This window comes from Macadamia integrifolia, unplaced genomic scaffold, assembly GCF_013358625.1.
Source record: "Macadamia integrifolia cultivar HAES 741 unplaced genomic scaffold, SCU_Mint_v3 scaffold2189, whole genome shotgun sequence".
NCBI classification, from domain to species: domain Eukaryota; kingdom Viridiplantae; phylum Streptophyta; class Magnoliopsida; order Proteales; family Proteaceae; genus Macadamia; species Macadamia integrifolia.
In genome coordinates, this window is record NW_024868561.1 from 1 (window position 1) to 51768 (window position 51768).

General features: G+C 41.4%; 1 protein-coding gene across 1 annotated transcript; it reads left to right on the forward strand.

Annotated features, from left to right (window-relative positions):
• Positions 1–9877: 9877 nt before the first annotated feature.
• LOC122066006 (protein SEMI-ROLLED LEAF 2-like) lies at positions 9878–35440 on the forward strand. Its single transcript, XM_042629829.1, has 10 exons — positions 9878–10631; positions 11301–11375; positions 11810–11925; positions 26277–26391; positions 32306–32434; positions 32816–32863; positions 33058–33245; positions 33340–33536; positions 33620–33912; positions 35093–35440. The coding sequence occupies exons 1-10, from the start codon at positions 10497–10499 to the stop codon at positions 35213–35215; spliced, it is 1419 nt and encodes a 472-aa protein (XP_042485763.1). The 5' UTR covers positions 9878–10496; the 3' UTR covers positions 35216–35440.
• Positions 35441–51768: the final 16328 nt, after the last annotated feature.

Here is a 51768-nt window from a genome sequence, read left to right on the forward strand (position 1 = left end):
AAAAAAAAAAAAAAAGAAGAGATGTAGATAGAAGAACTTGGCCCTCAATTGGGAAACATGCCATTTCATGGTGCAAGAGGGCATTGTTCTTGGTTATTTGAGCTAACTATTTCTTTATCTTTATTTCACTCGGGACGAGTACAAGTTCAAGTTGGGGAGTGTGATTAGGCCGTATTTTATACGTCCATTACGGTTTTAATTAAGCATTTTGATTCTAAATTGATGATAAAAGTGACTACATAATGTGATTTTCTCACATTTGCAGATTACAAGGTCATACGCATAAAATATGCTAAATGCGAGAATTCGATGCAATCTAGACACTGGTTTACCCATGGATCAACTCACATGTGATCAATAGCAAGATAGGATGAAGTTTCACCTCAAATTAGAAGTTTGACCAAGAGATTAAGCAATAAAGAAGAATCAGACAAGGAGGACCTGCGCAACTTTGAGAAGAGAAGTGTAGGGGCATGATGGTAATTTTAAAAGATGAGTTCTTCAGAACATATTGGGTATCAGGCCCGTTGCATTTGTAATTTAAAATGATGCATCTTTAATTCTCAGGTCGAATCAATTCGGGGTCAAGATAGAGAGATATAGCCGAAAAACCGTTTTTGGCTAAGTTGGAATCTAAGTTGAAATTTAGAATTAAAAAAAAAAATTCAAAATACCTCTCCTCTCTCCCGCACGTAACTCTCTTTTTCTTATTCCTATTTCTTCTTAGTTTCCTTTTTTTTTTTTTCCCCTCTTTCTTCTCTTGCACGTATCTCTTCCTTTCCTAAACTATTTCTGACACTCTTTCTCCTTAGCCTATAAATAGGAACCTAATTTATAACTTGAGAATTAATTTTTAGAGAGTTTTTTCTTGTGAGATTTTTCTTTTCTCTTGAGTTGTAAGTAAAGATTGAAGTTGAAGTTTGTAGTTCTCAAGCTTAGATTTTTTCAGTACATATTTAGTAAATTATTTTTTTTTATTCTTTTTAATTTCAAATTTAATTCAATATCATGTCTTGTCCATCTTCTAGTTATTTTTCATCTTTCTTCATCACCATGGTTGACTAAATCCCGCAACTTAGGGATTGGATGAAACCATGAGATGTTAGTGAAAACTGAAACTAGAGATTCAGACTATGGAGTCCATCTCCACCCCAACCAACACTTACAAGAGAAGGGCTTCGTTACGAGAATTGGAGGAACAATAGCAACTTATAAGCAATTGATGCCCATTTTCTTAATTCCATATAACCAAAACCCTATTTTAAAGTCAAAGTTATGTATGCCATTGATTACCTTCCGTATGGTGTAATTGCCAACTTCCAATATAGTCGTTCTTATAATCTAATGCTATGTATGTATTGAATAACTAATGGGACATATTACATTAAAAATCCATATTTCCTATTAACCTATTCAAGCATGAGACATTTGGCTAGATTGTTTATAGATTGTTCATAAATTTCATGGTGGATTCTAATTCCTAAGTGCTTTCCGACATCATAATTTCACACCTCTCTCGTGCTATAATTTTAGGTTCATTATTCATTCTTGCCTTTATCTTAGGTTCACTTTATTATTGCATGTTTAATTTAATTTCATAGTTAATTCTTGCCTTTCACCATTGTTAGTTTAGTTTACTTTAATTTGTAACATCATTAGTTATATTATGCCTAGGTTAGAACTGAATATTCATAGAGCTCACCTCCCTGTGATCGACCTACATCTACACACGACCTGTTCACTTGCGGTATTACTTTATTTATCAATCAACGCCAATCGATTGCTACAGATTCTCATTCAAAGAAGACTTGTAAGCAACATATAACAAATTGGCTCAGAGGGGTGGCTACTGGAAGGAAGTGCTAATCCCTAAGTTAGTGTTTTAATAGGGAAAGGAAGAAGATGGAGTAGAGCACAGAGTGTTCTGCCAAGGTGCCTGGGTTGGCCAGCACGTCGAAGGAGGTGGTTTAGGAGGTGTGGTACAACAGCCAAGAGTGCATGGCTTATGAGTACCATAGTCCACTATGAATTGATACTTGCCAGAGTCTTCACCAAGAGGACCAACATTTGGGCAACCATCTTGGTATCAGGCCCAAAGAAGGTCTTGGTCTTGAACACGATAAGACTTATTCTTTCATCGGCGAGGGCGATTGTCGTCAGAATCTGACGTCAAGAAGTCTGGACACCCACAGATATCAAAATATTTGTCACTGGTGGCAAAGCTGAACTTATAGAACGATAACCCTTCAGTTAAAAAGGCTCTAATTGGAACATCATGGAATTGCGCTTCATCTAGAATATATATAGAGGAAGAAGTGCATAAGATTTTGGGGGCTTGGGAAAGCTAATCTGAAGATGCCCATTTAGAAGACATTGGTATTGAGGGTTTGATGATGAAACAGGCTCTGTTGGGGATGGTTCATTATGAGTTTGCTCATATGTAGTAATCCATGACTCAGGAAGGAAAGCAATCAACTCAGATCGGGGAATCTGACGAGGGACATGGGTGACTGTAGTTGACTGCACTAAGTAGACTTTTATGAAGAGAGCATCTTTAGTGTAGCCACTATCTAGATCAAAAGAGTGATTTTGCAGCTTGAAACACATCAGGTAGTGTAGAGTTGTTGCCAGAGCTGATTCTGCCTGAGGAGCACTGGTGAGCTATGTCAAGAACTTCAAAGTTGTAGGTAGTAAAGGATCTGCTAGAGGAATATTATAATTAGGAAACAATGTAAAATACATTTCCGACATTCAGAGTGGCCTGAATGTTACTGATGGCAGCATGCCCATAATGCTTGAACCTTGTGTCCAAAAGTCTGTGTGAGAGACAATAGGAAGACCCTTTCTGCCATAAAAGGTGAGAGAAAGCCTAATAGCACCAAGATGAAGGTGGGTGTAACCCTAAGCTATCCACTAACGAATAAGTTCTGGGGAAATCTCAATATAAAATACTGCTCTTTTCCAGAAGCAGTAATATGAAATTGAGAAAATTTGGATGATTACACATAATCCTTGAGAGTGGGGGTCTTCTTGGTAGATCAGATAGACCGAAAAATGTGAGAATATGATGCTTTGGGGAAGATTGTATAGGGGTTGATGGGGGAAAGTTTGTAAGATGAATTTGCTCTTCATCTGGAACATACTTGATCTCATAAAGGTAGTCAATCTTAAAAGCGAGTGAATATACAATCTGAGTAGTTTGTAGGATGAATTTGCTCTTCATATAGAATATACTTAATCTCATAAAGGTACTCAATCTTAATAGTCAATCTGAACATAATGGAAATCAAGGTAATTGGGGTGAGGAATATCAGTAGTATTGGTACACGGATGAGAGCTTAAAGATCGTCTTGGCAAAACATTCATAGTAAACAAAGGTTCTGCCACTTTCTAATCACAAGGGAAGGACTATACCAGGTGAGATCAAAGTTGATCCTACAACTGTATATGGTTAAATCTCATGGCTTCTCAGCTTCAGATCATCTCGAGCAAAATAAGGCAAGGCGATTCCATAATCTAGCCTTCAAGGGCTCGAGGGAACTTTTTTTGAAGAAGAAAAACAGTGAATACAACCAAATGTAGGAGAAAGACCAAACTTAGACCTCAGCTGATACAAGCCTTTACCCCATAGAAGAGAAAGAGCAGAAGGAAGAAACTTAGAAAGCCATGGCTCTGATACCAAACACACAAGTGATCTTGTTATTGAACACTCTGATTTCAAACATTATAGAAGGGCTATAGTTATAAACTGAGCTCAAGTCCACATGGACTTAACGCACTTACAATTCCATTGGTACAATAATTCAGAACCAATTATTCACGGACTTCAACATGTTATAATCTCGTAGTAAAAACAAAGCATAAAAGAAGACACTCATAATAAAGGCATATATAATAGAGAACTTTAATCAATCTCTAGACCACAGTCACTATCCTATTGGTTGTCCTGAAAGAAATCATGTTCAAAGAGAAATTAATGGTGCATGGCCATAAGATATGTGATGTCTGGGTCTTGTGGCACGTGATTCTGGTCCCATGCAGTGAGTAGGCCAAGCAAACATGATGGGCTGGTGGATGTGTCCACATTATTTGTCTCACATATAATTAGTTGGAAATTGATCCATTCCTCTGGATGAGATGCTTGTGTAACATAAAGATCATAAGGAGTTGAGCCAGTGTTGGAAAAGGTAGGGGAGAAGGCTAGGTAATGGTTATCAGAGAAGGGAGGATCAATGAAGGCTGGGTGAAGGTGGTCTGGATCACGATGGAAAATGATGGTGACATAATCCTCAATAATTGTAGAGCGGAACTGTAACCAAGATTGAATAGGTTGAAATTCTCAGAGAAGTTTTGCAAAGCAACGCTGTTCAACAGGAAAAGCAGGGTGGTCATGGAGGCAACAAGTGAGATAGTAATGCGGAAGGGTGATTGGGAAACAAAGGGCAATATCGTAAACGACAAAAAGGTTCCAAAAGAAAACATAGAACTCTTTCGAGAACCCATAAAATTGGTTAATGGTAAAAAGGATGAGATAAGGATATAAGGGATGGCATTTCATCCATGGGTACATGTTCCATATTGGTACAGTAGGACTGGAAGTGTATCTTGGTAAGTAGACTCATAATGGCCAATGATGGTGCGAATAGAAATATCACTAAAAACTTTGGTGGGAGATTAGGTAGGTATTCTAAAGGATCTGGTTCTGGTTTTGAGTCACCATCATCATGTGGTGGTGGATTGTAAGATAAGGCTCCTGAATATCAAAGGTAAAACATAAAGGGAGAACATAGTGAGTTTGGTTATGGGTAAGCTTGATGGGTCTGGTAAGAAAATCGGGTAGCACATTATCTTTTCCTTTAAGATGTTTGACGTGAAAGAAGAAAACCAATTTGCCCATCTCAAAAGTTGATTATCTGGGAGAGCTTTCTGCTTGAATTGTAGCATCCTAGGGAAGGTTGACATGTCCATTTCAATATAGAAGGTGTGGCCTATTAGATGGAATTGGAATTTCTCGATTTCTCTTTTGACTACCAAAATCTCCTTAAACGTAGAATGGTAATGTTGTTCAGAAGGCTTAAAAGGGCCACTCTTGTATGCACAAATCCTTCGCTTACCATCCTTCTCTTCAAGTAAAACTATTGCCCATGAGGTGTCACTGGCATCTGTCTAAAGAATTCTTTTGCCAGAAGATGGGATTTGGAGAGGTGGAAGAGACTAGGCAATTTTCTTCAGTTGTTGAACTGCATTAGTATGCTGAGCGGACCATGGAAGAGCATTCTTTTATAATAATCTGAATAGGACCTCTATGAGCGTAGCCTTTTGGAATGAACTCAGACATATAATTGACAATGCCAAGGAACTTATGGAGTTGGGGAATGGTCAATGGTCCATCAAGAAAGTCTAAAAGAGACTTACCAATATGCTGCTGCAGAGAATAAGAACCAATAGTGATGGTAACACCAAAAAGTCAATTGTAAGGACAACCAGTTGCATTTTTGTAGGAGAGAGCATGACACTAAACTGCTTGGTTATGTTGTAAAACCTTTGGAGGAGTTGATAGTGTTCTTCGGCCGATTTGGAGAAAAGCAGTATGTCATCAATATCAATATAAATTAGAGCATTCTCTTGAATGGGAGCATAGAGCTTCATCATGGCCTTTTGGAAGAGGGAAGGTGTAGTCTTCAGGCCAAATGGCATAACAGTCTGCTGGAAATGATATCCTAGAAAGCAAAAGGCTGTCTTGGGTTGATCTTCTAGGGAGATTCCCAACTACCAAAATTCGGCTTTTAAATCAAACATATGGAAGATGGTGGCATCAACAAGCTGAGCCAAGAGTGTGGGCCGAGTTGGTAATGGGAACTTGTCATCAACCAGGAAAGCATTGAGAGGCGGATAATTGGTAACCGATCTCATTTTCCCTCGATTCTGTTTGGCACACTTATTGACATAAAAGGCTTCACATGACCAATGTGAAGAAGTTGGTTTAATGAGGCCTTGATCTTGTAAGTGCTGCACTTCTTATCATGCAAGAGACAGATGTTCAGGATTCATTCCAGAAAGACTAGCTCCAGTAGGATTGGAATCCTCGTTCTTCTTAAATGGCAATTTGACGAAGAACTCAGGATTATGTCATAATGGAGATGAACATTTGGCAAGAAATTTGGAATAGGACTCTGCATAACAATCTTTCAACAATTGTTGATGGATATCTTCTAGAGTAATGATAGAGAACAGTCTTGGAACTATGGTCCATGGAAGAAATTATTTTTTGAAAGTGGGACCTTCTAGACTCCACTGAAGGGGGGGGGGGAAGTTGGCTGAGCAGATCAAATCCAATTAAAAGATTTTTTCCAGGCAGGGTGGATCCTAATACCTTGTGCTGAACTACCAATATAGGATAGAGTTTAATTTTGACTGGTTGTTTTGACACAAGATCGATGGTGAAGATCTGTCCATTAGTAGCAAGAAACTGTTGCTTGCAAGGTTTCCAGTAGTGGGAAGGAAGAATATATGGAGCCATGACGGTAAGAATTGCCCTAGTATCAAAATAAGCAATAACCTTAATAGGTCGATCCATGCTAGTTGGTTGAACATATACTGGGGCCAAAGGCAAATATAAGGCTCAATTGTCTTTGCGATGGAATCTACTTTGTCAGGGAAGTTAATGATGAAGAGTGAATCAGGGGACTCATCATCATCAAGACTGAAGAGTGATTCAATATCAGCATCCTTGATATTTCTTGTCCCTTCAAAAGTTGAAGAGAAAACTGATAAAGCATGTTAATCACTTTAGACTTCTTTTTCTGCAAATGCTATTGAGAGAAAGCCTTAGCAAAATGTCCCTTTTGTCCATAAATATAACAATGATAAAAAGTCTTGCCATGAAACTTCTTTCGTCGGAGAAATTTCCAATGGGGACGATGAAATGTGGACTTTTTGCTATGTCTCTTAGAGGGTCAAGAAAACATGTGGGATGGAGAGTGGTGGCCTTTCTATTTGGGAGAACAGGTGCAATCTTTGTCTTTACACTTGATCTTGAGATACGAAGTGTCACAGACATGAGTTAGTTTATGTGTAGTCTTCTCCCATTTCTTTCAGAAGTATTGTTGACGACAAAGTTTGGCCAAAGCACTTAAAATCTCTTGGTAAATTCTTCCAATAGAGGTGGTGGCAAGATCAAATCCTTGGCCTTCAAGATCTCGTGCAACATCAATACCAAGGGGCTCATGAAAGGAATTTATAAAAACCTGCTTTAGATTTAGATCATCCATTCTGCCAAGAGAAAAGAATTTGTCAAGCATCCGAGTGTGATGACGGTTAAGATCTTTCCTATCAAAAGAGCAGCATTTCATTTTGAGAAAGTCTTCTTGATCCTTGGTCTTTTGTACTGGAAATTGCTGAGAAATTCATTGTATAGAGAAGGGATGAACGGAGTTACTTCCATCTAAGCCCATTGAAGTTGCCAAGAGGGTCCAAGTCCCAGATACCATTCTCAAAGAGTTCCAGTGGTCTGTATAAGGAATTTTTTGTGGCAACTTGGTCATTTGAACCTTCTTGTATTTTCTCACTGGTAAGCCACACATGAAACTCTTGGAACCATAAAGTCCATTTAGAACAAGGAATATCATCCAAAGTGCAGAAATGCTTGGGCTTTTGATTAGAGAATAGAAAAGCAGGAGAAGTATGAGGAGGGGGTGTTGTGTGGACTTCCTCATCATCTATGATGATAAGTTCAGTGTGAGGTTCATGGTTTGATTCCTAGGTAGAAAAGACTGGGATGATGTAAGGACCATCAGAGTCTGAAGAAGAAGAAGAATCTGCTTGATGTGTAAAAGAGGCTAAAAAGTGGTCTTGTGGAGACTGGACAATGAGGGCTTGTAGGAAGTTGGTAAGGGTATTTGGGTTCTATGGTGGCTCAATTATATTACATCCAGGAGGCCTAATTGATTGGGTTGGTAGTGTAGTTGTTGTAAGTGGTACAATGTTGGCTGGCGGTGGTGGTGTAGTAGTGGTGGGTGGAGGTGCGGAACTTGGAAGACCTGGAGAGGCACGTCTTTTTTGAGACAATGGCCTTTGTTGCTATGCCAGGGCCTTGAGCATATCTGTGGAGGAAAAATGGTTAGGGGGTTCTTGTGAATAGTATGGAGCACCTGGGTAAGGAGGGTTTTGGATGGCCATTGGTCTTGAAGAGTTTGCAAAGTCTGGGAGAAGCTCAAACGCTGTTGTAGGAGAATATTCAGGAGTAGGAGGTTTGTAAGCTGAAGTTGTCTGGGAGATCTTTGGAGCATACATGGGCTGAGGCCAGGATGATTGGTTTGGATGATGCGTAGATTGTTCCAAGGATTTGAGTTGTGCTTTCAATAGCTTCTTTTCCTTCTCCTTGGTAGCAATAATGGCAAAAATAGACTGACCATCTTTGGATGAGGTTACAATATTCATGAGTTCCATATTATGCTATTCAATATTAGTGTATCGGTCCTTGTCCAAGCTGAGGTGGTAGATCTCATAATGGTTAACCTAACCATAGTTATATCTAGATCTGATAATTGTCAACTTGACCATGTGGGTATCTAGGTGGCACATAGATGATGGAGATGAGTCCTATAGTGGCACGTAGATGGTGGAGATGAGTCCTATAGTGGCATAGGTGGTCGTGAAGATGAGCATCCTTTGAATGGGTAGGTGGGGCCAACCAAGTTCTAACTGGTGAAGGCTACCAACTTGATGTACTATGCGGGAATGACCAATTTCGATTTGTTGGTCTTCTTGTGACACGAGTCTATCTTTCTATTGGTCGGTCTCATAATGGTATACAGAACCCTATATAGGAAGTGGTCTCCTTAGTTATTAGAGGCTTTCAGTTAACCCGTTCTAAAAGTGTGAAGCCAGTATGTGGGCTGCCTGTCTTATGAGGGCTGACCATTGAGCCCACTCTAGCCTCGCAGGGCAGGCCCCAGTGGTTGCGAGCTGGAGCTGCCATATTATGGGCCCATTAACAAGTGAGCCATTATGAGAGGCATCAATTGTTCTCTATTTGACCCCTAGGTTTCATGTTTTGTATGTCTCCATAGCGACATTCGGGGACTGATTCTGAAAAATCTAGCCGTTCGATTTCACCAATCCATACATTGTTGGGAGCAATTTTGAGTCTACTTTCCAATGATATATCAATTATAAATTCTTCCAAGGACACAGACAGATTTGTGTCTAAAGTCAGTGGGGTAGTGAGATCGTCTTCTCGACAGACTTCCAGGAGATCCAATCATCACATTTTGGCGATCCACATATCATAGGAAAGCATTTTGAATGTTCTAATCAGTGATAATCTCTTGGCTAATAAAAACAGCTGCCTAGCGCAGTTGGTGACTGTGGTGGGTAAAAAGCCCACTCTCACTAAGGGTATGAAGTTCGAGCCTCTTGGTTGTTATCTACTTCCACTCCCTACCTATCAAGGAAAAAAAAAAAATCCCTTGGATATTGAGTAACATCTTTGTCAAGAGATACCGTTGGGGCTTGGACAGATATCATAATATCAGGATCAGTCTTTATAAATTATAGGGTCGTTCCACTTTGGGTTGTTCTGGAATAGATGAAACATCTCTATCTACTATCCCCTCCGATGTACTAACCAGACAACTTGGAGTAGGGGAGAGAGAACGTTGGTGCCATGGTGGCCACCCTGAGGATGGAGATGCTGACGGAGAGGAGAGGTTGGATCATATTGCAGAAAATTACATTATTAGGTCTTTCATCATTGTGCCTTATGTCATTATAACATAGGCAAAAATGTAAGGTTACAAAAAGATGAACCGTTTTAATTTTTTTTATTATTTAATTAATTAATTATCCTTTTAATCTTATAAAACGTCAAACCACGTCTTGATCTTAACAATGCCCGAGGAAGAAAGAAAGGCCTGGGAATTTCCTCGGCCTCTTTCCTCTGTTTTGCAGTATAAACTTGAGGTGAATTCTTCAAAATTAGTCACTCGATTTTGAAAAATTCACATTGTTTATTAAAAATCTATAAAAATCTATAAAAATCGTTAACATCATATGTAAAAACTAGTCAATCAGTTGTACTTTAATTCTTTTTTTTTTTTCTTGCTCCCTAAGAGGTTAAGATTTCTCAGTGGTTTTTTTTTTTTTTTTCAGAAGTTTTTGTTCATCTTCTTTTGATACTAGGCTGATCTAGATTGTGAAATCTCGATTTGATAAAAAAGAAGGTTTGATTTTCATTTGCAATTTTGGGTCGCTGTTTGCTTTCGAGAATTTTGCTTCAATTTTACGAAATCTGTCCTCATTCCTCTTGTATTCTTTGTATTCTTTCAAGCACTGCAACAGGGTAATCTGGTGATTTTTTTCAGGGATTCCTGAAAGTCACCAGAACCCAGTTTCTGAAAATTGAGAAACGCATTCTGAGAATTTTTTCTGAATTTTATTGGATCACTGTGATTTTTCGTATTTTTCTGAGGTCTTTTGAGTTTTTTGTTGATACAATGGGGGTCATGTCGAGGCGGGTAGTGCCCGCCTGTGGTAATCTCTGTTTCTTCTGTCCTGCAATGCGGGCAAGGTCGAGGCAGCCTGTCAAACGATACAAGAAGCTCCTTTCTGATATCTTGCCCCGATCTCAGGTGAATTCCTTCGTCATTTCACTTGAAAATTTTAAGTTCCAGACTTTCAATTATTTTATTGTATTTATTTTTTTCTAAATTGGGTTCACTGAACCATTCCTCTACTCTGTTGACACTTAATTGGTTGTGTTTTTCTACACTTGTTTACACGAGCTGAAAGTTTGTATATGTTTTTTTTCTCCATTGATCAGATTGATTTTTACCAGTGGAATGATTTTTATTTTCAATGTGATACATACCATGTATATTGTCTGGAGTTTCTGCCATGATCAACCGTAATTGATTCTTATGAAGTGTACCAATCCTCTTTGGGTCTTATGGAAACTGGAGATATCGAAAACACGAAAACACGAAAACACGAAAACACGAAAACACGAAAACACGAAAACACGAAAACACGAAAACACGAAAACACGAAAACACGAAAACACGAAAACACGAAAACACGAAAACACGAAAACACTAGCTTCCTTTCTACAGGACTGAACAAATTTATATTTGGACCTGAAATGAACCTATGAGAGAGATTTCTAAAATCACTTTTGTTTCATGGGAGTAATATCAGAGGATCATGAAAATTTACTGCTGATCTACTCTTAAGTTTGCCCCTAATAAGGGCACATACACGGAATTTTGGTTTTCTGATTGCCTTTCCTTTCTTTTTGGTAGGATGCTGAACCAAATGATAGGAAAATTGGGAAGCTTTGTGAATATGCTTCGAAGAATCCATTACGCATTCCAAAGGTATGGTTTATTCTCCCTAATTAATTGAGCAGTTGTTGCTTCACTGCTATGATTATTGTACCTTCTTATGTTTCAATCTATCGTATCTGTCATTGGGAAGCATGGTATTTCACAAGCTACCATGTGTTATTATGAGGAGTAAAGGATTCATAAGTTATGATTTTTTTTTCTTTCTGATTTGGAGGTGAATATGTTCTTATTATCATCTTCTTTAACTTGCCCAGTCTGCATGACTGCATTGGTTTACTACAGCAAATAATTAAATTATTCTATTAGCATAGATTGATGGATCACAGTCGAAGATTTTATATGTATTGTACTTGATAAGATAATTAGATTACACATTCGGTTGTAATGTATTTTTTCTTTGGTCCACTTTTTCCTGTATCTTGAAGTTTTAGTCTAGAATTATATTCTGTTTCCCTACTTTACAGATTACAAAGCACCTAGAACAGAGATGTTACAAGGATTTGCGAACTGAGCACTTTGGGTCAGCAAAAGTTGTGTTGATTATCTACAGGAAATTGCTATCTTCATGTAAGGAGCAGATGTAAGTTTGCGTTTGATCCTGGTTTTCTTTTCTAGGTCTAAATTTATTATCACTCAGTTAGTTTTCCGTTCTCTTAGAGCGAGTTCATCTTTAATGATGTAGGAGAGCTTTCCTTGAATTGGTTGCTCCTCAATGCCTAGTGCAAAAGAGGTTTTCAATAGGATGCATCTACCCATATGATTGTCACAAAAAGTTCCATCCTCATCTCATCAACTGTTTCCACCTCAAGACAAGCACCTTATTTGCATGTACTTGACCCTTATCCTTGATGTGGGCACAGATTCTCCAGCAGCCAAATATGCCGTTACTTTGTATAGGTTCTCAGATTAGATATTTCTGTCTTTGGTTCTCTATAAACTTTCATTGCCTTTGTTTTAAAGATAAGTTATTTTGTGAAGATAAAGTTGGAATACTCTTCAGCAGATCATTGAGATGGTCTGTCTTAAAATGGCAAATCAGTAAATTATTTGCTATAGTTGTCACAGCGTCATGGCTATCCAAGGTGGTGGAGGGGTGGCTAATCGATTCGGCGATGAATCGCCCGTTATGGCGTTGCAATGGTGGTCAAGGTGCCCATGTGTTATTTTTTATTTTCCCTATTTTCTAAAGTTGTTTAGTAGACTACAATATATACCCTATAACATATAAAATCAACATTAAGTAACATCAAGTCATCAAAAATCAACATGACTTATATATCAAGTCATAAAAAATCAACATTAAACCACATCAACTCATCAAGTCATAAAAAATCATACCAATCGTCAATGTTTCAGATCTGAAATCATTGGATATCAACTCTAAAGCAGGATATATGAATCTGATCAGTGAAGTAATAAGCAATAACAGAGTTATGGTTCACACGGTGAAACCCTGCTCGAATGGGATCATATTCACTGATAAGTCAATAAAAAATAGGAAATGGAAATAGAGATTAGAGACATGTCAAATGGCATAAAAGAAATCATAGTGCTTGCCTTTGATAGGAGAAGTACATAGTCATGTAATCACAGAATTACTAATATTACAGATGTACAATTTATTTTGAATCATAGACTTGCAGCAACAGCGTAATATAATTTGACTCATGGAATTAAAGTAGCAGCAGCAGCGGCAGTAGTAGCCAAAGCCACTAGCCACCACTAGTAGAGCCATCTTAGCCACCACTACTGTCGCCGGCATGGAAGAAGGCAGAGGAAGAGATGAAAAAAAAAAAAAAAAAAAGATACGGAACAGAGATGGGAAGAAGAAAGAAGAATAAAAAATATTTCAGGAAAAAGAAAAGGAACCAGAAGAATGAGAAGAAGAGGAGGGGGCTGGGACAAGAAGAAAAAAGAATGAAGAAAAAAATAAAACAGAGAAGAGGACAGAAGAATAAGAAAAATAGAAGCCGGAAACAGAAAAGAAGAAGAAGAAGAAGAATAGAAGGAAGAAACATACCTGAAGAACCTATCTGCTCTTGGCACTCGGCAGCAGCATCTTAGTCGGTGTCGGCATCAAGCTCCATTGAGTTCTTCTTCAAGCTCTTGTTCTAGTTCTTTTTCTTCTCCAAACAGAGAAGGAAGAAGAAGAAGATGATGGGCAGCTGAAAAAAAAAATAAAAAAACTGAAAAAATAGAGAAGGGAAGAGAGAAGAAGATTTTTATACTATTTTACTTACCTTGCTGGAGCCGGAGTAGCCAGAGGAAGAATCGCTGGAGCCATGGCAGCTGGAAAAAAATTGTCAGAGCCAAAATCGATGGAGATAATCCTGCTGCCAAGGATTTCTGGATTTCTCCCAAACACGCAAGAGATGCGTCTGGTCGAGGGTATTTTGAAACGGGAAGTTGTGTGTAGAAAGGGACTTTTATAAGCTTGATCCTATGAAGCTCAATGTAGAGATTCCAATTATACCAGCCAATGACAATGCAAGAAATGGAATAAAAACAAATATATGATATAAAGAAGAGCCAATTTTTTTTTTTAGAGATATTAAAAAAAACGACTGCCTAAGCCTCAAGGCATCCGCCCACAACTATCCATCTTCTCCTTTTCTCTGTTTTCTTAGTTTCTCTTATTTGTTCTTGTGAGAGAGAGACTTGTGAGTGTTTTGAAGCATCAATTGAAGGTACAACAGCATCCAAAGTTGCAGAACAAGGAATGGCTACAAATCAGCCATCGATTCTCAAAAGTTAGGCTTTTGAGAAGAATCGACAGAGCCTGTTTCTCAACTTCTGTCCAGCACTTTTGAATACCTTTTGGAGGGATCAAGGCAATCCTAGGGAGGACACTCAACCAGAGTTTCAACCCCTGTGGGGCTGTCAAACTCTAACCGCAGCATTTCTCCCTGCTTCTGGCCGAAACCCAGTTTAGCCTCGGATTGTTAGCTGTTGTTTGAGGTATTATTTCTGAACTATTACCTGATTCTGTAAGGATTTTTCAGCGTTATTTCTGCTTACTTCTGGACAGGTTTGATCATCCAAATTTTCCTACTGAAGACTATCCTTTTGGTCCTATATTCTGGTTTTCTATTAAGTCTGTTGTGAGGGTTCTTATTTGAATTGTTTGGGCTATTTAACTATTGGGAGTTTGTTTACATACCGTAAACCTACTCCTGCATTAATTGGTCTCAGAGCTATGGCTGAAGCGAGCTCCAACCAATACTCCTTAGAGGATGTGATGCAATTCCTCCAACGGCTGAACACAAGGATGGATACTATGAACCTAAAGTTTGAAGAGTTCAAGTAGACTATGGCTGCCCAATCTAATACTCAGCCTAGGGTGAATGATAATCCTAGTGCACAAAGAAGGTTTCCATTCCCCGCTCGAAGGAACGTACCAGCCAGTACGTATGTTGGAGGTGAAGAGTTCGATGAACATTATGGACCCCAATTTCCCCATGATGACACACATAAGGTGAAATTGGACTTGAAAGAGTATAATGAAAAACATGATCCCCTCTACTTCCATGACTGGTTGAATGCATTAGAAGATTATTTTCGATGGTTCCACATGTCTAAGGAGAGGAAGGTCCAACTTGCTATCACCGAGCTTACAGGTGGTGCTAAGGATTGGTATTTGGTGGAAAGCTGGAGAGAGTAGACTTATCCGGAGACGGAGAGAGCCTTGCTATTGGGTGGAACTCAAATTAATACTCAGTGAGAGATACCTTCTCCCAACATATTGACACCGTCTTCGACGAGGTACTATGATTGTTGTGGAATACATTGGTAAGTTTAATGATTTGCTTTCTTACAAGTGCTTATCACGAGGATGAGGGACTAATGTCTCGATTCAAGTTGGGACTACAACATGATATTCGTGATAAAATTGGTGTGGTGGAACTGTCATCTTTGAATGTATGTATTGAAAAGTCCTTAGAGGTGGGAAGATTTGATCAAATCAGCCCCCTAGAAGGTACAACCAACCCATTGAAACTAAGAGGCTGTTTGCACCAATTAAACCTATTGGATTCACTACCTGAGCTCCGCAAGTCACATAGGATAAGGGTAAGAGTCCTATGGTTGCGGGAGAGACAACGGCTTTGTAGTACTTCCATTGTGGTGGTATCGGACACTATACCAAATTCTGTCCTAAACGTGGAAGAGCCAATCCCATCATCATTGCAATTGAATCCAACCCTGACATGCAAGTCCATGAACCTAAGATGATGATTGGGTTGTGAATGTTTCCATGGAAGGAATGGAAGATGATTATGAGGTTGAATATGCACAAGAAGATGATGATCCATATGCTATTATTAATGTAGTCACAAAAATACTAGTGGCTGAAGCAAAGTGAGAAGATTGGAGGAGACACATCTTCTATATGTTGATGTCTAGTGGGCCTCACAAGGCTCAAGTGATTGTGGACAGCGTGAGTTGCGTGAATGTGGTGTGTCAAGCTTTTGTGATTGAGGGACAACTCAAGACCGAACGCCATCCACAACCTTACAAGGTGTCTCTTCTTGACAACAACACTGGCTGTGAATCAACGATGTTTTGTGCCATTGAAGATCTTATGGTATGAAGAGAATTTGTGGTGTGATGTCATCCCTATGGTGCTAACTGATGTGTTGCTTAGAAGACAGTGGATATGACAATGTCTTGGTTGGTGGTACCAAGAACCAGTGCTTCTTTGATCATAAAGGCAAGCCTCTTGCATTAAATCCACTCAACATACCTTAAGTGAAAACTAAGTTGAGGGCTGCCCAAGTAAGAAGGCAATAGGTTTTGAAGACTATTGAGAATACCCCTTCCAAAGGAGCCACTGACCCAAAGAAACAGCCATACTAAGCAAACACCAACAAAGGACGCATGGTTGACAGGAATTAGAAAGCCTTGAGCATGCGCTTGAAAGATTGAAGTTCCTCTTGGGAGAGACCATTATCAGTTGCAGGCATAGTTGTCAAGGCATCGCCAAGGCATTGCCTAGGTGACAACTAGGCATCCAGGCGGTTTTCCTGGGGCCTAAGCAACAGTCATCTTGTTGCACTGCATGTCGCCTTGTATTTTGACACTTATTTATCCCAAATATCATTTAAGTAATGTTTTTTATATTTGTTATTTCATTTACATAAGATATTATTTATAAATAAGCAAATACCCCTTATTTGAATCTAATAAAAATAGTTTAAAAATCAAATTACAAAAGGATAAAAAGTCAACCCACCAGTCTAAGAGCAAAAATTGGATTTTGGTTATAGGGGTGATTTTCAACTTTTAAATGCTGAGGTTTTTCTCAATTATGAAAATTTTATAAATTCTATCATGTTAAAACATTGCTAAAAACCGAAAGTCCAGTAAGATAATCTTTTGTTTTGATATCCATAAAATTATTTTCATTCAGGTAATTTTAACAGCATTGGCGCACTTAAAAAAATAAGTTTGATCGGAGCATAACTTTGTCATTACAACTCAGATTTAAGTAATCTCTGACTTGTTAGAAAGCTGGTTTTATGTTATAACTAATACAAAATGTCTCATGTAAAAATAAAATCATTTGACCAGTCAAATTTATTATAGAATAAGAGCATTTCTCTAAATGTTGATTTTTTACAACTTAATATGACTTAATGCTAATTTTTTATGATTTAATATGGCTAAATGTTGATTTTTAATGACTTGATGTTGCTTAATCTTGATTTTTTATGATACAAGGTATATATAGCTTACTAAATAATGTTAGAAAATAGGAAAATAAAAAATAACGCTTGGTCGCCTTGTTTGCCTTAAGGTGAGCGCCTTCTCGCGCGCTTAGACAACCCTCAATTGCCTTGGTTCGCCTTGGCGCCGTGATAACTATGGTTATAGGTGGTGTGTCAACAGTTTCAACTTGATTAGCCTTGTTTTTTGTTCGACCATGAGCACGTTTAACTTCCAAGCCAGCTGGTTTTCCATGAAGCTTCCAACATGTTTCCTTGGTATGGTATGGTTTGTTGCACTGTTCACATTTCATAACCTCCTTGGTAGTTTTACTGGTACGATTTCCTCCCTCAGATTTAGTAGTGGAACTAGTCTGTAGGGTTGATTTTTCGGTAGTAGGAGGATGAAGCATAGAGTTACGATGACACTACTCCATATGAATCAAGTCAGAGGACTATTCCGAAGTAAGGAAGGGAGATTTTTTTAAGTACCTGGACACAAATTTGATCATAGTCAACATTCAAACCAGCTAAGAAATCATACACCCTGATTTTGTACACATGCTTTATATAGGGAGCAATGTCTTCAGCACTAGAAGGGTGATAGTCTACAAAGTGATCAAGCTCATACCACAAAGTTTGAAGTTCAGCACAACACTTGGATACAAAGAGGTCTTGCTGAGTAGTGATACAAACTTTCTTCCGAGGATTAAATACCTAAGCATCATTCCCTATTTATCCATAGGTTCTGTTGGCAGCAACCTAGATCTGAGAAGCAGTTTTTAATAGCAAGAATCCTCTAGAAATAGACTGATCAATAGAGTTGATTAGAAAAGACATTGCCAGAGTCATGGGTGATCCATTTATCCTGAGGGATGACCCTCTTCAGAGGGTTTCTTTGATTTTCTTGTGATATGTCCAGTGAAACCTCTGCCAACAATAGTGAGGTAGGTAGATGTGGACTAGATGAGGCAATTAGTTCCCTCCAATTTCACTGAGCAAGAACCAAAAGGTTTATATTTATTACTACCTTGCCCATCAGATCTCTAGGTTGCAGTAGTTACTTTAGACATGATGGCACTAGGGAGAAATTGACTATGAGCAGGAGAAATACCAAAACTTCAAAATCATCCTTTAGAAAGAGCCCAAACTTGGATCGAGTTGCTTTGAAGGGTAATGAAGTACTCCAAAAGTGTCTGATTCTGATGAACGGGTGAGATAGGAAAATTAGGGTTTTGGGAAAAAACCCTAAATTTTCAAAAATGAGGATCACACACACAACCTTGGCAAATAGAGCCATAAAGCTGGTGGATCTCCTCTGTAGAGGTGAGGAAGGTCTCCTCCAAATCTCAACTGTATCCAAGGGAGGGAAATAAAAAGTCGACAGAATCAGGGTTTTGGAAGAAAATGCTAATTTTTGGGAAATCGCAGGTGAATATGGGCTTTAATCTTGCAAGTAGTGGTGAGTCCTTCCAGGTTGCTATACTTGATCTTCAATAGGTGGAGATTGTTCTTAGAAGTAGGAAGAAACAAACTCTAGGAAGGGAAGGATAAAAAATCGCAGAGAGGGGAAGAACCCCAATTGATTCTTGCAAGGTTTTGGGGGTTTAAAGCATTGAGGTGATGTGTAGGATAACAACTAAATTTATATGAATCACCTCATTCATCCTGCCCTATAGGGAATTAGGGAGGCAAAGGTAGGAGAGGATGGAATCTTGCGAAGAAGATGGAGGCTTGCGATTTTAGGAAGAGGAGGAGAAGAGAAGGCTGAAAACCCGAGATCAGAAAATTAGGCTCTGATACCATATTAACAAAATGAATGTGGAGAATGTTTGAATAATCTAATTGATTGTACAACCCCTTTATTTATAATGACCAAAGAAGGAAAAATATAAGTATCAAATCTTGTTGATTCAGAATAGTCTAAGGTTTGATTACTTATTTGTCGCACAAAAAACTTCTTGAATTTCCGGTAGAAAGAGATTTCGCTACGAATTAGCTTTTACCGCTGCCCAATACCCCCTTTTTTTCCAAATATTTTTACGAATACACTTTTTTGACATATAACTACGTTCCCTTCAGCTGACCCTCATTAAATAGGGTTGGTGGAAGGGAGAAAAGGCCAATGTGCCCTTGTGGCACTTAATTACTTATTATCAATGGAAGAAGAAAGTCAGCAGAGAGGAATGTATAAACCCTAGATTTGATCACAGAGGCTCTGATACCATGTTACGATTCTAGAATCCTGTGACCAAACCAAGGAAGGAAAGAAAAGAGAAGAAAGGTGAGAGGTGAGATCACAGACCACTTCCAAAAGAGGGGAACTAACCTGCGATCAGACCAAAATAGTCTACCGCAGGTTAGATCTCTAATATATATATATGGTTCCAGAAATAAGACAGTTACAAAACTACCCCTGTAACCTGCGCTAGTCAGCCCTAATACACAATAGAAATTGATAGGACCAAAATACCCCTTACGCTTGAAACATAATAGTAGTTTTATTTCAATTTTTGTTTACTAAATAGGACTTTACCATATAGGACTTTACAACCGACCAATGGCCTAATGGACATTTATTGAATTAAATAGCAACTAACTAAACTAATGAATTAAATCCCGTTTTTCTACCTTCTACCTATATTTTAGGCACATTAAAGTGGCCCATTTCAAAGAAAACCCATGGGATCAAAGGCTCAACACATATATAACACAACCCAAGGCTTATTTGCAATAAAATAAGCCCAAGTGACTTATCTACATCAACTCGCCCTCTCTTAGAAAAAATTCGTCCTCGAATTTTGTAGAGTGTGAGGATGATTATATCATGGTGCACATCCCTCTTCAAGCCGTAGAAAAATTCAGGTAGCTCTTTGATAATAAAGATGTAGTCTAGAATGTGAGGAGCTCAATCTTCAAGATACTTTAATGGGATGATGAATTCCACATGCTCAACCTCAAGGTCTTCAGATGTATCCATAAGGTCGTCTTCTAGCACGTCCTCTACTTGCTCTTCTTCGATCATAGGCTCTTCAAGTCCCTTGTCAGTGTTCGTGTCTTCATTCGTGTATGTAATGAGGTTTAAAATATACATACCACGATCATCCATCTCACCTTCAACTTCATCACCTTCCTCCTTGTCTTCAGTGGTGGTTTCGGCCATCTAATCATCAAGTTGTGGTTCATATACTAACATCTTTGGATTGGCTTCAAGGGCAGCAATGACGGAGTTGGTGTTCAGTCGGTAGGGGCAAAATTTGGCAACGTGACCAAAACCTCTGCAATGGAAACACTTGATTTCGCCTTCTTTATAAGTCACAGGTGTTTTCCCCTTGTCTAACGTTGCTGGTGGGACGTTGTTTGGAGCAATGGTTGCCTTTCCCCTAGCCATGTTTTCCTCAGAATCATGAGTTGGTGGGTAAGAACGTCGAGGAGTTGACTTGAGTAAGTCCTCCACCTCTAAGGATTTGTCAATACAAGTATTCATGGAGCGTATTTCGATCACACCAAGCTTCTCATGAATGTCATGCCTTAATCCTAATTTGAAACGGGATATGAGTAGTTCTTCATCTTCTGTTCGTGAAACCAATTCATTGAATCGGTTAGCATATTCTTCTACAGTCATAGTACCTTGCCTGATGGTATTCAGCATGTCGTAGAGCCGACGTCGGTAGGTTAGTGGTAAGAACCTTTCATTGAGGATGAACTTCAAGTCTTCCCAACTGCGGGGCATCTGGCGCCTGCACATGAGCTTGTCTTCTTCATTCTTCCACCAGTCCTTAGCTCTACCAGTTAGCTTGGTGATAACTAATTGGACTTTCCTTTCTTCAGGCATACGGTACCACCGGAAGTAGTCATTAAAAGAATTCACCCAATCTTGGTAATAGACAGGATCATGTCTTCCATTGTACTCTTTTAGTTCCAGTTTAACCTTGTATGTATCATCAGGCTGATAAGGTTGATTGTCATACTCATACTCATCATACTCTTCATTCCAAACTGGTACCCTTCGAGGTTGCATGGTGACTCTTCTGGGAACATTAATAATGTAATTGACAGTAGGTTGAACATTAGTTTGGGCAACAGTTGGTTGGGTGTTAGAGTGGGCACCAGTACTCACTTTTAGGTCAGCCAACTGTCGGTCATGTCCATCCAACCTCGTAGACAAGGCTTCGATTGCTTTCATCACATCTTGAAGGGTGGGTTGGGGTTCTTCTGTCTGAGCCATAGCTCTGATACCACTTAATGCAGGAGTAGATTACAAGTAACTAACTCTGCAGTTTATAACCCCAAATAATACAAATAGGAGCAAGAAACAAAGAAATAATACCATCAAATAAACCCCCAAGGATACAATACCCATATAGGAGCAAAACCAGCCCAAAACCTAACCCGATAGGAGAGAGAAAGACCTTCTATAGAGCTGGAGAGAGAAAGGTGCGGCCAGGTCTGTGGGAGTCCGATTGAGCTATACTTTTGGATGTAGATAGTCCCTACTTCTGACGGCTGGTTATGGAGTTACGCACTTTCTTGATTTTCAGACCTAAGAGAGAGAATGTGAAGAATTCTGCAGGAACATCAACTTGTCTTCTTCAGATAACCTTCAAGAGAGGATCGATTGATCTTCTTAGAGTATAGAACCAGTCCTCTAAAGGATCTGTAGATCAGATCTCAAACTTGGGTAGCAATGAGGGTCAATTGGCTTCAAGAACAAGAACTCTTTGGCTGGTTGATTCTGATTTTGTATGCTTTAGCAGGTTTGAACTTCTAATAACAATAAACAGAAAATAAAAATAGAAAAAGAAGAATCGATGGAGGGTTGAGAAGGGTGAAAGAGAATAAAGGAATGGGTATCTCACCCCTCAGGTTTTGGGTATCACACCCCTCAAAGGTTTAGGCATCTCACCTCTCAATAACAGTTTTTTTAGCTAAAGAGTAATCACTCAATAATTCATTCATTCAAATCTCCCATTATGAGTACATAGGCTCCTCTATTTATAGAGGGCAGAATAGCAATCAAACTACTTAGGAGCTAGTTTCCCAATAGGACTAGACACTCCTACTACAACTAGGAGCTAGTTTCCCAATAGAACTAGACACTCCTACTACAACTAGGAATTCAAAATAGGACTATGACTTGACTTTCTGACTCCAACATGGAGTAGAACTAACTAACTAATAGTCCATATAGGACTTTACAATCGACCAATGGCCTAATGGGCCTTTATTGAATTAAATAGCAACTAACTAAACTAATGAATTAAATCCCGTTTTTCTACCTTCTACCTATATTTTAGGCACATTAAAGTGACCCATTTCAAAGAAAACCGATGGGATCAAAGGCCCAACACATATATAACACAACCTAAGGCTTATTTGCAATAAAATAAGCCCAAGTGACTTATCTACATCAATCTTGGCCACAAATTTATAGAGCAAATTGCATAAGGAGATTGGCCTGAAGTCATTCATTGAGACCGCTCCCTCCTTTTTGGGAATGAGATAGAGGAAGGTATTATTGACTCCATGAATCTGGCTGGGATTTAGGAAGAAACTCCGAATAGCATGGAATGAGATCATGTAGGATGATGTTCTAACAAGAGGAGAAGAACCCCATGCTGAAACCATCATGGCCAGGGCTTTATTGGCCTTATGGGAGAGGATAGCCGCCAGAATTTCTTCCTCAGAAGGAACGGACTGGAGGAAGGGGAGCTGGTCATTAGGGACAAATTTATTAAGAAGAAGATGAGGGATGGGGGGAGATGGAGCCAAGGGAGAGGGTGAAGAACGCCTTGGAAGTGAGACAGCTTCGGCTTTAATGGCCTTTGGGTTGAGAATCTTGATGCCAGAGGAAGAGATGAGCTTGGGGATGGAGTTCACATTAATGTGAGCCTTGAGAGACCTGTGAAAGTTGGTAGCGTTTGAGTCTCCCAGGTCAAGCCATTTGATGCAAGCTTTCTGGCGGAAAAAACTTTCCTCCTGACTTAGGAGCAGGGAGAGCTCAGCAGCCAAAGACTTTTCCTCAACAGCAAGGGAGGGGTTGAGAAGATCAGACTGGATTCTGGATTGGATGGAGGACAGCTTATCCCGACAAGTAGAGACTCGAGAAGAGATGTTGCCAAAGGTGGAAGAATTCCAAATCTTGAGGGTGGCTTTGACATTCTTGAGCTTCTTAGCAAGGGCGATGAGGGGGGAAAGGGAAGGGTTAATGGGAATGGCCCAAGCGTCCCTCACTAAAGGAAGGAACTCAAGGTGAGAGACCCACATATCAAAGAACTTAAAGGGCTTTGGACCGAAGGAGCGGAAGGTGAGGAAGTGGATGGAGAGGGGCTGTGATAAAAAAATCCCCAAGAGCTCAAAGCAAGCATGGGAGGATGGATATGAGTCAAGCTAAGCTTTATTGACTAAGGCTCGATCCAGCTTGCAAGCCATAAGGAGGCTACCAGACCTTCTGTTGTGCCAAGTTAGTTTAACTCCCGACCATCGAAGATCATTAAGGCCAAGGTCCTCAATACAGTCATTGAAGGAATTAACTGCATGGTGATCAATGGGGTTACCCCCATGTTTCTCATGGCTGAACCGGATGACATTGAAGTCACCTATGATGCCTCAAGGCCTAGAATCCGTGGAGTGGCTAAAGGATCGAAGCTCAGCCTAGAGGGAAGCCTTGCGAGGGCGAAGATTGTGGGTATAGATGACAGAGAGGTAACATATATGGGCACTAGTGGAGTAGGAGATGGAAAGGTGAATTGCTTGGGCAGAGGAGGAGATAGCATTAACGATGAGAGAAGTGGGATCCCAGAGAACCCAGATTCTGCCGTTGGGACTGTAGAGGTAATTGGAGATGTGAGACCAGGATGGAGCGATAGATGAGATGATATGCGAGGCATTAGCTTCAAGAACTCTTGTTTCAAGAAGACAACAGAGATTGGAGAGGGAGGAGCGGATGTGGGATCTGATGTCAGTTTGCTTGGACGTGGAATTGAGACCTCGAACATTCCAAATAGTCCAGAGGATCATTGGAGACCAGAAAAGGAGGGCAGCAATTGCTTCACAGAGCAGGGAGCATATGAAGCAGAGGGAATTCTCTGGAGAGAGGATCGACGAGCATATCCCACCAGAGAGGTGGCGGAGTTTGGATTGACCTTGGGAGAGGGTGGCAACATGGAAGAGGTGGAAGTGGATTTTTAATTTTCTGTAGTAGCAGGGGTATCTGTTGTGACAGGGGTAAGGGGTAAGGAATGGGGATGAGGTTGAATGCAAGGTGTTGGTAGTCAACTTCACAACTTGGAGTAGCTAATTCAGAATCATGGGGATCGGTTCTTGCAAGCCCAGTTACAGAAGCCTTCTGATTAATAGAAATAGCCGAGAGAGCTGGGCAAACTGAGAGGGCAGACAAGGAATCCCGCACAGTGAAAGATTCACCCATGATCGAATTGGCAGCTAGCACAGAGGCATTGGCCGCTTGACCAAATAGGGGAACAGTGGCCAATGATGCAGTCTGGTTGGGGCCATCCAAGGCTAGAGACATATCTTTGGCGGCGACAGTCCGGTTGGGGCCTTCCAAGGCCAGAGACATAACGTGAGAGCCTTCCAATACCAAATTGGCTATAAGGGCTGGTAATTCCAATAGGACCAAGGCTCCAAGAGGGGCGGAGGAGCCCGAAGGAACATTGGTCGTTGAGAGGCAGGAATTATCGGCCAAAGGAGTGGTAGCAGCGATGGCAGGGCTGAGATGCTCGGCAGCGGCAACGGGGGCCACCAAGGCCGGAGCGTCAGAAGAGGCAGCGGCGATCAGTGGGGGTGTGGGCCTAGACAGGCAAGACAAGATAGTCTCAGTAGTGGTAGCAGGTGAGAGCAGAGCTGGCTGAAGCTCGAAGTTGCGAAGAGCAGATGATGGGTGAGGGGGGAGACGGGTTCGAATACAAAGGCGGGGCGGTTGATGGGTGGGGCGAGGTGTTGGTTATGTGAGCCGGTTTAGGATAGGAGTCGGGTTCAGGTTCGGAGGTGGGTTGGTTAGTAGATGGGATCAGAAGGTCGGATGAGTTGTAGAGATTTGCCGAGTAGAGTGGGTGGTCTTTAGGAAACTTTGAGAAGGTGTTTAAGAGTTGAACCGGCAAAAACTGGTTCAAAGGATAGAAGGGGCCCAATTCAGGACGGATAAAAGAAGGGTTATGGTCTAATGAAGAGGATAAGGAGTCAAGGGGGGCTGTGGTCAAGGTATGAGAGGAAGCATGGAAGGGGAAAGCATCGGGGAGTGGGAGGAGAGTGGCAGGGAAGAAGCAAGCTGTTGAGAAGGAAGGATTGTATCAGAGTTGGACATGGCCTCAACCTGGGCATCTGTAACAGAGGAGCAAGGCGGCAAAGCAGAGGTAGGTAGGAGAGGAAGATCCGATCCATTAGTTGTCCCATCAAGATTCTCGAGATCCGAGAATCTATTGTTACCGGCAGTCCCAAGCGACGAAGAAGAATCATCGGTCCGAGCGGAAGTCTTCTCAGTGGCATTTCCAGCGGCCAAGTTTTCCAACGAAGGATTGCAGGGTTCCAGGACACAACTGTTCCTGATAGTATTATTATTCTTTTTTTTTCCTTTTTTTTTCCTTGAACAGTGAACTCAGCACCATTTGAATCAACCGGCGTAGTAGCTGTTTCCTCTGCCAGAGCATGCAAGTCAACCGAGGTTTGATTTTTAACACACAGCGCCGTAGAGTGGCCAAATACTTTCCAGAGGGAGCACGATGGAGGCCGCCAGTCGTACTTAACTTCTTGACTGAAGGAGTGTCCTTCGCCATCGATAACAGTCACAGAGGAGGGAAGATCTTGGTTTGCTTGGACCTCAATACATATTCTACCGATTTTCTTTCCATTGCAATATCTGTAAACAAATGGAGCAAAACATTTTATGTGATAATCTATTGGTTGTGATTTGATCCTGTACCTGGTCCATCAATGAAACACTCATGACCGATTTCAGAAGCACTCATTGGACAACTAGACTCTGACCATATTATATTGAATATTATAATACTTTCACCTGCCCTTATCTGTCAATATAAGTGTAAACTGTGTGAGATGCAACTGCTAATACTTATTATTCAGTTTTGGACTAAATTCCAATCACTTTTTTTTTTTGGGAAACTAAGTTCCACATCTCTGTTTATTTTTAGAAAGGCTAAGCATACTATGTATTTATTTTGTGATATTCAATCATGTCTTCCAATTTTTGCAGGCCACTATTTGCCAGTAGCTTATTGTCTATTATCCAGACGGTTTTAGAACAAACACGACAGGATGACATGCGCATTCTGGGCTGCCAAACTCTTGTTGACTTCATAAATAGCCAGGTAAATTGCTGTTGTAGACAGAATGTAAGATCAATTGTATGCACTTTCAATGTAGTGCCATAAATATAACAGGCATGGATGTGGCACACTTTCTAGGATAAAGTTCAAATATTAGACTGTTCCCACCTAGAGGATCTCCTTACCATTTCTCCTAGATTGGTAAGAGCCTTGTGATTTATCATTCTAGACTTTAGATAGGGGAAAATACAATTTCAATGGTTCCCTTTTTTTTTTTTTTGGGGGGGGGGGGGGGCATACAGATTGCCTTCAATATTTGATCTGATCAGATGATATTGGGGGTGGGGGAGCCCTTAAATATTTGGTCCTGCCTTAGAATGCGTGTGCCAAATTTATGGGTTCTCTTATCTGTAGGTGTTTGAGTTAAAATTAACACCGCAAGCGCATGAGTCAATCGTAGCTACGGGTCGAACACACACAGGGGATTAATTCAATTTCCACTTAGGCAGAGCACACCAATTTCATGGATGAGTATGCTAAACTAATAAAAGGGCTAAAAAATAGAAAGTTAACTAAAATAAACTAATCAAGAGACTAATTAAAGAAAACGGATCGTGAGAAACACTTAGGGGTAAGGAATCCCCCAAGAGCAATCAGTCAAATTAATGACTGGACATAACAATTAAAAACACAGCCCTTAGATGGCATGAATAGTGGGTCCAAGACAGAAGATACTGATACTAAATCATTCATTTCCTATGAATGACAAACACCATGCATACGGTCATGGAGAATCAAACATGAGCAGAATCTTATATGGACAAGTACACTAATTAAAGAAAACGGATTGAGAGAAATACTTAGGGGTAAGGAATCCCTCAAGAGAAATCAGTCAAACTAATGATTGGACATAACAATTAAAAACACAGGCATTTCCTATGAATGACAAACACCATGCATATGATAAACATATGGCATGAACAATGTGGACTTGACACCTATTCATCTACTAATGTTTGCACAAGAATCACATAAATCTATGAACACCATTAGTTCTTCCTTATCTCATGTCTTCATCCTATCCCTAAGTGGGGAAATTAGTTGGCTGTGGAAAGATCAAAGGAAGGAATGGAAGAGACATCAAAATTAAACTAAGAAACTTAAAGAGAATATAAGTACTTAGCTGAGAATGAAATTGCATAGATCCAATGAAGGAGAAATAATCCAACTTTCAAAGAAGACAACTTCCATCACTCCAGCCAAAATAAAACTTTCAAAAATTCCTTAAAAGAAAATTACACATATGAACTAAGGGGAAGGGACATAAAATTCTGGAGAGCTATTTTTGAATTCTACTAACAATGAAATAAAACTGAGAATTAAATATTACATAAGATAGCTAAAAATTCAAAAGAGGAAGAAGAAGAATTGGCCAAAGAGCTAATTTGTCGGGAGAGAGAAAGAGAGGGGAAAATAATGAATGAATAATCCCATGGGGGTTGGTCCTTTTATAGAGGAGGGGAAGACCCAAAATTGTTGGAGCTCTCTTGCCTTATTTGGAATATCTAATTCTGCAACTTTGGTAGCTAATCTGTAATAAAATAGAAACTTAAAGATCTTTCCTTGCTTGGGAATTCTGGATTCTTCTTCTTTGGAAGGTCCAAATCACCAACTAATCTTCAACCAAGAATGACCAAATCTTCCAAATCTCATCCCAAAAATAGCATAAGGTCAAATATGGGAGCTAGGGAACCACCAAAATCGATTTTAGGGAGAGAAGATCTTTCAAATTCTTTGGCAATTTGGGCAAGAAGGATCTTGGGCTGATAAAATCCGATTTTCATATGGGTTTGAGAAATCGGTTCCCCTTATGGGCTTGGGCTGATGTTGCTTTTATGGGATTCTTCTAGTTTTTTTTTTGGATGAATATATAATTCATTACCAAGAAGAGAAGAATCTACAAGGGAAAGGGGGGGGGGGAGGCCAAGGCCAGCAATAAGACCAGGGCAATTACAAACAACAACAACTAAACAAACTGCTGCAACTACTAATGCAAAGAGAGAATACAGAAAACCACATCAAAGATCAGCAGCAACAAAAGAGAGGGGGGAGGGGGGGAGGCCAAAACCCGGGAAGACATTAGGTGGGATGGAGGAAATCAACCTATAGGTTCCAGGAAGAGATGATGTGGGAATTTCTGGGGGTATTGCGGACTGGCCGATTCTGGAGGGAAGAGGTTTTGGATTTAACATCAAAGTAGATAGCATTCCAAATATTATTTGGAGAATGGGATTTGGGAGTCTGTCTACGGATGTTACGCTCCATCCAAAGGTGATTGATAGTAGCGCAAAAGGCCAATTTGCCAATAGTGTCACAGATGGTGGAACCAGAGAAGGTCACATCAATCCAATTCCATTCCCTATTAAAAGGAAGAATGGGTCTTCTGTACCACCAACATTTGGAAAAAATAGTCTTCTAGATGTGGAAAGAGAAAGGGCAGGAGAAGTGGTGGGGGATGTCTTCAGTGCCTTGGGGACAGAGGCAACAAGCAGGGTTGGCAGGGATATGCCGATGAATGAGGAAAGATTGGGTGGGAAGGCAATTGGACAGAGAACGCCATAGAGTGAAACTATGACTTGGAATATGGTTTTTGAATCACACAACCTTCTGCCAAGGGACCATATGGGAATGGGTACGAATGAGAGACCAAGCGGAGGCGGAGGTAAAGGTTCCATTAGAGGAGGGGAGCCAAATACATTTGTCATCTCTATCTCTATGGCCAGGGGAAAGAGGGGGAAGGTTAGACCAGAGGTCAAACAGGGGAGGGGACCAATCGGAGGCGGAGATAATGGAAGAGATGGAGGCATTTGGGGGGAGGCCGGAGGAGCAAATGGTTCTGGGAGAGATAAGGAGAGAAAGAATGCCAGAAGGGTGCCAGGGGTCCTTCCAGAGTGAGATAGACTGACTATTACCAATAATGAAGGAGATGGCCGAGAGGGCAACATATCGATGCTCAAGAATTTTTCACCAGATCCAGGAGGCATCAGGAATGGAGGGAGCGGTCCAGAGGGAATTAGATTTGAGCAAACCCGAGTAGGTCCAGTCAACCCAGATGCTTTAGTGCTTGGACATGATCTTCCAAATAAGCTTGAGAATGCCAATAGAGTTGGTGGCCTGGATTCTTCTAATCCCTAGACCTCCTTCAGCTTTAGGAAAGCATACCTTTTCCCAGCTTAAGGGTCTAAGGAATTTAGAGGAGTTAGAACCTTTCCAAAGAAAGGAACTGAGGAGACTCTCATAAGGTTTGATGATGGAAGCAGGAACGGCATAACTACTAGACCAATAGAGGTACATTGACTGGAGAACCGATCTAATCAGAGTAAGGCGACCCGCATAGGAGAGAAGCTTACCTTTCCAGAGCTGAAGCCTTTTCCTAAGGTTATCCATTATAAGGGCACAGTGGTGAGCTGAGAGCTTGGAGGAAATCAAGGGAAGACCTAAATGTTTCACAGGCATGGATCCAAGCGGAATACCAGAGAGCTCAGAGAGGGATTCTTCTAGCTTATTCCTCTTTATCTTCCAATTAGTCCAAATTAACCCTAAACCTAAAAAATAAAAGAAAAGACCTCGAGTAGCACTATTTCAGGAATAAAATGATAATAAATAATGCAATAAAGTATGTACAAAATATGCTCAACAAATACCCCCATACTTGAACTTTGCTAGTCCCCGAGCAAATGAAGAAAAGAAATAAGAAAAAGAAAATCTAAGTCATTTTCGTAGGAATCACGATTGCACTTAGCCTGTGCAACAAGCCTTTAAACTCCCAGGTTACCCTAGATGACATATTGTGTCTCATACTCTCGTGAGTGTTTGCAGTGAATATACACACAAATTTCAATTGTGAATCCATACTGTGGCCAAGGTAAAGACTATAGCCACTTCAAGATGAAAATGTTTTACTTTGAGATTTTCCAAATATTCCCCACACTTGAACTTTACCATCCCACTCTGAGTAGTGGAGATGTCATACATCTAAATTAGGGAAACTCATATATTTGGTTGGTCACACTATTTTCCCTTGAGATTAGATCGAATGGGTCCTCTAGGTTACACAAGACTTCAGCTTGGAGCTTGGGTAGAACCTTTAAGCACATGCACAGTCTCAATTTCACTTTACTTTCACTTTGCCATTTATTTATAAGTATTGGACTTAAATGTTCCTCTACTACATTTGGCTTGAATGACATGCAGGGTTTGCACCAGACACCCAAGTTACTAAGTGGAAATAGATTCTCAGTGCGTATATCTTTTAATTGCCACTTTGTGGCTTTAGAAATTGATGCAGTATGAGTTCAAATTTATTTTCTTTCTCCTCACAAGGGAATAGCTAAAAGGTGTTCTTGATCAAAGAGCCTTGCTTCCTGAGGCAGAGCACCCTTACATTTTCACTCTCAACTTCATCATGCAAGTGTGCGAAGGTCCAGCCTTAGTTCCTAACCAAGACCCACGTAAACAAGACTACTAACAAGATCGGCTTTCTTGGTAGACAGTGCTTTTGATTTTAATTTTTTTTTTTTTTTCATTTAAATCCCACCTTGAGATATATTCCAATTCCCTCCTCGTTATGGAATTTTTATTGCCTCAAAGTGTCGTGTATTTGGATGCCCTCAAAGTCTTTCAAAAATAAAACGAAGAGGCTACAAAACTCGTTCTTAAACCTAAGTAAGGACTACGAATTCAATGAATCTCCCCATACTTAAATGATGCAGTGTCCTCAATGCATGCAGAAAATTAAAGGCAATAAAGTAAAGCAGGACAAGGTAGGGGATTACACCTGACATGGTCATGGTTGCACAGGATAAAAAGGCTCATGGAGATCCATGACCTCTTCAGAAACATCTGGTATCTCCAAATAAGGCTTAATGCACTGTCCATTGACTATAACAATCGCTCCATTCTTGGGATTGAGGATCTCTCCAGATCCATGACTCGAAACCTGTTGCACAGTGTAGGGGCCATCCCAGCGGGATTGCAACTACCCTGGAAATACATGTAAGCGGGAATTGTAGAGAAGCATCTTATCACCTACTGTGAAAACTTTCCGTAGAAGCCTTTGTTCATGAAAGGCCTTTGTCTTTGCCTTATAGATCCGTGCATTCTCATAGACATCATTACGGATCTCCTCCAAATCAGCTAGCTGGAATTTTCTGTGGACACTGGCAGAGTTGGCAGTGGGCAATTCAAAATTCACCTTTTGGATGGCACAAAATGCTTTATGCTCAAATTCAACTGGAAGGTGACACGCTTTCCCATACACAAGACGGTAAGGAGAGTGACCAAGGTCAGTCTTGAAAGCTGTCCGATGAGCCCATAAAGTGTCTACAAGCTTCCGAGACCAATCCTTACGAGTAGGGTTTACAATTTTCTCCAAAATTTGCTTGATTTGCCTATTAGGAACCTCTACTTGGCCACTGGTTTGAGGGTGGTATGGTGTGGCCAGTTTATGGGTGATCCCATTGAGAAATCGGTTCCCTTTATGGGCTTAGGCTGATGTTGCTCTTTTTGGACTTCTTCTAGCTTTATTCCTCTTTATTCTCCAATTAGTCCAAATTAACCGTAGACCTGAAAAATAAAAGAAAAGACCTTGAATAGCATTGTTTCAGGAATAAAACGACAATAAATAATGCACTGGAATGGGATACAGAATACGCTCAACAATAGGGTTGCATTTGTTTTACATTACATGAGCTTCTATTCACAGGTTGTCAAGTCAGATATATAGTTTTTATTTTTTCAGTGGCATAGATATACTATGATTGTCAACTCAGATATTTGGTTTTTCGATGGCATAATACTATGGGAAATGACTTGCAACTTGAATTCTTTAAATCAATAATGTGGTATATATGTCTTGAAACTGAGTCACTGACTTGTCAATATGGTATGAAAGTAGATGGACGGCACATACATGTTCAATTTAGAAGGCCTCATTCCAAAACTTTGTCAACTGGCTCAAGAAATTGGAGATGAAGAAAGAGCTCTACGTTTGCGTTCAGCAGGATTGCAAGCTCTTGCTTTCATGGTAAGCCTCGTTCTTTTTATTTATTTATTGTTTGGCAGCCTAAAATTTTTCTATTAGAGCTTCCTTTGATATTCATGTTGATAGCATGAGAGAATCCTTGTATTTAAGGGCTCTTTTCTCATTTTTGTATTTTTCCTTCATAAACAAGGGCATATTTGTCACTGAGTATTACCTTCATTCATACATACGTACATATATATATATATATATATATGCATGTACGTATGTAAATATCTTCTCTATATCATATTTCATTTTCTACTACCATTTTGAAATGGTTCTTCTACTTTCAGATTTATTTTCTACTCTTTCTTGGTCTCAGGTAGCACCTTCTAGCTTTCTGAATTAATATATATTTTCTTTTCTTCATGTGATGTTTAGATATGGTTTATGGGTGAGTACTCCCATATCTCGATGGACTTCGATCATGTAAGTTTTCTTTCTTTTTATTTCTCTTCACTTCTTGTTTTAGAAATGAATAATGAGTTCTTCTATGCTTTGTTGTCGTCAACCTGATCATTAGCAGCAATGTGATTTGCTGGGCTGTGTTACGGGGTTTTTTGATTATATAGTTATTTCTGGTATAAGTCAGAAATGTTTTTTTCTTCCTTGTGTTGGAACAGATAATTTTAGTGACTTTGGAGAACTACATGGAGCTCCACATGAACTCAGAAAATAACAAGAGAGACTCACAGCAGGTTCAAGAAGTAATCAAAGCTAAGGGCCATGAATCATCATTCCCAGAAGTTCCCAAGAAGATCCTTCCATTACCAGACCTTGTGAATAGAAAACCTGAACTGAACCCCACTATGTGAGACCTAATTATTTCCCTTCATTTTCTTCGTGTAATCATATGCTTCGTATTCGTTATGAGACCCCTTTTTCGTTTTTGTTACTTCTAACAGTGACGCAACGAAGATCCCCATGTATTGGGCTAGGGTTTGCTTGCACAATATGGCTGGACTCGCCAAGGAAGCAACTACAGTACGGCGTGTGCTTGAACCCCTTTTTCGTAATTTTGATGCTGGGAATCTTTGGTCTCCAGAGAAGGGGCTTGCCTGTTCTGTTTTGTCAGATATGCAAACATTGATGGAGAAGTCAGGTAATCCTCTTCTTCCATGACAAAATCTATTGCTGCATTTAGTTTGAATTGTTTGTCTAAAGTCCTTTTTTTTTATCCTGCAGGGCAAAACAGTCATCTGTTATTATCTATCTTGGTGAAGCATTTAGATCATAAAAGTGTTGCCAAACAGCCTAGCATGCAAATTGACATCGTAAATGTGACCACACATCTTGCACAGAACGTGAAGATGCAGTCTTCAGTAGCAATTATTGGTGCCATAACTGATCTGATGAAACATTTGCATAAATGCATTCAATGCTCAGCAGGAGCATCTAGTGCTGGTGATGATTCAAATAAATGTAATACTGCTCTTCACTCTAAATTGGAAGAATGTCTAAAGCAGCTCTCAAACAAGGTTTATAAATTGCTTTCATTTTTTACCCGCATGTTATGTTTTTCATTAAGCCTTGGTATTCTTCATGTTGCCTACATGCAAGGTTTATAAATTTCTTTTCTTTTTCTTCTGCTTGTTATGTTTTTCATCCGGCCTTGATATTCTTCATGTTGCCTACATGCTTGGTCTGTCTCAATGGATAGATTATAACCATTCAGTTTGTGAACCACCTTCTGGATTGATTGGTGGTCAAACATCCTGTACCTCAACCAGTCATCCACAAGAAAAAAGTTGTACAAGGATGATGTTGTTTTACAGTTAAAAGAATAAGTCAGCATCAGCAGTGAGGGTCTGTTTGCATATGTTCTGGATGCTCCTGTTTGGGGAAGACTGAAGTGCAGCATCTGCTGTTCCTGAATGATATCATTCCAGAAAATGCTTAGTGATGCTGCAGGAAGTGATGTACCGCATAGCTTCAAGAAAAGGTGTACCCCATTTTCGAGCCATGTTGAACCTTACTGGACCTTCTCATCTGTTTGATGCCCTGTTCCAAAGACCCTGCCTGCATTATTTATTTCGAAAATAAATGGAATGAATATGCATGGAATAGAAATATTCCAACCCTCAAATAAAGAACTGTGATACAATAAACATGGAAAATTTTTTTCCTATTGTTTCAGGTCTGAAACAACAAAAATTAGTTTGTGTCTGGGAATGTGTCCAAACAGGCCTATAAATATAAGGAGTTGCCAATTCTAATGCATGTTGGGCCATTCTCTAACCAGTCTCTAGGTGGCATAGGAGAAAGTAATTGTAATGACATGGCCTGTTATAAAATATTTTTCCTTGTATTACGTAGCTCCTGTATATGCATTACTTGAGCTTCAGAATCTTCAAGTTTCTAATTTGTCTCATGAAATGCTGTGCCTCTCCTCAGCTAAAGTTTTTTTTTTAAAGGTTTAAATGATAAGTATGTTTATTGAAGGAGCCTTTTAACTATGCCTTAGTATCATCTTTATGAAAGTTATTCACAATGTTATGCACTGCTGTACTCATGCTTATTATTCGCCTCTACTTTGGCCTCACCCGGATATTTCTTAACCTAATATTGACTAAGATGCATGCTTTTTTCTCTGATCAGAAATGTGTTATTGGTCCCGGAAAATTGACTTAGCAAAGTGCCACTTTCAATTTGATGCAGGTAGAAAGAAGAAAGAGGAAAGGGTCTGGTTCATCATTGAACCAATTTTTCCCAAACCAGACCATGCATGTGATTGGGGTTATTTTGTTTCTTTTTTTTTTTTGTTTTTTTAATTATATTTGAATATGGGAGTTTTAGCTGGGAGTGGTAGTTTACACATGGGATTTGATTTAGTTACCAGTTTCCTTCGTTGATTCAGTTTCCCATTTTGATAAGAATTGTTAGTAGTTTCTATTTTCAGGGGTCTTTAATTTTCTTTTCATATCTTTGTTCAAAACTTGGAAACAACCTCTCCTGCGAAGCAGTGGGTAATGCTGCGTATACTCATCCCTCCCTAACCCTGCAATAGCAGGAGCCTCGTGCACTGGATTGCTCCTTTTTTTTTTTTTTTTTTCTCATATATCCTTGTAATATGATGGAGAATAGAGGTTCAATGAAAGATTAAGTTTGAGATTTCTTATAGGGCGTGAGTGGTGTGTGCTCTTCCCTCTCATCTCTTTCTTGTTCTGCCTATCAAACCCAATTTTTTTTTTGGATGAATAAATAATGCATTAAAACAGGGGGAAGGAATATACAAGGGGGAAAAGGGGGGGGGTGTGGCGGAAACATAAAGGGGAAAGAAGATGTGGGGGCAAAGCAAAAGCTAGCTAAATGAGACTAACACCTCGTGGAGAGACCAAAAATGCGGGGGGAGCCTAAGGGGGTACAAATCATCATGCAGATGGGGGGAGACTATGAATGAGGAGGAGAGACCCCAGGAAACAACAATGAGCTTGCTCCCTGGGGTGTTCCTAACTGGTTTTTGCACGAGGGAAGCAAGCTTAGAGAGAACATTAAAATAGATGGCATTCCAAATCTGATCATAGGACCGGGATTTGGACGTCCATCTACGAAGATTGCGCTCCATCTAAATGTGGTTAATCGTGGCATAAAAAACAAGTTTACCTGCAATGTCACAAATGGAGGACCTTGAAAAAGTCGTCTATCTGATGCAGTACCAACAAGGGTTTACACAAGAAGAACCAAGACCAAGGTCGACCCAAGTGGCTGACTGGGTCGACCCTGATCTGGTCCAAGTCATCCCACGATTTGGGTTGCTGATGGGGTTACTAATTAGTTATATAGTTTCTATTTTGAAGTCCTAAATTAGTTTCTAATTTCAAGTCATTGTTTGTTTCTAATTTTTGTCAAGGCTAGTTTCTATTTTCATTAGATTCCAATTTTCAGTTTTTAGTAACTTCTTGTAATCAGTTTTTAGTAACTTAGATTTAGTAACTCTGAGTTACTATTATTTGTAAACCCTCCCCATCATTATAAAGAAAGAAGAGGGCTCTTTTATGAGCCACGGTTTTGATTATTAGGAAAACAACTCTCTTGTTGCTGCCGCTGGGTATCCATGGCTATTTCCTTGTGTTAGATCGAGGAAGAAGGACTTGGTGTGCGATCCAAATGACTCCTTGCGGTGTGAAGTCCAGGAGGTATGCTTTTAGTGATTATTCTCTTTAAGTTCTTTGTTTATTCTCGAGGTTTATCAAGGCTACAAATCAGGTATGTGATTTCTGAACTTGCCCAGAAAATTCTGCAAAAACAGAGCATCTGTCCCTACTGGAATATCCAGGTCTGATTCTTTGATTGGCTCAATTTTTTGGTCGATTGTTCCTTAATATCCAAGCATGGTTGGATCCAATTTTGGGCTGATTCTGTCCACTCAATCTTAAGTTATTAGAAATCACCAATTCCTTTTCTTTTAGTGACCTGCTGTGTCCTAACTTGAGGTCGATTATTGTGACTGATTTTATGTTGCTTCCTTAAGATGGTGGGTCATTATTGTTGTTGATTTGAACCTCTAAAGACCACTGGAGTCTTCTGGTTGTGTTTATTTAGTCTACTACTGCCCTGTCCTAATCTATATTGGTAATCTGAAATTTGTCAACTGCTGAAATTGCTACTGTTCTGTTATGGTTGTGGACTGTCGATACCATAGTCTGGTTGTTGATTAGTCCTTTTGTTTGGTGCTGATATCTGGTCATATAGCCCCAAATTCTGGTTTGACAAATCTGATTGCTAAGGACTGTTTACTAGTTAATATTGGACTGTTATCGTTGCTCACTGTTGGGTGATTATTGGTTGTTCTCTGGTTTATAATTTCCTGCAGTCTGGGGTCTGGTTTGGTTGTCAAATCCATCCCTTCATTAAGTGGTATCAGAGCATGGCTGAGAACAACACCCCCACCCTAGTTTCTCTTATGGAGATGTTACAGACTATGAGGACTGAGATGAAGGCTGAACAATAAGCCTTATGGACTGAATTGAAGGCTGAATTGGATGCCAGGTTGTTGAATGAAGAGACCCCACCACAACAGCCTACTGGCGATTCACGTACAATACCCAAAGTAGAAACCCCATTGAATGTAGTTACTCAGTTGACTAACAGGAGAGCAAACCCTAATCTGAGAGCACCGCAGAGGGTTCTGGTAGCACAACCTACTTTTGAAGAGCATGTAAGAGGATATTTTGAGACTGAGCGTCCCGTGCAACTGAGGTATTCTAGAGATTCACAGGAAATCAAACTCGATCTGAAGGAGTTTGATGGGAGACATGACCCCCAATTGTTCTATGATTGGGTAGTGGCACTGGATGACTATTTTAACTATTATGAGTTACTTGAGGAACGGAAGATGAAACTAGCTTATGCAAAGCTAGTTGGGGCTGCTCGTGAGTGGTGGAGGACCTATGAGCTAGAGTTAGAAGACCGTGGTAGAGAACCTACTAGTTGGGAGGAGATGAAGCTTGATCTATCAGATAAATACTTACCACGCAACTTCAGAGCTCGCATACAAGACCAGCTGAACTCTTTAGTCAAGGGTCTATGACTGTTGAGAGGTACATGAACAAGTTTGATGCACTTTATTCTCGTACAGGCATAAGGAGAATGAAAAACAACTGTTAGCTCGGTTTCTACTGGGATTGCGAGCTGAAATCAATAGGGGTATCGGAGTTGTTGATGTGCACTCAGTGAGGGATTGTTTTGACAAGGCCCTACGAGCAGAGGAGCTTCTAGCACAGCCAGTTAGAAGGTTTGGTTTCTAAGCTGGGGAGTAAAGAAGAATTTTCCAGCCACTAAACCTAGTAGCTCAGCACCTCTAAAGTCCACTTTTCCTCCACGAGCTGATCATAAAGGAAAGGCACCCATGACAGGTGGTAAGAAGGTACAGTGTTTCCATTGCCAAGAGGTAGGACATTTTGCTAAGTCTTGTCCGCATAAGTAGAGGGTTAATACAGTAGCTGAGGTTGAAGATTCCAATGAGGAGGATGAGTCAGCTCTTTACCCCTATCCTTTAGATGATGATGATGATGATGGTGGGTATGACTATGATATGGAAAACACTAATGAGGATGATTCTCAGGGAATAAATATTGTTACTCGCATATTGGTGGCTGAAACCAAAGGAGAGGATTAGCGACGTAACTGCATATTCTACAGCCGTATGAAGTCAGGTGAGCATACTTGTTAGATTATCATTGATAGTGGCAGCTGTGTCAACGTTGTTTCTGAAGCCTTTGTGAAGAAAGCAACCTTGAAAACTGACCCACATCCTTAGCCTTATAAGGTATCCTTGCTGAATGGTAATACTCTAGAGGTGAATAAGAGGTGCTCAGTTCCTTTGAAACTTTACCGATATGAAGAGAAAGTTTGGTGTGATGTGATCCCAATGAAACTCACAGATGTATTGCTTGGTCGTCCCTGGATGTATGACAATGATTCCATGGTTGGAGGGAAGAAGAATCTGTGTACTTTCATATGGAAGGGTGTTCCTACAACTTTCTATCCGGTAAATGTGCCGGTTGATATACGGCGAAAGAGATCCTTAAGGTCAAATCAGAAGGACGTTGACAATGAGAAGAAGGTAGTAGCTATACCCACAAAGGAGTTGCTAGCTATTCCCCGAAAACAGTTCTTATGCACAAGTCATGAGACTGGAATGGTTATGACTCTTGTTACTAAGTCACTCCCCAACCTGAAGTAACGCATAGTGCACCTATCAGAGAGCTCCTATCTGATTTTTCTGACTTAGTCCCTGATGATCTCTCAGATGAGTTGCCTCCCACGAGAGACATACAACATGCTATTGACTTTGTACCTGGTTCGGTTTTACCCAACCTTCCTGCTTACAGACTTAGTCCTACTGAGCATGCCGAGCTAAAACGGAAAGTGGATGGGTTACTACAGAAGGGCTTCATTGAGGAGAGCTTAAGTCCTTGTGCAGTACCAGCTTTACTCACGCCAAAGAATGATCGTTCTTGGCGTATGTGTGTGGATAGCCATGCTATCAACAAGATAACAGTTAAGTATAGATTTCCTATACCACGACTAGATAATATGTTGGATATGCTGTCCAGGGCAAAGGTCTTTTATAAGTTAGATCTGGGAAGTGGCTATCATCAGATTCGCATCCGTTCTGGGGATGAGTGGAAGACCGCCTTTAAGACCAAGGATGGCTTATATGAGTGGAAAGTCATGCCTTTCGGTCTGACGAATACACCTAGTACTTTTATGAGGGTGATGACACAGGTCCTTCGTCCCTTCATTGGTCGCTTTTTGGTTGTTTATTTTGATGACATTCTGATATATAGTAAGAACCAAGAAGAGCATATGGGTCACTTGAGGCAAGTCTTGAGAGTACTCCGTGCTGAGAAGTTATATGTTAATCTCAAGAAGTGTTCCTTCATGCTGCCCAAGGTTGTATTCCTTAGATTTTTAGTGTCATCAAGGGGGGTTGAAGCTGATCCGGAGAAGATCAAGAGCATCACTGATTGGCCCACACGTAAGACACTAACAGAAGTCTGTAGCTTCCATGGGTTGGCTTCCTTTTATAGGAGATTTATTCGGAACTTTAGTGCAGTTATGGCACCCATCACTGAATGTTTGAAGTCAAGTAAAGGTAAGTTTGAATGGACAGTTGCAGCGACCAACGCCTTCGCTCTTGTGAAGAGGAAGATGACAAAGGCACCTATCCTATGCCTACCACATTACAGATATTTGAGGTAGCCACAAATGCTTCACATGTTGGGCTAGGAGGAGTGATAATGCAAGGAGGACACCCCATTGCTTTTTATAGTGAGAAATTGAATGAGACCAAGAAGCGCTATTTGACTTATGATCTGGAGTTGTATGCAGTTGTCCAAGTGCTACGCCATTGGAGGCACTACTTCATTGGTAAGGAGTTCATTTTGTACATTGATCATGAGGCCTTGAAGCACCTTCACTCACAGAAGTCGATTAGCCACAGACATGCCAAATGGGTAGCCTACTTGCAGGAATTTGTATTTGTTATGAAGTACAAGGTGGGAAAAGAGAATACAATGGCTGATGCACTTAGTCGGAAAGTGCTCACACTTAACACATTTTTAGCACATGTTATTCACATAGATTAGATACGAGGTGAGTACGCATTTGATTATGATTTCAGTACAGTCTTTGTGGAATTACAACAAGGTGGGCAGCATCTAAAGTACTCTATTCATGATGGGTACTTGTTCTTTGGCACACGGTTTTGTATCCCAAACTCTTCTTTACATCATCACATCATACGAGAGTTACATGGAGGATGATTAGGAGGACATTTTGGGAAAGATAAGACTCTTGCACAGGTGACTGATCGATATTATTGGTCATACATTGCAAAGGATGTCGATCATATGATTAAGAGATGCCGTGTATGTCAGTTGGCAAAAGGGAAAAAACAGAACACATGTCTATATTCTCCACTACCTGTTCCTCATGCATCGTGGCTTGATGTTAGCATGGATTTTGCTCTTGGACTATCCCCTATTAGAGATATGATTCCATTATGGTGGTTGTGGATCGTTTCTTTGAGATGGCTCATTTTATACCTTGTTGTGAGACTTTTGATGCTTATCAGGTTGCAAAGCTCTTTTTCAAGGAAGTAGTACGACTACATGGGCTGCCAACTAGTATTGTGTCTGACCGTGATGTTAAGTTCATGAGTTATTTTTAGAAGACATTGTGGTTGAAGACAAATACAAAGCTGAACTTTTCAACTGCATTTCATCCACAGACAGACGGACAGACAGAGGTGGTGAACCGTAGCTTGGGAAACTTGTTGAGGTGTTTGGTTCGAAACTATGAGAAGACATGGCCTTTTATTCTTGACATTGCAAAATTTTCCTACAACAGCTCAGTGAATAGGACAACAGGTCGTACTCCTTTTGAGATCTTGCTTGTTGTTCAACCTAAGCGGCCTATTGACCTTATGTCACTTCCACCCCAGGATCGAGTTAGTATTGAAGCTGATGAGTTATTGCGTTATATCACTGAGGTGCATGCCAACGTCCGACGACATATTGCCTTGAACAATGAGGTGTATAAGGCTTCTGCTGATTGTCATCGGCGTTATGTGGAGTTCAAACCCGGGGACATGGTGATGATTCGAGTAAATCCTGAACGGTTTCAGACGGGTGTCAATACCAAGTTACATCCACGAAAGATGGGTCCCTACAAGGTGCTGAAACGTATAGGACCTAATGCTTATGTGCTTGAGCTGCCTGATAACATGACCATAAGCAACGTGCTTAATGTGGCTGATCTTCACCTTTACGTTGGGTGTCATTCGGATGATGGAGATACTGAGCAAATGCTGAGGTTGCCCCAACTGAAGCCACCCACTTCTGAAGTTATTGAAGACGTCTTGGATGATAATTACAAGACCTCCTGCCGTGGCACCGGTTATCACACTTTTCTTGTCAAGTGGAAAGGCCGTCCTCCTAGTGACTGTACTTGGATTCATGCTGATGATTTCAAGAGGCTTGATCCCTACTTGTATGAGCACTATATGTCCCTTATCCATTCGTCGGAGTCGAATGTTTTCAAGCTGGGGAGAGCTGATGCAATACCAACAAGGGTTTACACAAGGAGAACCAAGACCAAAGTCAACCCAAGTGGCTGACTGGGTTGATCCAGATCTGGTCCAAGTCAGCCCATGATTTGGGCTGCTGATGGGGTTACTAATTAGTTATTTAGTTTCTATTTTGAAGTCCTAAATTAGTTTCTAATTTCAAGTCATTGTTAATTTCTAATTTCTGTCAAGACTAGTTTCTATTTTCATTAGATTCCAATTTCCAGTTTTTAGTAACTTCTTGTAATCAGTTTTTGGTAACTCAGATTTAGTAACTCTGAGTTACTATTATTTGTAAACCCTCCCCATCATTATAAATAAAGAAGAGGGCTCTTTTATGAGCCACGATTTTGATTATTAAGAAAATAACTCTCTTGTTGCTGCCGCTGGGTATCCATGGCTATTTCCTTGTGTTAGATCGAGGAAGGACTTGGTGTGCCATCCAAGTGACTCCTTGCGGCGTGAAGTCCAGGAGGTCTGCTTCTAGTGATTATTCTCTTTAAGTTCTTTGTTTATTCTCGATGTTTATCAAGGCTACAAATCAGGTATGTGATTTCTGAACTTGCCCAGAAAATTCTACAAAAACAGAGCATCTGCCCCTACTGGAATATCCAGGTCTGATTCTTTGATTGGCTCAATTTTTTGGTCGATTGTTCCTTAATATCCAAGCATGGTTCGATCCAATTTTGGGCTGATTCTGTCCACTCAATCTTGAGTTATTAGAAATCACCAATTCCTTTTCTTTTAGTGACCTGCTGTGTCCTAACTTGAGGTCGATTATTGTGACTGATTTTATGTTGCTTCCTTAAGATGGTGGGTTATTATTGTTGTTGATTTGAACCTCTAAAGACCACTGGAGTCTTCTGGTTGTGTTTATTTAGTCTACTACTGCCCTGTCCTAATCTATATTGGTAATCTGAAATCTGTCAACTGCTGAAATTGCTACTGTTCTATTATGGTTGTGGACTGTCGATACCATAGTCTGGTTGTTGATTAGTCCTTTTGTTTGGTGCTGATATCTGGTCATATAGCCCCAAATTCTGGTTTGACAAATCTGATTGCTAAGGACTGTTGACCAATTAATATTGGACTGTTATTGTTACTCACTGTTGGGTGATTATTGGTTGTTCTTTGGTTTATAATTTCCTACAGTCTGAGGTCTGGTTTGGTTGTCAAATCCATCCCTACATTACTATCCAGATCCATTCCCTACTGAAAGGAAGAATAGGTCTCCGGAAAGGCCAACAATGACTGAAGACTTTTTTCCAGATGGTGGAGGAGAGGGGACATTTGAAGAAGTGGTTTGTGTTTTCAATGTTGTTCCAGTAGAAATATCAGAAAGGGGAGACTTGGATGTGGAGATGAATGAGGAAGGATTGGGTTAGGAGGTAGTCGGTGAAGGCACGCCAAGTGGTGAAGCTTTGATGGGGATATGACCTTTGAACCAAATAGCATTATGCCGAGGGACTGGAGGGGCAAAGGTACGAATGAGGTTCTAGGCAGAGGCAAAAGAGAAGTGGCCACTGGAAGAAGGGGTCCAAGAGATCCTGTCCTCACTGTCCTCTGTGGTTATAAAGGAGGGGGGAGTTTAGCCCAAATCTCAGCAAGGGAAGGAGAGGGGGAAGGAGACCAAGCATTATTTATGATGATGGAGGCAACTATGGCATTTATGGGAATGCCTGAGGAGTAACCGATTCGAGGGCTGACAATGGAGAGGAGGATCCCAATAGGATGCCAATTATCCAACTAGAGGTGGGGGACCCATTGCGACTGGAGGAGGAGATATGGCATTGAGGGCCAATGGTTTAAGGTTAAGGTTATTTCTCCAGACCTAAGAGGCGGCAGATGGAGGGGAGACAGTCCAAATGGAGTCTTTTTAGGTACTGTTGTGTTTGGTAGCAATTTTCAATATGAGCTTCAGGGGACCAACTTTGATGTTGTCTTTGATCCTTCTTAGGCCAAGGCCCCCCTCAAATTTGGGGAGGCAGACAAAGGCCCATCTAAAGGGGCGAAGGAATTTGGACTGGTCCGTTCCTTTCCAAAGGAAGGCATAGATAATGGATTCAATAGCTTTGGAGGTGGTAGCAGGAAGAGAGAAGACACCCAACCAGTAGAGGTACATCGATTGAATCATTGATCTTGCAAGGATCTAACGACTTGTATAGGAAATAAGCCTTCCTTTCTAGAGCTAAAGCCTTTTCCTTATAAGATTGAGCATGGGGGAGCAATGGTGGGTAGAAAACCTGGCAAAGATGAAAGGAAGACGAAGGTACTTGATCGACAAGGAACCAAGCGAGAAACCAGTGAGTTGGAGCAGGTGCTATTTAACTGGATTGAAGACCCTAGTGAGGAAGCGGTGGGACTTGATCAAATTGATGCGTAGACTAGGGAAAGACTCAAAAGATTTGAGGGAAGAAAAGAGATGGAGAGGGTCACCTCTGGAGAAGATTATGAGAAGATTATGAGATCATCAACGAAAGCAAGGTGAGTTAGGCTGATGGTTTTGCATTTGGGGATGAGGGAGATGAGATGAAGGTCAGTGGCAATTGGATGGATCTAAAGAGGAGTTCAAAAGCAAGGGCGAAGAGGAGAGGGGAGAGAGGACAACCTTATCTGATACCCATAGAAGAGGCAAAGTAGCCAGCTAGACTACCGTTAACAAGGACAAAAAGACATGGGGGTAGAGATGCAGGAGTGAATCCAATGGATGAAGATAGGGGGAAGGACATCTTGTGAAGGACACTAGAAATGAAATCCCAATGAATTGAGTCAAAGGCTTTATGGATATCAAACTTGAGGGGGGCAGTGGCAGAGAGAGATTTCTGTTTAAAACCTCTAACAATCTCGTGGCAAAGGATGATGTTATCAGCAATGCTTCTGCCATCAATGAAAGCATATTGGTAAGAGCTGACCAGAGAATCTGCAACCGATTGAATTTGGTTAGTGAGGATTTTTGTAATGAACTTGTAGAGGAGGTTGCATAGGGAGATGGGTTGGAAATTGGCTATGGAGAAGGCTCCCTCGAGCTTGGGGCTGAGATAGAGGAAGTTGTGATTTACACTTTTGATTAAGGAGGGGTTGAGGAAGAAGTTTCAGATAGCAAGGATGAGGTCAAGTTTGATGATTTCCCAGTAGGAAGAGAAGAATCTGTACTGAAACCACCCAGGAGGGTTCTCCTTCCCTTCTTATTCCTATTGCGTTTTCTTTCTTTATTCATTTCTCCCTTATTCTTCTCCTTATCCTTGTTTTTCCCAATGGGATTCACTATAATACCCTGCTTCTTAAGCCCGGTCTGATTTCGCGGTTGAACCGGTTTAACCATGTAGGAACCGAACCAGAGGGAGTTAGAGTGGGTTCCTTATGGGCTATGATGGCTAGGGTGACCTTAAACACCGGCTGGCCCGACAAGTTCGAGCCAGTGCCAGAAGAGACGGGAGTGCCCAAGCCGTGTACATACACCTACCATAAGGCCATGTACGGATAAAGCAGGTATTATAGCCGTATTTTAAGGTATATATGTATGCTACATCGTATGCCAGGGGTGGGGTTCGCGTCGAGGCCCGAACTCGGTCAAAATCCCAAGTTTTGGCCCTCAGGTGGGCGGACAGGTGGGTGCACCCACCCACCTGAGTGACCCATCCATGTGCACTGTTCACTTAATGAGGAATTATATATATAGATTTATGACTTTATTTTCTTTTCATTTATGACACCCGTACGTTGGTGAGAGGAGTAAAGAGGGGAGAGAAAAGAAAGGGAGGAAGAAAGGAAGAGAAGGAAGAGGAAGAAAAGAGGGATTTCAGCGGCGCCGAAGCTTGATCTTCCCATTCCGGCGCCGGAAGAGTGATCTTCAACTCTAGATCTACATTTGGAGGTAAGCAAAGTCGAGTTCTTTGAATATTCACCATACCCAAGCTTAAACCCTTGATTCGAGTAGGGTTTCTTGAGATCTTGTAAATCCCCTTTGAAATGATGAATCTAAGGTTTAATGGATGATTTATGTGTTGATTTTTAAGGGTTTGAAGAGGTATTGACAAGGTGGAAGAAGCATTGTGGGTTTGAAGTGATTTGGAGGGTTTGAGGTTGTTCTTGAGCAAAGAAGGTAAGATGGGTTCCCATCCCTTGAATCTAACCTAGATCTAGGTTAGAACCATCCTATAAGACCTTGAAGGTGTGAAGAATGGATGGGAGAGCCCCATTTGAATCCCCAAAGAATGGAGGAAGTTGGGAAGAAACAGAGTTTTTCCCGCCAAGACCGGTGGGTGCAATCGGTGGGCCCCTACCTGCCTGTGGGCACCCACCTGAGAGGGCAGGGGGGCCTTCTGGCACAACCGGCGGGCCATCCTACCCGCCGGTCCTAGCAGGGGCCCCTGGCCCAACCGGCGGGTGGAACTGGCGGGCCCCTACCCGCCGGTCCAAACCGGTGGGTAGGACCGGTGGGCCAGACTGCCCACCTGTCTGACCCACCCGTGTGGCCCCAAAGATGAACCTTATGTCCGATTGAACCCGAATCGGACGTGTGACCTTTTGACGTTCTAAACATGATTTTGTCATCGAATCTCGTTGATTTTGATTCCAAATGGTGAAGTACTAACCCCCGCTCAATTATCTTAGGTTCACCAACTCCTTCCCGATTCGCACCGGATCGCACCCGTACCGAACGGGAATCCTTGTATGCTACAAGTAAGTGGGGAGAGGACGTTTGGCCTTGTTTGAAGGCTTTGTTTGGCATTCATTTAATTATATCTAGTCTAGTCATGCCATCATGAATATGCTTTGTAGATTAGTCATTCCTCACATTGTTATGCATATGTGCTATGTTTACTTTCTAAATGCCAATTGAATGAGATGTTTATATGTTGAATGTGGACATCATGGTGCATGATGCATTGATAGACTAGATGCCGTAGTCGGCTTGGAAACGAGTGCATTGGTGGCCCGTGGAATGGGACACGGAGGCACTATGCAATCGTACTATTGTCATATAGGAGCATGCGGTATTAGGATTTTCACCATCCCGTGCTACGACCCTTCCCAACAGGGGTTAAGGTGTTGGGTTATCATTTGGGGGGAAGCAGTGGTCGCGGGTGTCGGGTCACTGTGGCGGTTAGACATAACGCCCGACGAGTCATGTAGGACAGTCGGCAACCCCGGTGTTACATTCAAGAGGGCCAATCGTACTGCTTTTAAATTGTTGGAGTCAGCACCTTTATTTTCAGTCATTTACATTTCTGTTGAGAGCCGGTGGACGGCATTGTCTTTACCTTTCCGAGTACTCACGGTGGGCCTCCTCCGACAGCCCTATGGGCGTATCGTGGGAGGGAGTTCGCGGCTCGTACCCGGAGTATACGCGCACTGTGGTTGTAGTAGCACTAAAACCCAGGACTTAGTAATGTTGCTTAGGTGGATGTGATTTAAAATGTATAGCATGGCATGTAGTGCATATGATGTGTTTTGATGTGTGGACTGCTGTGTGGTCCATCTTACCACTTACTGAGCTAGTGAGCTCATCCCACGTATACGCCCCTTTTTAGATGATTTTGCAGGTCATACATCTGAGGAGCACGGGGTGGGTCCCACAGTCGAGTTTCCTGAAGAGGACTGGTGGACCCTTGAGGAGTTAGAGCACTGCGCTGATTGCTCGTGCGAGAGTTGTGCTGCGGGACAATAGTTCTGAGGCCGAGCCGAGCTCCACCTTTGTGGCCGTACTGAGCTCCACTTCTGAGGCCGAGCTGAGCTCTTCTATGTGATGCCGAGCTGGGCTCAACCCTTGATGCCGAGCTGAGCTCTAGCCTTGATACCGAGCCGAGCTGTGTACTCTGATTGTTTTGGTGGATTCCCTTATGTACTTGATATTTGAATTTTATTTTTATTGTGTAAATATCATGCCTTCGGGCCCACATGTATATAATTATTGTATCACAATCTGGGTATCAAGTATTATGGGATTATTCACAGGTAAAACTTAGTCTTTCGCTGATCTGATGAGTTTATATTAGTTGTGTGTATGCTGTGGTGGAATACAGTATCTGATGATCCTGGCAGGTTTGGGTTAACCGGTGTTAACCCGGTCACTGGCCCGGTTCTGTGAGAACGGGGTGTGACAAACGGTCGTATCAGAGCGTGATGCTCTGCTCCGCTCACAGCATACCATTAGAATCCCGTAGACTCTATAATAGTGAAATGGGGATGGGTTAATGTAAAAGTTTTAAGGAATTAAAAGCCAAAGAAGAAAGTATAAAAAGGAGTTGCATTTAGGGATTGCATTCATGGCATACGTGAGTGTAGATAAAAGGTAATTAAAGTGATGTATAACCTACAGAATACTAGTTTGACGAAATTTCGGCAGCATAACGTCGTAAAATGGGATTTCCAAAAATTTTACACACAAACACCTGATAAACAACAGATAATATGAAATAACAATGATCAAAAGTTGCAAATACACCACAACTAAACTACACAAGTATTCCACATCTGAATTCACCACAAAAATCGCTATCAAAAATATATTATTCCACAATGAGTCCAGTTACAATACAAATACAAGGAAGGATAAGCAATGAAATATACAAGGTCTACAAAAAAAAAAAAAAAAGGGAAAACAGATAAACAGCTGGTGTGGGCGAGCCAAGCCTTCACTGGTCATCGTCGTCATCATCAATAATCACCACGTTCGCCGGAGGCCTAGAGTTGACGTCGAGGCGGTGGTCGTAATAGTCAAACCTCGCGTTCACCAGCCGTACCGCCCTCCGTAGTCGGCCAAAGTCGGCGGACATGGCGTTAGCCGTGGTGCTCAAGTCTTGGCCTAGCTGGAGAAAGGAGTTCTCCAAGGTAGCCTGCCTCTTTAGGATGCATTCCTCCCTGGAGGCACTCTCGTCCAGCCGTCTCAGTAGCTGAACCTGGCCATCCTGCAAGGCCCGCATGGAGGACATCATGCCCTCGAAGTCGTAGGCACCACTCCCAGGTGGTGGGGCTCTATGTGGTGAGGCTGCAGCTCTGGAGGAACTGGGACCAGGACCTCTCGACTCCTGAGGTGCCTCCTCAGGGATGCCGTCACCCACCAGATCATCCTCCTCCTCGTCCTGAGGAATGTAGTCCTCATCCTCCTCGTTGGACTCCTCCTCCATGAGGACATCCTCCATAGGGGCAGCCCTCCTACCCCTACCTCTCTGAGATTCTGCTCTCGAAGGTGAATCCATGAGGGTGTGGAGACCCATCCTCAGGAGGTTACTCCTGTCGAACCTATCAGCCGGAGTCTTTCCCTCCTCGCCGCTCAAGTCCACCCCGAAGAACTCGAAGATCCTAGTGAGGATCCTGCCATAGGGGAACCCTCCATCCTCAGGGTGGGAAGTGTGGTGCTCCATCGTCCGGAGAATGATGTAGGGGAGGCACAAGTGCTCGACACCTCCCTCTGTAGCCGTGTAGATGCAGAACCCAATGAAAGCCACCATAAAACCCACCTGGTTCCGATGACCTCCTCTGGGGAGCAGGTTGAACTGGACCAACCGAGCAAATAGACGAACCTCGGGGTAGAAGGACGTCTCGGACTTTGGACGGGTACTGCTGCCGTAGATGGTCTCGTAGATGAAGTCCGGCGTCTCCAAACTCATGAACGGTCCCAGAGGCTTACTCCTGGGAGGACTGTAGTATCGGTGTCCAGCCGCCGATATACCCAGGATGCTGGCCAAGGTGCCCACCGTCAACTGGATGTCTACCCCCTTCACCAAGCTGCTAATGGTGAACTCCCCGTACGGATACGACACCTCCAAGTTGCAGTAGAACCGACGGACTAGCTGCTCGTAGCATGGTCGGTCTACGTGAAGGATAGAATCCCAGCCCAATGCTGAGAACCTCTCCTGAAGCCGGGCCTTGTGGAAGTCGTCGACTACCACGGTCTTCTCCATCATCACTGACCTCTTCAGGAAGATCGGCCAGTTGGCTGCTGCCTTTGCACTAAGGAAGTGCTCTTCATCATAGTCTGTAGGGTCAGACCGGGTAGGTCCGGGTCTCCCTGTGTGAGGGGCTGAAGAGCTGGTCTCTGCACTCTTCCGCTTAGTAGCGGTGGTCTTACGTCGTACGCCAGAGGAAGATGGTCCTTTGCCGGTGCGAGATGACATCCTGGCAAGAAGAAAAGAAAATAGGGTGAGTACAGAAAGGAAAATGACAACAACATTAAAAAGGGGAAATCCAAAACCCAAATACTCGAAAAATGGAAACGGCGACAAGCTAGGAATGATAGGGAACCTATAGACATGATGCACAGTAAGCGACAAAGGGGAAACATGCTAAAACAGTAAAAATGACAGCAAAGAGCATAAATAACACGAGGGGATTCAATTCCAATGCGCAAAGTCGAACATAATGGAGAACAACCGGAAACCATAGGACTAAGACGAAATGCCATAGTAGTGGGATCATGAAAGTGCAAGAACATACCCAAATAGACTATGGAGTTCCATGAATACAAGTATAGGATGAAAATCAAGGAAACCAATACAAAAAGAGGGATTTTCATAGAAATACATGGGGATTCCAAGCATAATGGATGATTCATGAAATCTAAAGCATATCTAGCACAAATCAAATGAAATGCATCACAAAGGAGTTATCAATTGGAGAAAAGGAGTGAGAATTGAAGAAACCCCCAAATTTGGAAACCTAGGGCACGATTTGGGGTTTTCTCCAAATGAAGAGATAAAATTCCTATAAACTACAAACGACCACAGTAGAAACATCACAATCAAATGGAAATGCTATTCTATGGAGAAAAATATGGAAAGACAACCTAAAGTGAAGCTTACACATGCATTTCTACCCCAAGTGGAAATTCTGGAAAAGAGGAGAAGAAGAAACTTACTTGAAGGAGGGAGAGTTAAACCTTCTCGAAAGCGCCGAGTTGATGAGTAGACTCGCGAGTAGAAGCGCCGAGGAGACCTCCAAGATCGCCCAAGGAAGAGAGGGAAAGAGAGAAAGGAGCTGGGGAAGAGACAAGGCAGAACAGGGTCTGTAGGGCCCTGTTCGTGTTTTTACACGGGTAGGACCGGCGGGTCTGACCGGTGGGCCCCTACCCACCGGTGCCACCCGCCGGTTTGAGGCACTGGGACCGGCGGGCTCAACCGGCGGGCCCCTACCCGCCGGTGCAGCCCACCGGTTGTGAAAATTAGGAAATTTTGAAGATTTTTTTTCCCTTCTCTCCTCCTAGCATGATTACATTGATTCTTAATATTGATATTATTCCTATATTAATGTGTTATGGTCAAGTGGGACCATTGACGTACCTGTTGGGGCATTGGCCCTGTATCTTGGAAAGTAAGTTACGATTTATTGTGGACTATCATACACTACAATACCTTATGTGATGGCATATAATTGTGTGCCGAAATCAATTCTCCGGTGTTTAACCAATATGGTGTGTGATATGTTCCAGGTACAGGGATACGATGGTACGTACTAGATCCGGTAGTAATGCCCGAGGTACCTCGCGGGGTCCTCGTCCGGTCGGTCGACCACAAAATCCTAGGGGGTCCCACTCTGTGGGGCAAACCTCACCTCCACTACCTCCAGAGACCCTTGGTCAGGGTGGGGCACATGGGGACCCACCTATGACTACACTCCCGGACCCTCCACCGGTTATCACACCGGGAGATGTTGCTACTATAATTCAGCAGTCACAACAGGCTTTTCAGCAACAAATGCTTCAGCAACAGCAAGCATTTATGACTGCTATCCAGCAACAGTTGGACTTTTCTCAACCAGG

Bases quoted from the DNA above. Each gene is read 5' to 3' on its own strand.
- LOC122066006 (XM_042629829.1), top strand. From the start codon at position 10,497: ATGGGGGTCATGTCGAGGCGGGTAGTGCCCGCCTGTGGTAATCTCTGT. The intron at 33,246-33,339 runs GTGAGACCTAAT...TACTTCTAACAG, and splicing joins CCTGAACTGAACCCCACTAT to TGACGCAACGAAGATCCCCA. The intron at 33,537-33,619 runs GTAATCCTCTTC...TTTATCCTGCAG, and splicing joins AACATTGATGGAGAAGTCAG to GGCAAAACAGTCATCTGTTA.